The 72,089-nt window shown below is 41.7% G+C and overlaps 1 protein-coding gene across 1 annotated transcript; it reads right to left on the reverse strand.

The window, feature by feature from the left end:
- Window positions 1-25,208: 25,208 nt before the first annotated feature.
- LOC124033406 (cytochrome c oxidase subunit 7C, mitochondrial-like) lies at window positions 25,209-27,995 on the reverse strand. Its single transcript, XM_046345432.1, has 3 exons — window positions 27,831-27,995; window positions 25,956-26,102; window positions 25,209-25,299 (listed from the first exon to the last, which is right to left on the reverse strand). The coding sequence occupies exons 1-2, from the start codon at window positions 27,903-27,905 to the stop codon at window positions 25,986-25,988; spliced, it is 192 nt and encodes a 63-aa protein (XP_046201388.1). The 5' UTR covers window positions 27,906-27,995; the 3' UTR covers window positions 25,209-25,299; window positions 25,956-25,985.
- Window positions 27,996-72,089: the final 44,094 nt, after the last annotated feature.

The following is a 72,089-nucleotide window of genomic DNA, read 5'->3' on the forward strand; positions in this document are numbered from 1 at the left end:
ACACACGTGTGTGTGTCTGTGCGTGTGTGCGTGTATGTGTGTGAATGTTTTATTAATCATACTAGAAATGGAAGCAGTAATTCATTTTGACTGGGTCAGAAGTTAAACACAATGTAGTGGAGGAGAGCACAGGGCTTCCACTAGATGAATTTTAGAAAGAGTTTCATGCTGGTTTTTGAAAAATTAGCCAATTTATTCCTGTAACAGCAAAGTACCATTTGATGAGACCTCTCTCTAATTGCGTTTCCTATATGTACTCTTAGATACAGTATTTCCCCAACTTTAAGGAGCCAGATGACATCTCAAAATAAACTGAATTGAAGAACTACCGACAATATCGACCACCGCGTCATTGAAGTGGCTCCAAGTAGACTTCTGATGTGAGCTTCAATGGGACCCAAAGCTCAATTAAACAACAGAAAGCGACAGAATACTCACAGAGCTGCTATGTACATACCAGCTAGATTCACAGCCCATCAATCAACTCTCGATTAAGAAAATATTACATTTTCATTTAGATCAAGTAAATGGTAAGCTGATAATGGTGCTATTTTACAACAGATTTGATCTGAAGTCATAGACATTAGATGTCTAATCATGAAAGCTTATTTCATATTGCAGACACCCTCTGAAAAGCAATTAACTTCTTCGAATACACTTTCATATTCTCAAACATAGAAGCTTATGAGAAAATCCCATGGTGGATGTAAGATACAATAACAACTTTCTTATGTAAAAAGTTATATTGGACTTCAAATTCAGGTTTAAAGTTTTATAGAACTCAAGAACATTGAATTAGGCCTAGTTTTGTCTAATTTATTCCTGTAACAGCAAAGTAATTGATATGACTATTGTGAAAGATTGTAGGTTCTGAACAGTTTTTGTTCAGACTAAGCTATGGCACATTCCTGTTATATGATAAAATGGCTTTGTGTTATCATCATAACTGAAAGAATATAGGATCATTTATAAAGATTAGAAAACCCCCCAGCGTTGATTACTTTAATGGAGAAGCCATTTTATGTAACTGGACAACAGTAACATTTGATGGATTCTATGCTTGTATCAGTTGACTAGAAAGATAAGTCTCTCTGATCATCTTTCTCCTTTGTCTTCTTAAAACCTCTCTTGGGTAGGGGCGGTATTTTGACGTCCGGATGAAAAGCGTGCCCAAAGTAAACTGCCTGTTACTCAGGCCCAGAAGCTAGGATATACGTATACTTGGTAGGTATGGAAGTCCTCCCAGATTGCAGTTCCTAGGGCTTCCACTAGATGTCAACATTATTTAGAAAGAGTTTCATGCTGGTTTTTGGAAAAATTAGCCAGAAATTGTAGTTTTTCTAGGTGGCTCCCATTTTAGCTGTAGTGTTTCCAAGCGTGTGGAAGAGAACGCGTTCTTTGGTATTTTTCTCCGGTAAAGACAATAACGATTCTCTGTTGTTTATTTATGTATTACAGTACCAAAGTTTTGATTATAAACGTTGTTTGACTTGTTTGGAAAAGTTTATTAGTAACGTTTGGGATTCATTTTGTATGCATTTTGATGGAGTGAAACTGGGTGGAATATTGACAGAAGCGTGCCAGCTAAACTGAGATTTTATGGATATAAAGAAGGACATTATCGAACAAAATTACCATTTGTGATGTAACTGGGACCGTTTGGATTGCCAACAGGAGAAGATCATCAAAGGTAAGGCCTTTTTTTATATAGCTATTTCTTACTTTTCCCGAGATTCATGTCGTGTCGCACCAAGATCCTTTCCCCTGATTAGAGTCCCTATTTATTCCTTTGTGTTCCGTTCCTGTCCCGTGCCTGTCCTTCGTGTTTTTTGCTGTGATTGTGTATCGCCCTGTCCTGTCGTGTTTTTTGCCTTCATCAGGTTGAAATATGTTTTTCATGTGTTTGTATGCGGGCGCTGTCCTCAGATAATCGCATGATGTGCTTTCGCCATAAAGCCTTTTTGAGATCTGACACAGCGGCTGGATTAAAGTTAAGCTTTATTTTGATGATTTACACTTGTGATTTTATGAAAGTTAAATATTTATAATACTGTAGTTTGAATTTCTCGCTCTGAAATTTCACCGGATGTTGGCCAGGTGGGATGCTACCGACCCACCTGCCCATAATAAGTTAAAATACTTTGTGAGCATCTTTATGGAGAGTGATCCATAAATATATTAAAATTGTCACATTTTCTGCCATTATACAGGCCCTTCTGTTTTGAAGACTTTGAAGTTTCTAAATATCATGTTCCAGAATATTCTGGGATATTCTAGGCCCTTAGGAGCGATGCGCCACATGCTATATTCCGAGTTTCCACTTCATGAAAACTTTAAAAGTCTGCCTCTTGTCAGCTTGGATTTATAAACCAAAGCTTGAGATGTGAGGGAACTACAGTCTCTAAATGTGAGGCGATGGAGAAAAAAAGATGTTAAACATGCATACAATATTTCTCAGGCAGCGAGTCCCTGTCAATGCCGAATGTCTGTCAGGGAATTTGGGAATTGTGGGTGTTCTCTTGCATTTTTCATCAGCGAAGGGACCCACTCTTGTCCCGATGAAGTGACAGTGTATTACTGATCAATCTCATATGCACAAAATAGCCACTCACATTGGGGGATAAAGGAGCGACAGAATCCTGAGAAGAGTCAAGTGAGTAATGCGTTTGAATGGACGCCCGAATGACCGTCTGAGGGGAGGGACTGGGGCGGTGCTGGGCGTGTCAGAGAGAAATACTCTTGAAGGCCTACAGTTCTGTGCAGTCATCAGATGGTGCTGTACTGTTCCTCAATGGAAGGGGAAAACAGTGTTATATTCATTACCGGTCAAAAGTTTGGACACTCCTACTCATTCAAGGGTTTTTCTTAATTTTTTACTATTTTCTGCATTGTAGAATAATAGTGAAGACATCAAAACTATGAAATAACATATATGGAATCATGTAGTAACCAAAAAAGTGTTAAACAAATCAAAATATATTTTAGATTTTTCAAATAGCCACCCTATGCCTTGATGACAGTTTTGTGCACTCTTGGCATTCTCTCAAACAGCTTCACCTGGAATGCCTTCCCAACAGTCTTGAAGGAGATCCCACATACAGTATGCTGAGCACTTGTAGCCCTTATACAGCCTAGAGGTGTGTTGGGTTATTGTTCTGTTGAAAAACAAATTATAGTCCCACAAAAAACAAACCAGATGGGAGGGCGTATTGCTGCAGAATGCTGTGGTAGCCATGCTGGTTAAGTGTGCCTTGAATTCTAAATCAATCAGACAGTGTCACCAGCAAAGGACCGTCACACCATAACACTTCCTCCTCCATGCTTCACAGTGGGAAATACACATGCGGAGGTCACTCACTCACCTAATCCGCGTCTCACAAAGACACAGCGTTGGAACCAAAAATCGCAAATTTCGACTTCAGACCGAAGGACACATTTCCACCGGTCTAATGTCCATTGCTATTTTTTTGGGGGCCCAAGCAAGTTTCTTCTTCTTATTGGTTTCAGTAGTGGTTTCTTTGCAGCAATTCGATCATGAAGGCATGATTCATGCAGTCTCCTCTGAACAGTTGATGTTGAGATATGTCTGTTGCTTGAACTCAGTAAGCATTTATTTGGACTGCAATTTCTGAGGCTGGTAACTCTAAAGAACTTATCCTCTGTAGCAGAGGTAACTCTGGGTCTTCCATTCCTTTGGCGGTCCTCATGAAAGCCAGTTTCATCATAGCATTTGATGGTTTTTGCGACAACACTTGAAGAAAATTTCAAAGTTATTGAAATGTTCCATATTGACTGACCTTCATGTCTTAAAGTAATGATGGACTGTCATTTCTCTTTGCTTATTTGAGCTGTTCTTGCCATAATATGGACTTGGTCTTTTCCGTATACCACCCCTACCTTGTTACAACACAACTGTTTGGCTCAAACGCATTAAGAAGGAAAAAGATTCAACAAATTCAAGAAGGCACACCTGTTAATTTCAATGCATTCCAGGTGATTACCTCATGAAGCTGGTTGAGAGAATGCGTAGAGTGTGCAAAGCTGTCATCAAGGCAAAGGGTGGCTATTTGAAGAATCTCAAATATAAAACATATTTGGATTGTTTTTTGGTTACTACATGATTCCCCATGTGTTATTTCATAGTTTTCATGTCTTCACTACTATTCTACAATGTAGAAAATAGTATAAACAAAGAAAAACCCTTGAGTAAGTGTTCTAAAACTTTTGACCGGTAGTGTATGTTCTCTGGAGCATACTGTAGAATAAAGACAAGATCACAACATGTAAGAATAGACCATTTAAAGAGATTCAGATTGGAGAACAGAGATTTATGCTTCAAACATGATTTGTCATTGCTGTATCACAGTCCTTTCCATTGACATTCGTGTGATCTGCTTAACTATACCATAGTACCGCTCTATTACAGATTTGGACAATGTTTATTACATTTAAAAAAATCTCTGCTTCCTTATTAGCCATGCAAGCAGAGTTGTCAGGGGTCCATAGTCTTTCCTTCAGCCCTTATTATGTTTCCTCTTCCCAGTCCTCCTCGCTTCCGCTCCTCCTATCCCTCCATGGCCACCAACCAGAGGGCGAATTAAGGGGGGCCCAGAGGGGTCTCAGACCCCCTGAACGGGATTTGCGTCCCCCTAAATGCAACAAAGTCAAACATTGGGTGGTCTCTAAATAATGGTAATTTAACCATTCTCCTTTTTGTTTCAAATGCAATATGTACTGCTACAGTGGTAAATATTAAAATAAAAGCTTATTCCAAATTAAACTAATACCCCCACCTCTGTGTCATGTTAAAAAAGTCCATGTGGCTGTACTTGTCATCCTGGTATCTCAGCCTCTCAGCCTCTTACAAAGAAATAGGTCATTTTGTCAGCAAGGCGCATCAAATCGTTCAGGTGTAGACCCAATGACAATCGGCAAATGTTAATACACTTTTTGCTGTTTTGCAACTGATGTCTCTCTTTCCATTCATCAAATGGCCTTGAATGCACAGTGCACTGTTTAGATGCTGGAATTACTTTGGACTGGACAAACATGCACAGGTAAATCACATTTTATTTGTCTCATGCACCGAATTCAACAGGTGTAGGTAGACCTTACCATGAAATGCTTACTTACAAGCTCTAAACTAAAAAAATGTTAAACTGCATTGTTGGTTAAGAAAATATTTACTAAATAAAATAATTAAAAAATGATTAAAAAAACATTTATACAAAAGAAAAATAAATACAATTAGAAGAAAAAATCATATTTAAAAAATAGCCTACTTGATGAATACATCATAATTGGTTGTGTTCATGCCAAATTAAAAGATAATTTAACGTTATGTGCATGCACACATAGGAGGTGCTGTGGAAAAAATAGAGACTCCCGAATGTCACTGTATAATTCACGCTCTGCATCATGTCGTTGTTCACCCTTTTAATTAACCAGCCCTCCTACTGTGATTGGGCCGAGCCGGAAGAGTCGCCACTCTGACCCCTTCATTGGTTTGATCATATTACTCCAATGCTAGCCTCACTACACTGGCTTCCTGTTAAGGCAAGGGATGATTTCAAAGTTTTACTGCTAACCTACAAAGCATTACATGGGCTTGCTCCTACCTATCTTTCCGATTTGGTCCTGCCGTACATACCTACACGTACGCTACGGTCACAAGACGCAGGCCTCCTAATTGTCCCTAGAATTTCTAAGCAAGAGGCAGGGCTTTCTTCTATAGAGCTCCATTTTTATGGAATGGTCTGCCTACCCATGTGAGAGACGCAGACTCTGTCTCAACCTTTAAGTCTTTACTGAATACTCATCTCTTCAGTGGGTCATATGATTGAGTGTAGTCTGGCCCAGCAGTGGGAAGGAGAACGGAAAGGCTCTGGAGCAACGAACCGCCCTTACTGTCTCTGCCTGGCCGGTTCCCCTCTCTTCACTGGGATTCTCTGCCTCTAACCCTATTACAGGGGCTGAGTCACTGGCTTACTGATGCTTTTTCATGCCGTCCCCAGGAGGGGTGCGTCACTTGAGTGGGTTGAGTCACTAATGTGATCTTCCTGTCTGGGTTGGCGCTCCCCCCCCCCCCTTGGGTTGTGCCGTGGCGGAGATCTTTGTGGGCTATACTCGGCCTTGTCTCAGGATGGTAAGTTGGTGGTTGAAGATATCCCTCTAGTGGTGTGGGGGCTGTGCTTTGGCAAAGTGGGTGGGGTTATATCCTTCCTGTTTGGCCCTGTCCAAGGGTATCATCGGATGGGGCCACAGTGTCTCCTGACCCCTCCTGTCTCAGCCTCCAGTATTTATGCTGCAGTATTTTATGTGTCGGGGGGGCTAGGGTCAGTTTGTTATATCTGGAGTACTTCTCCTGTCTTATCCGGTGTCCTGTGTGAATTTAAGTATGCTCTCTCTAATTATCTCTTTCTTTCTCTCTCTCGGAGGACCTGAGCCCTAGGACCATGCCTCAGGACTACCTGGCATGATGACACCTTGCTGTCCCCAGTCCACCTGGCCATGCTGCTGCTCCAGTTTCAACTGTTCTACCTGCAGCTATGGAACCCTGACCTGTTCACCGGACGTGCTACCTGTCCCAGACCTGCTGTTTTCAACTCTCTAGAGACAGCAGGAGCGGTAGAGATACTCTTAATGATCGGCTATGAAAAGCCAACTGACATTTACTCCTGACTTGGGTGCTGACTTGCTGCACCCTCGACAACTACTGTGATTATTATTATTTGACCATGCTGGTCATTTATGAACATTTGAACATCTTGGCCATGTTCTGTTATAATCTCCACCCGGCACAGCCAGAAGAGGACTGGCCACCCCTCATAGCTTGGTTCCTCTCTAGGTTTCTTCCTAGGTTTTGGCCTTTCTAGCCAGTTTTTCCTAGCCACTGTGCTTCTACACCTGCATTGCTTGCTGTTTGGGGTTTCAGGCTGGGTTTCTGTAAAGCACTTAGAGATATCAGCTGATGTAAGAAGGGCTATATGAATCAATTTGATTTGATTTGATTTGATAGCAGGAGGGTGATGGAAGAGAGGCTAACTGTCTGTATAGACCACTATTGACTTCAGAGCATCATGTTCTGATTAACTCCAGGGGTGCATGGTTCCATTTTGGTGGATACCTTTTGCCTCCAACACAGTGTCTAATTTATTTTTAATTACGCAGAGGGGAAAGGAAAGATGGGAAACTTTCTCTCTCTCTTTTGATTAACCGCTGTGGGAACACAAAACCAAAAGGAATGAAGAGAAACCTTTTCAAAGTGAAAAGTTCATTTTCCTTAGCTGGTTGGAAAATGTTAATTACTCAAATCTACCAGTTTTGGGGGTCATTAGTGTACTTCAGAAAGTTCTGCTCTTTGCCAAACTTTGCTCTAAAATTAAGCCTCACTATATGGATGTCTGAGGATGTCCTGAGAGAGAGGTTGGCACAGGGATACTCCACGTTGCTGCCTGCCTGCCTGCCTGCAGGCTTACTACTGCTACAAAGAGACCCACATTTACACAGTAACTCAAATCCAAATTATAACGCCATCAAAGGAGACATTACTTCAACCCACATAGATGGTTTCCCATTCTCCCATGATGTGTACAGTGTGCTGTTAATGAAGTGTGGTGCTGGCTGAGGTCCTGGGAGCCCTCTGGTCCAAAGGGCTTTGAAAGAAACGATTCAGAACATGGCTGAACCGGGGCCAAGTCAAACGACGCCTGCTCCTTTCATCACAACATCTGGGGTGCCACAAAAACATTCTGGAAGGATCCAGTCTGCAGAGACCCAATCAGCTCCCAACACATCCGTCTCCATCCCCCTTCCTCCTCCTCAAACCTCATCCTGCCATCCTTCCCCCGTTCCCTGCAGGACACAAACCTCTCATTCATACTGGTCAGTTCTATTCCTTGGTGCCAAGGAAACTGTTGTTGTACCACCCCCACCATCCCACCACTGACACACAAAGGATGGTATTAAGATGTCTGTGTATAAACCCTCACTGCATACAAATCTGTAAGTCAATGTGGCTGGTGAGCCCTGAGCTGCCTGCCCTCTGCCATCCATGCTTCGGATAACAAGATGAGTATGTAGGCATCCATTAAAAGTCTGGCTAGTGGTTCCCTCATATACGTCAACTGGAGCTATTAATATACAGTGCATTTGGAAAGTATTTAGTCCCCTTGACTTTTTCCACATTTTGTTACGTTACAGCCTTATTCTAAAATGGATTAAATAAATAAAAAATCCTCATCAATCTACACACAATACCCCATAATGACAGAGCGAAAACAGGTTTTTAGATATTTTAGCAAATATGTAAAAAATAACAAATAGAAACACCTTATTTACATAAGTATTCAGACCCTTTGCTATGAGACTCAAAATTGAGCTCAGGTGCGTCCTGTTTCCATTGATAATCAATTTTTTTGTTGTACTTTTACCCCTTTTTCATGATATCCAATTGGTAGTCACCGTCTTGTCCCATCGATGCAACTTCCCTACGGACACAGCAGAGGCAAAGGTTGAGAGCCATTTGTCCTCCGAAACACCACCCTGCCAACCCTCACTGCTTCTTGACACCCTGCTCACTTAACCCGGAAACCAGCCGCACCAATGTGTCGGAGGAAACACTGTCCAGCTGGTGACGGAAGACAGTGTGCAGGCATCCGGCCCGCCACAAGGAGTTGCTAGAGTATGATCGGACAAGGAAATCCCTGCCGTCCAAACCCTCCCATAAACCGGGCGACTCCAGGCCAATTTTGCGCTTCGTCATGGGTCTCACGGTCAATGCCGGCTGTGACACGGCCTGGGATCAAACCCGGGTCTGTAGTGATGTTTCAAGCACTGCAATGCAGTGTCTCAGACTGCTGTGCCACTTGGGAGGCTCCCGTTGATCATCCTTGAGATGTTTCTACAACTTGATTGGAGTCCACCTGTGGTAAATTCAATGAAGGTCCCGCAGTTGACAGTGCATGCCAACGCAAAAACCAAGCCATGAGGTCGAAGGAATTGTCCGTAGAGCTCAGAGACAGGATTGTGTAGAGGCACAGATCTGGGGAACGGTACCAAAAAATGTCTGCAGCATTGAAGGTCGCTAAGAACACAGAGGCCCACATCATTCTTAAATGGAAGAAGTTTGGAACCACCAAGACTCTTCCTAGAGCTGGCCATCCTGCCAATCTGAGCAATCTGGGGAGAAGGGCCTTGGTCAGGGAGGTGACCAAGAACCCGATGGTCACTCTGATAGAGCTCCAGAGTGCCTCTGTGGAGATGGGAGAACCTTTCAGAAGGACAACCATTTCTTCAGCACTCTACCAATAAGGCCTTTGTGATAGAGTGGCCAGACGGGATCCACTCCTTAGTAAAAGGCACATGACAGCCCGCTTGGGAGTTTGCCAAAAGGTACCTAAAGGACTCTCAGACCATGAGAAACAAGATTCTCAGGTCTGATGAAACCAAGATTGAGAACTCTTTGACCTGAAAGCCAAGCGTCATGTCTGGAGGAAACCTGGCACCATCTCTATGGTGAAGAATGTTGGTGGCAGCATCATGCTGTGGGGAGATTTTCAGTGACAGGGACTGGGTGACTAGTCAGGATCGAGGGAAAGATGACTGGAGCAAAGTACAGAGAGATCCTTTTTGTAAAAAATCCTCCAGAGCATTCAGGACCTCAGACTGGGGCAAAGGTTCAGCTAGTGGGCTAAACCGGCATGGCGGCTTGTTAGACAAAAGGGGAAGTGGTGGTCGACTAAGAAGTCACTACAGGGTGATAATTATAACAATTGAAATGCTAATCCTTTGCACATGAACGCTCAGTATGTCGTCTAGTTCTCTGGTGAAAAGTTAGTTTCTGTTGGAGAGTCCTGTCCTCTCTCTCTCTCTGTCTTGGTTAGAGAGAATAGTTCAGAGTAACATTCATTCATTTGTTATAGAATGGATGTTTCGGCGGTTGTCGTTCTTCGCGTTCAATGATACCGAATTCCTAGCTGCAGATTAGTAATTAATATCAAAGACTTGTTCTTATTCTGTCGGTATCGATAGTATAAGAGTTTAACCACGTGGTATGGTTAAAAGATTCAGCAATGGTCTACAACCTTCGTCCTCTCCTGATGGAGAAAAACATGGTCTGGTGATAATTTCTCAAAGTTGGGTTTATTTGGAATTGCAGAAAAGGGGCTGTCCCAGGATGCCTGACCCTAACTGGGCTCAGGGGCGGTCCTCTGATTTAGTTCAAATCAAAAGGGAATTGTATTTTCCTTCATTAAACAGTCCAAAATCATGTTACACACTTTTACAAACAGTATAATACTCACTCATTCATCTTATACAACAATTAGATTTAAACCTCATATCTGAGGCTATTATATAAACAGTGTTATTGTAATGTGTCTCCCATGAGCTTCCCCAAAGTTGTAACAAACGGACCAGTTCGTAGCTGGATTCTTCACCGATCTTTTATACTTTCTCTGGAACATGAAATGTGTTCGTACCTCAAGTTCTGTGAGCTGGAAGAAATTCCTTTGTGCTCTATGAAAATGTACTCTGCCTCTTATACTATGTGGCCATGTGGCAGGGTCTTCTCAGGAATTTACGACCTCTCTCTGACCACAGCAGCCTAGTTGAGGGAGGCAAGGGGGAGGCAGGGAGAAGGGGATGGGGCTTGCTATACCCAAAGAGGGCAACGTCATGACAGTACATACCATTTTCCTTCCAATTGATATTCTGTCTATACACACCACATATGTATAATCTGGATTCTGACACAGGCTCACTCTAATGTATCTGCTCTGGATTGTTAATTAAACTTGTTCTGTTATTTCTTGATTTCTTGTTTTGATGTGTTATTATTTATGTATTAGTATTGTATTTGTGAGACATTTTACTGCCCTGTTGGAGCTAGAAACATAAGCCTTTCACTGCACCTGCTAGAACTCCTGCAAATCTGTGTACACGAACAACAAACTTTGATTTAATTTTGATTCGATTCTGCCTTACCAAGGTCTGTAGACTTTTACTTCAAATTCCAATAAATGGAACCTTCATGAACGCTTCAACCATTAGGCCAGCTGGTGGAGCTATGGAGCCAGTCTGTCTACCCCAGATATGAGCCCTTCACTGCCTGACCCTGTTCGTACCTTGGCCTTGCTGGGAAATGCTACAGCACAGTTGCAGACACTCCCAATCTGCTCGTTTGGACCCATTTCAACATCACCCGTGGGGAAGTTCTGATTCTACAACAGCAGCGTTTAGTCTGCTTGATTTGTTTCCTTAACTTCCAACAAATACAATCAGTACAGACGCACTCTTACGAATCCCAAAGTCTGCAATGATATTAGTAGCAGTGCATGGTGTCTCTTGTCAACACAATCACAAACTACACACACACACACACACACACACACACACACACACACACACACACACACACACACACACACACACACACACACACACACACACACACACACACACACACACACACACACACACACACACACACACACACACACACACACACACACACACACACACCTCCATTAAGCAGATGTCCAGCTCTGAGACGGGCTGTGTGTGTGTGTCTTTTAAAGCCCTGAACACCCTCACAGACCCTCACAGAGCCCTCACAGAGTCCATTTCAGAGCTGGAGATCTGCTTTATGGAGGCGGTTGTGTGTGTGATATATAATATATATACATAGTGTACAGTTGGTGTTAGGCGGATGTCTGTGGCAGTGTGAGACGCCGCAGGTAAGCACTTATAAGTAGCGAGGGAGAGAGGCAAAGAACGAGACAGAGCAGACACAGCTGGCATGGCAAGGTTCAAACCTATTCTCTATCCGTAGGAGAGCAGCGCTGTGAGACGAAACAGAATGATCTACCCTCAACAACAAAAAAAACACCATGAGAAATATGACTGGCATCGACAGTACCATCACAATTCAGTTACTTTTGACATTTCCTTTGGATTCTACAATGTAAATCATTTGGAGCCAAGTCCTTAGAAAATGACACATTACAGTAATTAAGGCCCCCGACATTGTGTTTCTGTGTAAATGTGGATGTTTTGAGGCCATTACACTATTTCAAGGATGGATGGGCACTGGATATCCAGGACAAACAACAATGATAATGTCCCTCCAGGCACTCTATTGTTATTGGGATTTTGATGAAGATTCAAAAGCTTATTTCAAGGCTGACAAACTGCAATAATATAATCCTGGGTTTCAGTATAGCCCAAATACAAGCCTAACTGTCTTGGCAAGCATGGCTTGTTTGAGGTTTTCATTGTTCATTCAGCATGATCATTTTTGTTGTTGTTGCTGAAGTCCTCCACAAAAGATGATAAGATACATCTCCATTTAACTTGGAGTGTATAAGAATGTTTTACAGACAGTTTTCTAAATTGAGAAGGGAAATCTCAGATTTTTCTTAATGGACAATATAGAGACGGACTGTAACCCAAATGTATATTGCATGAAGTAAGAGAGAAAATTAATATTCAATCCCTTCAGCGGTATTAGCACTCATGAGAGGATGTTCTGTTTTTGGTTGCTATGACACGGAGGATAAATATGATATGGAGGTGTCTCTCATCAGATAAATAGAAAAGTATGAAAGAGTATTCTTCATTAGATATTTTGTGTGCATGACATCTAACTGAGCCTACCGCCACCTTCTCTGAAGTGCAAATGAGTTTATAATTAGATTGCAAGATACAGGGGGAACCATCACTGTCTACCAAGCTGTAAGTCCACAAAGATTCCTCTTCTTCCCAACACACACAATTTTACAAATGTCGGTTTTGAAAAAGCAAGATAAACAACCTCAGACATTTGAAAGGAGACCATATCTTATGGGTTTCACCTATTGGAGCTCTTTTAGAGAAAACGCTAACCCGTTAACTTAATGATGGTGCATGATCGTACATAATCATTAAATGTTAATTCTCTATTATGGAATTGATCTTTAATTAGTGCACTTAGTTTTAATTAGTACCTGTACATTGGGAACCATAATGCATTTGGACAGATAATTAGGGTAGGGCATTTACCTTATCTTTTCCATCCTATATTGCTCCACAGATTTAGCATTCACTCTATCCCTCTCCATACACATAAACTCTCTCTCTCAAGCATTCCAAATGCAACATAACAAACTCCTCCAAAATGCCTTGGCATTCTGAGAGCGTAACACTCCTGTAATATATCCCCCCTCCTCCACTACCTTTCCCAGAGCCCCTTGCAGTGACACGCAGCTAAGAAATGCCAGGCCCATCACAAGGTGTGATGTATTGTGGCATGCCATACAAATGCCCCGATCAACCGACATCCCCATCGCCAACGAAGCTTCATGTACAGCTTTGTGTACGTACTTTCCATAAGCCGTGGGTGTTGCAGTGCAGCCTGAATTTCATCTAGATAACATAGCACCATTGTTTTCAAATTGGCCTGCATGTTTCAGAAGGCTGAAGCATGACTGTCAAAATGGAGTGAATATTTTAACTACTGTTTACTTCTTATTGTATCACCAAGTTGAGGTTGCCCGATATTCTGCTTGGCTCCTGGAATAATTCAAAGGGTATAGAAGTCCCTTCCACCTTTTGGACACCACACAACGGAGGCAAGTCTGTATTCACAGCTGAGCTAACAGTTGTGTTTTTGTTGATATTCCACCCTGGTATCGTCCATCATTTCTTTCCTGCCATCTTTTTTATGCACTGCTATATTACAATGACCAAAAATATAAACACAACATGTAAAGTGTAAATAGGTCTGTCACAGCACCTCAAACACGAGCCCAACATCAACCTGGACAACTGTAAGACAACGTATCATAACTTCTTGAGATGTGTAGAAATGGGGCAGGTCAATTAGTGCAGGCATTCAAGAGCTGACAGCAGAGCTCTTAGTGAGGCAGAATAAGTAGTCATTGAGCAGCAATCCACAGAGAAAACTCTTTAAATCTAATGTTCTCGACACTGTTTAGAACCCAAATAAATACACCGAACAATAATATAAAAACAACATGTAATGTTTCATAAGATTAAATAAAATATCCCAGAAATGTTCCATACACACTAGAAGCTTATTTCTTTCAAATGTTGTGCACACATATCTTTACATCCCTTCTAGTGAGCATTTCTCCTTTACCAAGACAATCCGTCAAACCTGACAGGTGTGGCATATATCAAATAGCATGATCATTACACTAGTTGGTGCACCTTGTGCTGGGGACAATAAAAGGCCACTCTAGAATGTGCAGTTTTGTCACACAACACAATGCCATAGATGTCTCAAGTTTTGAGAGAGCGTGCAATTGGCAAACTGACTGCTGAAAAGTCCACCAGAGCTGCTGCAAAATAAATGAATGTTCATTTCTCTATGATAAGCCACCTCCAATGTTGTTTTAGAGAATGGCAGTACATCCAACCAGCCTCACAACTACAGACCATGTGTAACCACGCAAGTCTAGGACCTCCACATCTGGCTTCTTCACCTGCAAGATTGTCTGAGAACCAGCCACCCGGACAGTTGATGAAACTGTGGGTTTGTACAACCAAAGAATTTCTGCACAAACGGTCGTCCTCACCAGGGTCTTGACCTGACTGCAGTTTGGCGTCATAACCAACATCAGTGGGAAAATGCTCACCTTTGATGGCTACTGGCACGGTGGAGAAGTGTGCTCTTCCCGGTTTCAAATTTACTGGGCAGATGGCAGACAACACGTATGGCGTCATGTGGGCGAGTGGTTTGCTGATGTCAAGATTTCACAAAGTGCCTCATGGTGACGGTGGGGTATGGTATGGGCGGACATAAGCTACGGACAAATAACACAATTGTATTTTATTGATGGCAATTTGAATGCACAGAGATACCGTGATGAGATTCTGAAGATCATTGTTGTGTCATTAATCTCCCGTCATCACCTCATGTTTCTGCATGATCATGCATGGCCCATGTCACAAGGATCTGTACACAATTTCTGGAAGCTGAAAGTGTCCCAGTTCTTCCATGGCCTGCATACTCACCAGACATGTCTCCCATTGAGCATGTTTGGGGTGCTCTGGATTGTCGTGTACGACAGAGTTCTCTCGATCCCGCCAATATCTAGCAACTTCGCACAGCCATTGAAGATGAATAGGACAGCATGCAAAAGGCCACAATCAACAGCCTGATCAAATTAATGTGATGGAGATGTGTCGTGCTGCATGAGGCAAATGGTGGTCACTCCACATACAGACTGGTTTTCTGATCCACACCCCTAACTTTTTAAGGTATCTGTGACCAGCAAATGCATATCTGTATTCCTAGTCATGTGAAATCTATAGATTACGGGCAAATGAATTTATTTCAACTGACTGATTTCCTTATATGAACTGTAACTCAGTAAAACTGTTTGAAATTGTTGCATGTTGCATTTATATTTACAGTGGGGCAAAAATGTATTTAGTCAGCCACCAATTGTGCAAGTTCTCCCACTTAAAAAGATGAGAGGCCTGTAATTTTCAACATAGGTACACTTCAACTATGACAGACAAAATGAGAAAAAAATCCAGAAAATCACTTTGTAGGTTTTTTAATGAATTTATTTGCAAATTATGGTGGAAAATAAGTATTTGGTCAATAACAGAAGTTTAACTCAATACTTTGTTATATACCCTTTGTTGGCAATGAGAGAGGTCAAACGTTTTCTGTAAGTCTTCACAAGGTTTTCACACACTGTTGCTGGTATTTTGGCCCATTCCTCCATGCAGATCTCCTCTAGAGCAGTGATGTTTTGGGGCTGTTGCTGGGCAACACGGACTTTCAACTCCCTCCAAAGATTTTCTATGGGGTTGAGATCTGGAGACTGGCTAGGCCACTCCAGGACCTTGAAATGCTTCTTACGAAGCCACTCCTTCGTTGCCCGGGAGGTGTGTCTGGGATCATTGTCATGCTGAAAGACACAGCCACGTTTCATCTTCAATGCCCTTGCTGATGGAAGGAGGTTTTCATTCAAAATCTCACGATACATGGTCCCATTCATTCTTTCCTTTACACGGATCAGTCGTCCTGGTCCCTTTGCAGAAAAACAGCCCCAAAGCATGTTTCCACCCCCATGCTTCACAGTAGGTATGGTGTTCTTTGGATGCAACTCAGCATTCTTTGTCCTCCAAACACTTTTTTTTACCAAAAAGTTATATTTTGGTTTCATCTAACCATATGACATTCTCCCAATTTTCTTCTGGATCATCCAAATGCTCTCTAGCAAACTTCAGACGGGCCTGGACATGTACTAGCTTAAGCAGGGGGACACGTCTGGCACTGCATGATTTGAGTCCCTCGCGGCGTAGTGTGTTACTGATGGTAGGCTTTGTTACTTTGGTCCCTGCTCTCTGCAGGTCATTCACTAGGTCCCCCCGTGTGGTTCTGGGATTTTTGCTCACCGTTCTTGTGATCATTTTGACCCCACGGGGTGAGATCTTGCGTGGAGCCCCAGATCGAGGGAGATTATCAGTGGTCTTGTATGTCTTCCATTTCCTAATAATTGCTCCCACAGTTGATTTCTTCAAACCAAGCTGCTTACATATTACAGATGCAGTCTTCCCAGCCTGGTGCAGGTCTACAATTTTGTTTCTGTTGTCCTTTGACAGCTCTTTGTTCTTGGCCATAGTGGAGTTTGGAGTGTGACTGTTTGAGGTTGTGGACAGGTATCTTTTATACTGATAACAAGTTCAAACAGGTGCCATTAATACAGGTAACGAGTGGAGGACAGAGGAGCCTCTTAAAGAAGAAGTTACAGGTCTGTGAGAGCCAGAAATCGTGCTTGTTTGTAGGTGACCGAATACTTATTTTCCACCATAAATGTCATGTTTTGTCATTGATTATCATGTCTTGTCTCTGTGCTTTCCTTCTATTCGTTTCCCTCTGCTGGTCTTATTAGGTTCTTTCTCTCTTTCTATTCCTCTCTCTCCCCCTCCCTCTCTCCCTCTCTTGCTCTCTCTCTCTATCGTTCCGTTCCTGCTCCCAGCTGTTCCTCATTCTCCTAACTACCTCATTTACTCTTTCACACCTGTCCCCTATTTTGCCCTCTGATTAGAGCCCCTATTTCTCCCTCTGTTTTCCGCTTCTGTCCTTGTCGGATCCTTGCTTGATGTTCGCTGTTCTGTGTCCTTGTTCCGCTCTGTCGTGTTTTACCTTCTTCAGATGCTGCGTGTGAGCATGTGTCAAAGTCAGCTACGGCCGGTGCCTTCCCGAAACGACCTGCAGTCTGTGGTCGCGTCTCCAGTCATTCCTCTCTACTGACGAGTGGATTTCAGTTTTCCTGTGTTTGCATTTGCCTTGATAATATCCAGGATTATTGCTTTTGTCTAAGACTGGAATAAAGACTCTGTTTCCGTTAAGTCGCTTTTGGGTCCTCATTCACCTGCATAACAATAAATTGCAAATAAATTAATTAAAAATCCTACAATGTGATTTTCTGGACTTTTTAAAATCATTTTGTCTGTCATAGTTGAAGTGTACCTATGATGCAAATTACAGGCCTCTCTAATCTTTTTAAGTGGGAGAACTTGCACAATTGGTGGCTGACTAAATACTTTTTTGCCCCACTGTATGTTGTGTAATTTTTTGACATTCTGTAAAGAAGATTGTTTATTGTTTGAGGTAATGATGCCGTTAAATGACATTGAAAAAATAGACTGTTCACAATATATGTACAAACACAATTTGATTCAAGACTTAGTTACAGTAGGGTTAAGGAATAAATAAATCCAATATACATTTGGTTTTGTGGCCTAAAACCTCATAATGCATGAAATCAAATAACCCATTGATGTGTTAATTTCCTCTCTGAAAGGAGTGTGCCTGTGTGTGTGATTGTCTTTCATGTGGGCTCCCCGCAGCGCTGAGGAGAAAAATAACTGCATTCTGAGGACTAGTGGGGACACAGACACAATTATGTGCCAATCTGGAAGAGACGTGAGGATTATTGTTCTGAGGTGAGATAAGCAGGACTTGTTCCCTCACCATCCAGGTGAATACGGCAGCACTGAGCAGAATAATGATAAGGCTTTTATTAATAGATACATTAACAGCCAGTGGGAGACACCTTGTGAGGGTTTATCTTTTTGGGTTCCCCTCACACTAAGCAACACGCATTTGTATCATACTGTTGTACTTACAAGGTCGTTAAACATCCATCTCACAGATGCACACCTTAGTACTATGAAAAAAATAAAAAACATGTAACCTAGCGTAGCCTTGGTATTAAATTAGCAGAATAGCTAGTACAGTGGCGATGACTTGGGTTGAAATTAAATATGCTTCCTATACCTACAACCAGGAAGCTGTTATCATTGTATAAATCAAGACAGCCAAACCAACAGTACAGTCTTCAAGTGATGAAAAAATGACCACCTTACTCAAAGTGGGGACAAAACACACCTATAAAATACTTGCCCCCTCCTCGTTAACCCCATTAAATATCTGATGATTTATCCCCAGCCAGCGCCACCAGATCAAAATACTCTCACATCCAGCAAGCCCACAGGCATAGACAGACATTATCAATGCAAGAAAACACACAACCTCCTGACAGGTTTACTGGTTCCCAACCAGCGCAGATTTACTGAGGCTATATACCAGGCCGTTTCTCATTCTCATGACCCGTGCCCATTGTGACTGTTTCTCTCCCACTCTCACACCACTCCAAAAATATTATCCCTAGCCTACATGAGTGAGTGAAAAACTACCTGCACCCCATCCCCCAAAACTACTGCAGGCAAGATGGATTCCAGAGTGCAGGCAAATGAAAATCCTTACGTTTTGGAATATTACCTCTGCCACTTTTCTAGTTCCCCTCTTTTCAGTTTTGTTCTTGGATATTTATAGCCAGCGGTGGTGGAAGGTTAATTGAACTGAAACAGGTTCAACGAATTTCAGCTCAAGAGCTGAGACACACACAGCGAGACAGAGAGGAGAAAAAACATTACCCATCTGTAAAGCTGTAGCAAAGATCACAGGGAACTGGACGTTTCTGTTCATGCCCTGCATTCAAATTGACATTCCATTTCAACATTTAATACATTTTTAAGGTATTTGGCGGTAGCACAAGTAGTTTCATTTCCATCTTATAAGAACCCTCTCTCTCGACTGAATTTCATTTGTGACAGACCCAAAATCTAATCAGTCTTAATTAAAATGATGAGTCAACCATCTTTTGTGTTATGAAATATTCTGATAATAGAATGCTAGCACACAATTAGCAGTTTTGTTCACACCTCAAGGCAGAATTCTTTGGGCCTAATATCTCAACAGTCAAAGAAACATTTCTTCAGTCAAAGAAACATTCATTTGAAAAACCCCAGGCAGTCTCTAGGGGAGATGTGCGACAGAGCCTCCTACTGAATGGAAATACAGTAGATATGAAGTCATTGGCCGTGTCCGACTACCCGTACTTCTAAATAGTAGCCTAGGCCTTTAGGGTATGTGAAATGTAAAAAATGCCAGGATGTCATACTCATTTTGGCATTAAATATGGGTTGAATTCGGAATAAGTGGGGCACTTTTTGCATTTCCATCTTTTGTACCCTCTTTAGACATCTATCCAACATATTATTTGCCCAATACATGACACATTTCTGAAATCCTCCAGATGTGAACTAATAAAACACAATTTTTTTGTATTTAAAAATATAGATTTTTCACAGGAGGCATGACACATCCATTTGTGTACACCAAGTCAAAAACATTTTTAATTTGCATTTGGTATACTGGGACAGCAGGTTAGATAAGCCTTGCCTAACCTAAGTACAGGGGTCCCTAATGTAAACTGGATCTCTTTCCCCAATTGGAAAAGCCTATAAGACTGTCCCACTTCAGAACTACTTACGCCACGCTGCCCTACTTTAATAAGCTACGGTTGTAAAGCGGTACAATTGTTTTTTGAAAAGACAGACAACATTGAAACATAATATTGGCTACTATTTTTATATACACAAACACATATCTATATCTCAAATCTCTATAAATATATACACATACACAAACACTAGTTAAAAGTTTGGATGCACTTACTCATTCAAGGGTTTTTCTTTATTTCTACATTGAAGAACACTAATGAAGCAGGTGTCATCAAGGCAAACTTTGAAAAATCCCAAATATATTTAGTTTTGTTTAACACTTTTTGGGGTTAGAACATGATTACATAAGTGTTATTTTGTAGTTTTGATGTAGACATTTTTCACAAGTCCTGACATTTAATCTTCGTAAGAATTCCCTGGCCTAGGTCAGTTAGAATCACCACTTTATTTTAAGAATGTGAAATGTCAGAATAATAGCAGAGAGAAGGATTTATTTCAGCTTATATTTCTTTCATCACATTCCCAGTGGGTCAGAAGTTTACATACACTCAATTAGTATTTGGTAGCATTGCCTTTAAATTGTTTAACTTGGGTCAAACATTTCAGAGAGCCTTCCACAATAAGTTGGGTGAATTTTGGCCCATTCCTCCTGACAGAGCTGGTGTAACTGAGTCAGGTTGGAAGGCCTCCTTGCTCGCACACCCTCTTTCAGTTCTTCCCACACATTTTCTACAGGATTGAGATCAGGGCTTTGTGATGACCACTCCAATACCTTGACTTTGTTATTCTTGAGCCATTTTGCCACAACATTGGAAGTATGCTGGGGTTCATTGTCCATTTGGAAGACCCATTTGAGACCAAGCTTTAACTTCCTGACTGATGTCTTGAGATGTTGCTTCAATATATCCACATCCTTTTTCTTCCTCATGACGCCATCTATTTTATGAAGTGCACCAGTCCCTCCTGCACCAAAGCATTCCCACATGATGATGCTGCCACCCCCGTGCTTCACGGTTGGGATTGTGTTCTCCGGCTTGCAAGCCTTTTTCCTCCAAACATAACGATGGCCAAACAGTTCTAGTTTTGTTTCACCAGACCAGAGGACATTTCCCCAAAAAGTACGATCTTTGTCCCCATGTGCAGTTGCAAACCGTAGACTGGCTTTTTTAAATGGCGGTTTTGGAGCAGTGGCTTCGTCCTTGCTGAGCGTCCTTTCAGGTTGTCGATATTGGACTTGTTTTACTGTGGATATAGATACTTTTGTACCCGTTTCCTCCAGCATCTTCACAAGGTCCTTTGCTGTTCTGGGATTGATTTGCACTTTTCGCACCAAAGTACATTCATCTCTGGGAGACAGAACACATCTCCTTCCTGAGCGGTATGATGGCTGTGTGGTCCCTTGGTGTTTATACCTACGTACAATTGTTTGTACAGATGAATGTGGAACCTTCAGGGGTTTGGAAACTGCTCCCAAGGATGAACCAGACTTGTGGAGATCTAGAATTTTTTTTCTGAGGTCTTGGCTGATTTCCCCATGATATCAAGCAGAGGCACTGAGTTTGAAGGTAGGTCTTGAAATACATCCACAGGTACAACCCCAATTGACTCAAATGATGTCAATTTGACTCAAATGATGTCAATTAGCCTATCAGATGCTTCAGATTATGTCACTTATAATTCACTGTATCACAATTCCAGTGGGTCATGACATCATTTTCTGGAATTTTCCAAGCTGTTTAAAAGCACAGCCAACTTTGTGTATGTAAACTTCTGACCCACTGGAATTGTGATACAGTGAATTATAAGTGACATAATCTGTCTGTAAACAATTGTTGGGAAAATTACTTGTGTCATGCACACAATAGATGTCCTAACCGACTTGACAAAACTATAGATGGTTAACACTGTCAAAGGATGCCACCTTTCCAACAAGTCAGTTCCTCAAATTTCTGCCCTGCTAGATTTACCCCGATCAACTGTAAGTGCTGTTATTGTCAAGTGGAAAAGTCTAGGCGCAACAAGTGCTCTGACGAAGTTGTGGAACACAAGATCACAAGACGGGACAGCCGAGTGCCAAATCGCGTAAAAATCATTTGTCCAAGGTTGCAATGACAAGTGTCGGCTGGGCGCCATAGGACTCTTTCAGCAGTGGAAAAATGTTTTCTGTAGTGATGAATAACGCTTCACCATCTGATTTGTGAAGGTTGAATCTGGGTTTGGTGGATGCCAGGAGAACGCTACCTGCCCGAAGGCATAGTGTCAACTGTGAAGTTTGGTTGAGAAGGAATTATGGTCTGGGGCTGTTTTTCATGGTTTGGGCTAGGCCCCTTAATTCCACTGAAGGGAAATCTTAATGCTACAGCATACAAAGACATCCTAGACGATTCTGTGCTTAAAAATTGTATATATATTCAATTTAACAATGTTGTACTCTCTGCTATTGTATGATTTTCCCGTGTCAGGTTGTTACTACTGCAGTTCTGCATACCTAATGAATGGTTTGAAACTTAATGTAATATTCAAATTGTATTATTTATTATACTGTAATAATCAGCAACACAGCTCACTAATTAGCCTCTTTAGGGCTAGGTGGCAGTGTTCAGAAGCTCGGATGAATGACGTGCCCAAAGTAAACTGCCTCTTACTCAGGCCCAGAAGCTAAGATTTGCATATAATTGGATAGAAAACACTCTTTAGTTTCTAACACTGTTAAATTGATGTCTGTGAGTATAACAGAACTGATATGGCAGGCGAAAACCTGTGGAAAATCCACCCGGAAAATGTTGAGGCACGGTCCATTTCAATGCTAGTCTATGGGATATTCAAAGGAATTCCTCCCAGACTGCAGTTCTTATGGCTTCCACTAGATGTCAACAGTCTTCAGAAAGGGTTTCAAGCTTGTTTTTTGAAAAATGATTGAGTAGTTGTAGTTTTTCCAAGGTGTCTCATTAGAAATGTAGTCTTGTTGCGTGCGTGAATGAGGCGGGCACTCTTTGTTATTGATCTTCCCTATTGAACATACTATTCTTCGTATTAAATGTTATCGTTTATTTAGATATTAGAGTACCTGAGGATTAATTAGAAACATTGTTTGACTTGTTTGGACAAACGTTACTGGTTACTTTTTGGAATCATTTGTATGCATGTTGAAAGAGTGGATTACTGAATCAAGCGCACCAACTAAACGGACATGTTTGTGATATAAATGACTTTATCAAACTAAAACAAGAATTTGTTGTGTAGCTGGGACCCTTGGAATTCCAAAGACATCAAGATCTCAAAAGGTAAGTGATTTATTTGATCACTATTTGGGATTTTGTGACACCTGTGCTGGTTTGGAAAAGTATTTGTGTGGGGTGCGGTCCTCAGAAATTCACATGGTATGCTTTCGCCGTAAAGCCTTTTTGAAATCTGACAACGCGGTTGGATTAGCAAGAAGTTACGTTTTTAAATGATGTAAGACTCATACGTCATGTTTAATATTACGATTTAGTCATTTGAATTTGGCACGCTCCAGCTTCACCAGATGTTGTCGATTTTGATCCCTTCAGCGGGACCTGTACTGCAGCTCTGCATACCTACTTAATGGTTTGAAACTGAATATTCCAATTGTATTAGTTATTATACTGTAGTCAGCAACTTTAACAAAAAAGGTAAGCATGAAAGGTCAAACTGATATCAATCTCAATTAAAAATATAATTATGCCTCCCTCTCCTGCAAACGATACAATACTCCCTCAAGATTTAAAGATGGTACAATATCAGATTTAAACTATGACAGATTTGGTCTATGAACTATACAGGTTTGGAGAGGTATTTTCACCTGTTGGTTTGTGGCCAATCAATCCCTGTTCATGGCCGTCCCTCTTGCCATGATCATGATAGCACCAAACAAAGTCTTAACACACGGAACACACCTTCAAGACCCATAATCACTTGTCTTATCAATCAAGTCTTTTCTCGTCTTGACTGGCAGCACATCCATTATTAACCATGAAGTTAAACAGTGACTGTGCATGTAATTATGTAGCTAGAAAGTATTAAAAACACCTTCAAAACAGTCACCATCAGTTTCAAACAGCCAGAACTACCCAGCGTTAGTTGTATAAAACATCTAAAAATGACTAAACTGTAAATGTAAAGCTAACTAGCCAGGAAAACATGCTCACATTTGTTCTAACATTTAAAAGTGTAAGTAAGCCGTGAATAAAGGGATATGCAGAGGTTTTGGCAATGAAGTCCTTTATCTCCTTCCCGAGTCAGATGAACCCATGGACACCATTTGTCTCTGCATCCAGTACGAAAGAAGTTAAGATACTTTAGTCAATGCTATCTAATGCTAGCACAATGACCAGAAGTATATTGCGTCAAGAATGCTATCAGTTCCCATAGAGTCCCAGTCATTGAGCTAACACTAGTCCTTCTGTAGCTAAGTTGGTAGAGCATGGCGCTTGTAACGCCAGGGTAGTGGGTTCGATCCCCGGGACCACCCATACGTAGAATGTATGCACACATGACTGTAAGTCGCTTTGGATAAAAGCGTCTGCTAAATGGCATATATTATTATTATATATATATATATTAACTTCAATCATACTGCGGGCAGAGACATACAAATGATATCCACGAGTTCACCTGACTCTGGAAAAGTAGCAAAAGGTTTTAGGGTTTTATTGCCAAAATCCTTTTAATTGTCACCAACAATGTTTTTACTTTCCCGTGTGGTGAGTAATTGTGTTGCACAGTTCATTTTCTCACAGTTTGTAACAACCAAGAGAATGCCACTTTCAAGATAACTGGTACTAGGTCAAATCAGGATGTTAGTGATCTTCATGTCAGTAAGTCAGAGCTGAAGGATGCTTCTGTTGGATGACCATTCAAATAGATTTCTCCCCAGTCGTAGCTCATTTTATTTTTTTTAGCCCGAGTTCCAAGTTGCCTTAAACACATTGAAGTCAGATTGGTGAGTTCCAAGTTTTTTTGAACACGGTAATAAGCAGTCAATGGGATAAGTGACTCCTGTTACAGCAGTGGAGGGCTTTCAAAAATAAAAGTCCCTCAAATCTTGTGACTCGTCTGGTGAAAGTCACTGGCTCAAATGTCCGTGCTAAATACACACAAAGACCGCTTGGAAACAAATCTAGTTGGCATGAAAGAGAAATTCATGTTGTCTCAGACGTGCATTCTCATTTTCTGCTTCTCCTCTCATTTTCTGCTTACTGAACATTATTCTAACTCCCCCCATAAAACTCATGACTCCATGAAGAGCGAAACTTTCTGCTAAAATGAAGACTACGGAATAGCACCAAACATTTGCTGCCGCATGACATCAGTTTGCACTACAAACTCACGGACAAAAACAATTGACAAACATATACAATTGAGTGAACTTTATTTACAAAGACAATTAGGGATTCCCATTCTTTGAAACAGAGTTCTGCTGGATAAAGATGTTCGGGTGCAGACCTGTAAAAGACAGATTGATAAGGTTTATAGAAATCTAATGACAAATCTAATTTCTGAAGAAACACATGGGGTATATTCATTATGTTGCAAAATGTTTCTTAAACAGAAAGGTGAGGGGCCTATCTGAAATGGTCAGTTTGGTTCTTAAACAATAAATGTTTTTGTAATGAATACACCCCAGAGATAAATGTCAGTGACAATTGGAATTCAGGCCAACTTCCACCAGATATGTATCAAGGTCAGTAATAAACTGTCACATTACTATGCATATGTGCCAGCTTACCTTAAAAAGCACAATTTTCTATTTTTATCATTTAGCAGACATTGGTCCTGTAAGTTGCTCAGGATAAGTTAGGGTTAAGAGACTTGCTCAAGGGCAAATCGAGAGAGATGTCACCTAGTCTGCACAGGATTTCAAACAAATGACCTTTCAGTTACTGGCCCAATGCTCTTAAAACCCAGGCTTCCTGCAGAAGTGAAATATAAACTTGCATGACATTTGAAACTGTTTCCCACAGACACTGGGGTAATTTACTTTAGGTCTGCTGTAGAACAACAAGAGAACAATCGTGATAGATGTCACTGTTCCAATAGGGATGAGTGTAAATGCCAAACAGCGCTGACATTCAGATTAAAAATAGATCAGCGGCAATTACCTTAGAGGTTACGTGGCATTCATTGTCACTTCACTTCTTCAAGAGTTGGTGTCTGACGACGATGAAGGGGAAGGCGAAGCCACTGCCAAAGAACACCACCATCATGCCCAACAGACGCCACTTATTCTGCACTGAGAATGGCAGGTTCTGTTTAACACAAACAAAACAAGTGTGAATGAGAGATGAGGACTTAATGAGTTTATCGCAGTTAAATGTGACTCAATACATGGACATGGTTACATCCAAGTTGGACTGCAAACAGCTTGAGGGCAGTCAGTGGCAACCAATACAACTGTGGCAAACTCGATGTAAGACTGAAAGTAGATGTCTAACTGCAGAAATATCATTTCTGTTACATGGTTTGCGCAAAGTATAATGTAGCAAATTAGCTAGCCCTGGTAATCATGTTTGGAAGCTGGCCCTGTCAAGGTTTTACACTATATAGCAAGCTAAGTCAAATATCTAGCGTTAGCCTGCCAAATTACGCAACACTGCTAACTATGGATTTTCCGAATTTGGCAAACTATCTACTTAAATGACGATAGCTTGCCCAACAACTGCAAGTGTCCATTCCATATGGCTCACAAGTTAGTTAACTGGCTAATAAAATAACCAGCAAGTGAATTAGTTAGCTAAAAGGACAAATATGCATGTCAAAGGACAACCCACCAAAAAAAAAAATGCTTCAGAAAAGGCATTCCGTGACCCAGGAAACAAAACTGCAGTTTCATTACTATACTTAGATAATCGTATGAATATTAACAATGGTTCAATTAATTAAGTATATATTTTAAGTACCATTTCGAAATCCTAGCACATTTAGTTAATTTCTAATAGCAACATTATAAGGTTGCCCTGTTACACATGGCTTACAATTGTGACACGTTCCGCCGTATTTGCTTGCAGAAAGCAATGAATATAATGTTACTGGACAAGAGAAATCACCAAATATGTTGAAAGGTGCTCAGTTGATTTTCCTCGACGTTTTATGTAGCCGTCGGGCCCTTGAACGTTTAGAACGCGGTGTTAGCTAGCACACGTTATGCGGTCTAAATCTTGGGCCATAATTGCTTTTGCCTACTAACCTTGTAGGCTAAACAGCTGCCAAATCGTCCTATAACATTAACCGAGGAAACCACTGTACATGGTTAATCATACATTTCTATGTTTCGGGGTTAATCTGGATCAGTGAAGGACCGGTAACAAGTGTTGCTTGAGTTTATGCAAGGACGAATACCGAAAGCACAAATAGTTGTGGGTCAGTGTTCAACAAAAGTAGCTATATAAAAAAGGTGAACGTGTGCAACAAAAGTAACTAACCAATGCGTAACAGCGCTATGAAAATGACCCAATATGCGTTATGATTACAACACTAAAAATAAGAAATTAAATTTAAGAAAAATGTGTAATGTGTTCATTCATAACATTATCTATGTCATGTTGAAATTGTGGTTCCTGGGTCAGGAAACAACATTTTTGGTGGATGGCCCATGGCCTATATTGAGCAAGCTGCATATAAATTAAAACGGGATATTACGTTTATGGCAGCAACGTTACTGTAGTTGACGTTAATTTATATAGTTAGATTAAATTAGCTGGCGGACATTAAATTGATTAGCTAATGTTAGCTCTTAGCAGTGTACAACGTCAACTTCAATCATTAGCCATGTTACGGGAAGTAAAATAACAAAACAAGTAGGAGTAAAAATACAATATTGTTGCATATCGGAAATAAAAAGCAGAACTAGCTAGCGTTTGGTTTTAAAACCTGAAGACTAGCTTGTGACCTCCACGCAGGCTTCGGAGTGGGGCCCGAGATATGAGAATGCGGTTTTATTTAGCTAATACTTATAACCTTCAATTTTGGGAGATTACCTGTCCTGGTCCCTCAGAGTAATGCGAGGATCGAACAGCGGAGGTTGTGAATCGTCGTACAGCCTGTCCCAACATGATTATTTTGAGTTTATTTGCTTGTTCCTTCAAACAAGAACAAATGTCTGCGACCTTCTTGTTGCTGTAAGAGAGAATGTTGAACAGCCTTATGGGAAATCAAAACGAGTTAGCTAGGACTGGGAAATGTAGTCTTCTTCTTCTTCTTCTTCTTATTTTATGAGGTTTAACGGCGGTTGGCATCCAATTAGTTGCATTACCGCCACCTACTAGACTGGAGTACAACTCCCTTATACTTTGCTTGAAAAATAAAACATGTACTATACCATGCCATCTAACACTACACTCACTAATTTCAAAAGTGTATCAAATAAAATGATCACCATCCTACTCCACGAATTAAATGTATTTATTCCTACCTCATGCCATCATCCTGAAAGAATGGGACATCACCACTTAACACACTCTGTCTCGCACACACAAATACTTCTCTGCAGCTGCCCCCACAACCTCAATTTTCTGCGACTTCCGTTCCATTATTGCAGTACAGTTGATAACCATTGCTAGAAATGCAAAAAATCCAATCTTACTGAAACTTATATCACTTTTTGGTCTATCTCTCTGTACTGGTATATCTCTACTACTCTCACCACTCCTCCCCCTTAACCCATTTACTTCTACATTCATCACTGCCTCCACATATGATCAATTCTGCACTACTCTAACCCTGGAAACATCAACCTGCCCCTTTCACACAGGACATTTCTGATTCCCAGCTCCATGGGCACCCCTATAATTAACACATTCCACTACTTTCCCTAATACTACACATTCCTTTGTCTCGTGAACCTTCTGCACACTTCTCACACATTGGAACCTCCCTCCTACACACTGCTGTCACATGCCCATAAGCTTAACACCTGTAGCATTGTAATGTATTTGGCACATACGCTTGTACAGGATAACATATATATCCTAACTTCACTTTTCAGGCAAAGACTCAACTTCAAAACTCAAAAGAACAGACAATGACTCCTCTGTTTCCCCACTCTCACCACCATGTCTGCGTCGTATCAAACAATGAGCATCACATACACCGGGAATCTTTCCCCTCAGCTGGTCAACTTTTATATTTACTGCTACCACAGTTGTCACTCCTTTCAGTGGTGCCTTTTTCTTGAGAGTGAAACATTTCACTTGTCTTGGCCCCATTCATTTTACTCCGAGCTCATTCTCCCTTTGACCAACAGAAACAAAAACAATTATCACTAGACCACTTCTGGTTACCCTCACCGATTCCACATTACCCAACTCTTTTTTCACCCACCAAGAAATCCAAAATGGATCAACCAAAAGGCAAGAGTCCACTATTTCCAGGAACTTCACTGTTACTGTCACAGACTCATCTTTTTCCTGATCCTCGGTGCATACCTCAGTCTCTGATAACTTCACCACACCTACCACCTCCGATACTTCTCACTCACTTCCATTTCTCCTCCTGTCTTCAGCTCCCTCTGCTTACACTTTCTACCATTCTTCTTTATTAACAAACCATCTCCCCATCCCCACCATTTTTATCTGACTCAAGCTCACCCTCTTCTTCCCTGTCTCTTTTAGACCTCTTCTCCCTCCCTTTCCCCACCATTTTTATCTGCCTCAAGCTCACCCTCTTCTTCCCTGTCTCTTTTAGACCTCTTCTCCCTGTCTTTCCCCTTCCATTCCTCCTCTGTTTTCCAAACATACATCTCTTTATGATACTACTGCACTGCTCCTGGTCTTGTTCTTGCTTTCTCTAGGGACTCCATTGTGTCCGCTGTCCTCCCTCTCCGTCTGACCCCACGCGGCTAAGCTAGCTCGGGATATGTAGTTCTCCAGCAGATGTCATTTATCAAGCAGATTTATTCTCATTATCCATGGGGTAATAACAATAATTTATGGAGTCCATAAATTGTGATACAACATAAAACCAAAAACAAAGTCTTCACGAAGACATAAAGCATTATTAACGTTAATGTCAAGTAATATACAGTACAATTTATAAATTGCTCTGGCATCGATCTATTCTGAGCACAATTGAAGGTAGTCTACTTACAGTCCAGAACGTGTACTGTGATGTACAGTATCTGATGGGGATCAAGTTTATTGTTCATGTGATGCATCTGGGTGCATAATAATTTATATAGAGATTTTCAGAGAAATCTGTTTCTCTATGGTCAGGGAGGTGATACAGATATCAGATTTTAATTTGAGCCAGTTTGCTACAGCAAATGATGGTCCTACATCTGCAATGCATCCCTCTGTGGTGATGAACACCTCTCATCAGGTCCCTGCTATGACTGCTGATGTGACATTTGCTTTTTTTGCAAATGGCTTCCACTGTGTTCACGTTAATGAGCTGATAATGAACGTGTCTGTGTAAGTGATATCATTGTGTTGTATGGTAACGTCTTGCCTTAAAATATCAACGATAGTCACTCCGAAATATATTAGTACCCTCAATATATGCTACCATAGGGGAAGTGGAGTGGTTAACATCCTCGAAAAGGACTTTGGCTGGAAATTACCATGTCAATGTGAAAGCCTGCAATTTCTGCTTGATGGACTGCTACATTGGGGTCAATCTGCTTGAAGAAAATTTCAGACCATTGCACTCTGTTCTATATAACTCATAGTGCGGGGCTGGGGGTCGATCTTTAGGATACAGGGCCTGTCATGCCAAATTGTGTCCCCATGCCAAAAAGTCCCCCCCCTGGTGTTTTTGATGGTGACTACCTGCTGACTACCTGTGAGAAAGACAGGATGAAAGTGAGAGAAGGAGAGAGAGGTGAGAAGAGAGTGGAAGACAGAAAGAATGTCATTTCAGAGAGCACACAATGTTTCAATTTGTCAGTTTTTGCTTAAAGATCAGTACCCTGTCTAGCCTGCCAGAGGTTTGAGAGGGTGAAGACTGTGGCCCCGGAGTTGAAGCCCATCAAAATTGTTTCACCATGGCACATGATCGGTAAGTGTCCCAATTACAATGATGCCCTGATAAATTGTTTTGTAATGTTCAATATTATAGAATGTGTGTGTGTGTGAAAATCTGCATACTGTATGACACAGATACGGGTAAGAATAAAGTAATCTTCTCTCTAACACTAAATGTTAGGGGTGGACCTCATCGGACCCTTCACGAATTCTAGGCATGGCAACATCTGGTGTCTGACGGCGACCGATCACTTTACCAAGAGGGTGGAGGCAATACCCATTAAGGTCAGTAAAAGAAGAGTATGTGCTGTAACCCATTAAAAAGGGTTATTGGAACCAAAAATAGATTTTAGTGTTGTATGATACCCATCAAGGATGAGACTAGTGAGGCCACCTCCAAGGCGATGATGGACATCTTCAAAACCCAAGGTTCTTCAGAGGTCATCTTGAGTGACCGAGGTCATGAACCCTGGAACAAGGTACGGAAGGTACGGATGTTATAGGTTATTATTATTATTTTTTTTACAATTTGTTTTGGTTTTTCCATTGTACCTAATCAGACATATTTCAATATATTACATTGTCAATAGATATGGCTTTCCTGCCCCCTCCTCCAGGTTTGGTGTATGGACCAACCAGACCCTCAAACCTGCAAGTCCCTTGATTGTTTTTTTGACAAGGTAAAAATGATTGTCCCCTCCCTCCTAGAGATCTATAAGAAATGTATTTGTAATATGAAATATAATTGCTGTTATTAGTCAAGGTGAGACTGAACATGGACAAGGCGCAGGAGAAACAGAAGGAGAGTTACTGGAGCAGAATCAAGAAGGGGACCAAGTGCTATGACATCCAGGCCAATTACTTGCTTTGGAAGGTAGGATGAAAGGAAGGCGAGACCTCGGAAACCTCACTGTTCTTTCGCTCCTAGCTGGGGTCACTATCTGTTAAGGTAAATATAAAAAATCTCAGATAATAACTATTTGCATTTGCACACAAAATTGACTTCCTAGTGTTCCCTGCAATCTTCTCCAGTTAGATCAGTTGGGCAGTAGACCACTGAAGCACTGACACCCTACACTTCGGTGAAGCCCAATTTCATTACATCATCTACAGCGACTGTTGTTGTCATGTTGTCATTATCTGCTAAGAAAGTTTTCTTGCTCTATCATACTGGGCACATACACAGATGAACTAAAAACACTCGCACTGCAAACACTTAGAACAAAGCGAGCAGCAGTGCCTGGACTTTGCAGTCTCCCTCTACAAATCCCCTTTCCGAGACTGGCTGTATGTTGAGAACAATTGTCAGGCAGAACTTCCCACCCACACAGCAACTACGTCCTCTATATTCCACACACCAGAATTCAGTATTTTAGTCTATAATTGCCATGTGAGTGTACAAAACAAATCTGTTTATCAAGGTGTTTATTATTGTAAGTTGTAAGGAATCCTTTGATGGTATTTATTTGTTACACATTATTCAATCCAGGCTGTATCACATCTGGTCGTGATTGGAAGTCCCATAGGGCGGTGCACAATTGACCCAGCGTCGTCCGGGTTTGTCCGGGGTAGGCCGTCATTATAAATAAGAATTTGTTCTTAACTGACTTGACTAGTTAAACAATGTTACATTTTTTTGTTATTTTTAATTTTATTTATTGGGGTATCCTCATACCTACAATAAATACATATATATTCAACCACAAGGGTGTATTAATGAGCTAAGCAAGATAGGAAAACATGAATCATGATATAGGACTACTGAAATTATATTATTTCAGTGTTAAAATCAAATAAAAACATGACAGTCAGACCAGCCAGTGTATGAATCAAATGGATTTGCAAATGAATGGAGTGGAAATGTGTTGACTTTGTAATCTGTAAGGGAAGTCATTTTAATGTGTCAAGCAGATTTTCTTATTTCACCTTTATTTAACAAGGTACCCTCCAAAGCATAGTGGTTAGAGAGTTGGACTAGTAACTGGAAGGTTGCAAGTTCAAACCCCCGAGCTGACAAGGTACAAATCTGTCGTTCTGCCCCTGAACAGGCAGTTAACCCACTGTTCCTAGGCCGTCATTGAAAATAAGAATTTGTTCTTAACTGACTTGCCTAGTTAAATGAAGGTAAAATAAAAAAATAAATACAAATAAAATAGTCTGCTGATGATTCAGAAATTAGAGAGATTTTTAATTGGAGAAGAATAGATTAAGCTTTCAAAACTAGTTAAGAATATTCTAGTTTCACATTGGATTTATTAACTACGAAAAGGTAAGACATGTTTTAATTTTAATTCTGGTGCTGCTCTGTGCACACACTGCCACACCCTGATCAGTTTCACCTATCTTTGTGATTGTCTCCACCCCCTTCCAGGTGTTGCCCATCTTCCCCATTGTCCCCTGTGTATTTCTACCTGTGTTCTGTTTGTCTGTTGCCAGTTCGTCTTGTTTGTCAAGTCAACCAGTGTTTTTCGTCTCAGCTCCTGCTTCTCCCCCAGTTTCTCTTTTTCTCGCCCCTCTGGTTTTGACCCTTGCCTGTCCCATCTCTGTGCCCGCCTGCCTGACCACTCTGCCTGTCCCTGCCTGCCGTCCTGTACCTATTCCGACAGTCTGCATCTGGGTCTTCCCTTCAAAACCTGATACACAATCTTGTTAGCGAGCAGGTAAAACATTAATCCAGCTCTCAAATTCAAAGACATTAAAAGTTCCTTAATAGAAGCTGCTCCTCTGTAGGTAATTATGTGGGTCTGCTTCAAATAATGTCCAGTGTGCTCCCTCCGGCCTCTAGGTTACCAGGCTGCTCGTTATGGCGCACACCTGTCACCATTGTTATGTGCATCAGGGGGGTCTCAGCAGGCTCATCAGGCTCTCACGCTTCAACTGGTTCATCAAGTTTCTGCTCCTCAGCGGAGGAGACCCGTCCGCTCCTGATCCCCGGGATTGTCCCTGGGGTTGGCGTCCTGTGGCTGGAGCCGCGTGCTTGGTAGGGGGAAATGTCACGTGTGCTCTCTCTCCGGCGCTCTAGTTCACCATGCTTCGGCGCCTCAGCTGGATCGTTCCCTCACCTTAGCAGAGGTGTCCACTCCTGATCCCCAGGATCGTAATTTTGGTCGCCATCCTGAAACTGGAGCCGCGCATCGGGGAGGGGGTACTGTCACGTGTGCTCCCTCTCCGGCCTCAAGGTCACCAAGCTGCTCGTTATGGCGCATACCTGTCACCATTGTTACGCGCATCAGTGCATAATGACACTCACCTGGACTCCATCACCTCCTTGATTACCTGCTCTATACATGTCACTCCCTTTGGTTCCTTCCCCAGGTGTCATTGTTTCAGTTTCATGTCTATGCATTGCTCGTGTTTCTTGTTTTGTATTATGTTTTCATTTATTAAATTATTCACTCCCTGAACTTGCTTCCCGACACCCAGCGCACAAGATACAGATAATGATTGTCCTCTCAAGATGCCCAGCACTTCAAGCCAAGCCTCCTCCTCCACCCTCTCTCGCTCTCTCCCCACCCACAAAATTTCAGTTGCATCTCGCGCCCTACACTCGTCTGTCCAATGCATGTAAATAGCTTGCCAGCTGGTCTATCCACACAGATTTGCTTAGTAATTTAATGTGGGGCTAAATGTATAAAAAGAGAAAGGAACGATATAAACTTTAACTTTTTTTTGTTCAAACCTGTTCAGAACTGTATTTTGCTGGTCGGGACAGTTGAATGAAAAAAACTATGGTTCTGTTCAGAATGAAAACATTGGATATTTCTTTGGGTTCCAAATCCTGTTTAAAACTGCAACATTTTCTCTCAGCCTCATAACAAAATGTGCAGAAGATTCGCTATAACTGCAAATATGTCTCTGCATTACGACACTGGGAGAAAGTTCAATTTGATAGGCTTGTCAAGCAGTTAGCCAATTTTATCCAGCTTTAAGCAACCTTCACATGAAAAAATAACTAAACAACTGTGGGTTTCTACTAAGCTATATGAACTTGTTTTAAGGTCATACCATAGTATCATTTTGCTATTTGATTTAGAATTTTAAGACTTCTTGAAGGGTCAAGAAAATACACTACTGGTCAAGTTTTTACTATTTTCTACATTGTATAATAGTTTAGACATCAAAACTCTGAAATAACACATATGGAATCGATTAACCCAAAAAAGTGTTAAACAAATCAAAATATGTTTTATATTTGTGATTCTTCAAATAGCCACCCATTGCCTTGACAGCTTTGCACACTCTTGGCATTCTCTCAACTAGCTTCATGAGGTCGCATTTATGCATTTAAATGAACAGGTGTGCCTTCTTAAAAGTTCATTTGTCGAATTTCTTTCCTTAATGCGTTTGAGCCAATCACTTGTGTTGTGACAAGGTAGAGGTGGTATACAGAAGATAGCCCTATTTGGTAAAAAACCAAGTCCATATTACGGCAAGAACAGTTCAAATACGCAAAGAGAAATGACCGTACATCATTACTTTAAGACATGAAGTTCAGTCAATATGGAACATTTCAAGAACTTTGAAAGTTTCATCAAGTGCAGTCGCAAAAACCATCAAGCACCAAGGTGAATCTGGCTCTTATGAGGACCGCCACAGGAATGGAAGAACCAGAGTTACCTCTGCTACAGAGGATAAGTTCATTAGATTGAACTGCAACTAAGAAATTGCAGGCCAAATAAATGCTTCACAGAGTTCAAGTAAAAGACACATCTCAATATCAACTGTTCAGAGGAGACTGTGTGAATCAGGCCTTCATGGTCGAATTGCTGAAAAGAAAACACAACTAAAGGACACCAATTAGAAGAAGAAAGATGCTTGGGCCAAGAAACACGAGCAATGGACATTAGCCTGGTGAAAATTTGTCGTTTGGTCTGGAGTCCAAATTGGAGATTTTTAGTTACAACCGCGGTGTCTTTGTGAGATGCGGTGTAGGTGAACGGATGATCTCCGTATGTGTATTTCCCACAGTAAAGCATTGAAGAGTAGGTGTTATGGTGTGGAGGTGCTTTGTTGGTGACACTGCATGTGATTTATTTAGAATTCACACTTAAACAGCATGGCTACCACAGCATTCTGTGGCCAACAAGTGCTCAGCATATGTGGGAACTCCTTCAAGACTGTTGGGAATGCATCCCAGGTGAAGCTGGTTGAGAGAATACCAGAGTGTGCAAAGCTGTCATCAAGGCAAAGGGTGCCTATTTGAAGAATATCAAATATAAAATATATATTGGTGTTCTAAAACTTTTGACCTGTAGTGTATATCAAAAAAATATTTGCTGAACATTTTTATTTGGCCATAGTGCTATTGGCCCATACACATGCATTGAATAACAGAATGACTACATGGAACAACTGATAGTCCCCCCATAAATTCTAAAAGAAGTTTGTTATGAAGTATCTGTCCTATATCTGAGAGATATAAGAAAAATCATCCCCGATCCTCCACCAAATTTCACAGTGGGTGCGAGACCTGTAGAGGCCTAGAAGCCACAGTGTCTCGTACTGAGGATCGGTGATGATCTGAGGGTGCTTCAGCAAGGCTGGAACCAGGCAGGATTGTCTTTGTGAAGGGCATGAATCAAGCCACGTAGAAGGTAGTCCTGGAAGAAAACTTGAATCCTCCTGCTCTGACAATGTTCCCCAACTCTGAGGATTGTTTTTTCCAGCAGGACAATGCTCCATGCCACACAACCAGGTCAATCAAGGTGTGGATGGAGGACCACCAGATCAAGACCCTGTCATGGACAGCCCAATCTCCAGACCTGAACCACATTGAAAACCTCTGGAATGTGATCATTATTTGAGATTTGACAACACTTCAGCATTTTTTGTTATTTTGACTAGTTGTCATTTTCTGCAAATAAATGCTCTAAATGTCAATTTTTTATTTGGAATTTGGGAGAAATGTTGTCAGATGTTTATAGAATAAAACAAAAATCTTAATTTTACCTTAACACATACCTATAAATAGTCAAACCAGAGAAACTGATCATTTTGCAATGGTCTCTTAATTCTTTTCCAGAGCTGTATGTACAGAAACCTATACTAACCTACAGTATACTGTATTTGAAAAAATAGCCCTTGCAATATGTTCCATTTTGCATCCATTTGGGATGTATACTTCTGTATTGTTTCTTTATCAGCATTGACCGCCACAGAGCTGCCCCCTAGAGCTCTACTCCTGGACAAGTGGGAGTGCTGAAGGTGTCTGTTTGGACGTTGAGGGCAGCACAGAGCTACTTACCCTTGTCACTACTGCCATATCTATCAGCCTGGGTCACCACCCGGCCTTCTGCAACCTGTCTACCCTGTCACTCCAGCCACCATTAGGAAAATGAAGGATTGAGAATCAGCTCACCTTCTCTCCACCATACACCCTACTGCAATATACTGTATGGATGTCTATGTCTCTTTCTGTAATCCCCTTGAGGAGCATGCTATGTTACTATATTATTAGACTGAACTGTTCCTGATTAATCCAGAGTGTGCGTAACATTTTTCTTCCAAAGATCTTTTGTTGTTGTTGATATTTCTTGATTTATTTCTATTTATTTTCATTGCTGTGCTTGCAGGGCTTTTTACGGATGAATGTTTTGTCTATCAATGATCATCCTAATGACAAGATGAATACACATATACTGAGCCTGCAAGCCTACATCCACAATGAAATCCTACACTCTTAGAAAAAAAGGGTTCTTTGGAGTGCTATATAGAACCTTTTAGTTCTTTGGACGAGATTAAAGAACTTCACTAAAAAGGGTTCTATTTATATACCAAGTGAAGGCAAATAACTATGAGGGTTCAATCCCTACCCCAGAGTGTAATGGGGATTTTAGAAAACAACAGCTAGCAACAGCTAACCCAGTCACATAAAACTCTGAAAGGACAGCTAACATGCCCTTTTCATTTCTTTCAATTGTTTTGCATTTACATTTATATATATATTAATGATGCTGCTGCATGATTTTCGCCTGGATGGAAAACTGGCTTGCTGACATCTGACACTGTTAGCGCTCTGTGGAATTCATATTTTGAATCATTGTTGCTTAATTCTGAATGCCTGTGGTGTTGCAAACTAAATTGAATAAAATCATACAGTCTTAGACAAAAAAGGGGATCTATATAGAACCTTTCTGTAAATTCCAATTGTAACTGCCATTCCAAACCAACTGCCAGTTCAGCATGAACACGCAAGAAGACGGTGGTTGAACCAACTTGCTAGTAGGCTACCAATAAGCATGTCATTTTTCAATATATTAAGGTAAGCATTAATTCAAATATATGAAGCCAAAGTCATATGATAAACTATAGCCTAGATAAATAAAGTTTAAACGTTATTCAAATTTGAGAATGTTTGTAAGCTAGCTAGCTAACGTTATTAACTCGTGCTTATTTCTGAAGATTCAGTCATGTATTTGCTCCTTTTTTCTTCTTCTCTGAAACCAGTCAGGCAACAACCCATAGTGTACTGATGGCAGGTAGCCCAGCGGCTAAGGAGTTGGACCTGTGACAGGAGTTGGACTTTGAATCTCAGGCCGCACCCTTGAAAAATGTACAAAGTTGATCTGACAACTGGAGGGCTGCTGGGTTCACATCCTCAAAACATTCCCCTCCCATTTGGCCCTTGAGCAATGCCCTTAAACCCCACAACATGCTTTCAATCCAGGGATGCTGCACTGTAACTTGAACCTGTGATTGTTTCAACTGTATGTGTGATGTCTGCTGTTTGGGGTGTTGAGAACGGAGTAGAAGACAAAGTTTTATAGTATTTTAAAGATGTCAGCCAGTTGACGTTGACCATCATTCAAATAAAGAGATGCCTCCCTAGCCATCAGTGCACATACAGTTGAAGTCGGAAGTTTACATACACCTTAGCCAAATACATTTAAACTTAGTTTTCACAATTCCTGACATTTAATCCTAGTAAAAATTCCCTGTTTTAGGTCAGTTAGGTTTACCACTTTATTTTAAGAATGTGAAATGCCAGAATAATAGTGGAGATAATAATTTATTTCAGCTTTTATTTCTTTCATCACATCCCCAGTGAGTCAGAAGTTTACATACACTCAATTAGTATTTGGTAGCATTGCCTTTAAATTGTTTAACTTGGGTCAAACATTTTGGGTAGCCTTCCACAAGCGTCCCACAATAAGTTGGGGGAATTTTGGCCCATTCCTCCTGACAGAGCTGGTGTAACTGAGTCAGGTTTGTAGGCCTCCTTGCTCGCACACACTTTTTCAGTTCTGCCCACACATTATCCATAGGATTGAGATCTGGGCTTTGTGATGGCCACTCCAATACCTTGGCTTTGTTGTCCTTAACCCATTTTGCCACAACTTTGGAAGTATGCTTGCGGTCATTGTCCGTTTGGAAGACCCATTTGCAACCAAGCTTGAACTTCCTGACTGATGTCTTGAGATGTTGCTTCAATATATTTATATCATTTTTCTTCCTCATGACACTATCTATTTTGTGAAGTGCACCAGTCCCTCCTGCAGCAAAGCACACCCACAACATGATGCTGCCACCCCCGTGCTTCACGGTTGGGATGGCGTTCTTCGGCTTGCAAGCCTCCTCCCTTTTCCTCCAAACATAATGATGGTCATTATGGCTAAACAGTTCTATTTTTGTTTCATCAGACCAGAGGACATTTCTCCAAAATGTACGATCTTTGTCCCCATGTGCAGTTGCAAACCGTAGTCTGGATTTTTTATGGCGGTTTTGGAGCAGTGGCTTCTTCCTTGCTGAGCGGCCTTTCAGGTTATGTCGATATAGGACTCGTTTTACTGTGGATATAGATAGTTTTGTATCTGTTTCCTCCAGCATCTTCACAAGGTGCTTTGCTGTTGTTCTGGGATTGATTTGCATTTTTCGCACCAAAGTACATTCATCTCTAGGAGACAGAACACATCTCCTTCCTGAGTGGTATGACGCCTGCGTGGTCCCATGGTGTTTAAACTTGCGTACTATTGTTTGTACAGATGAATATGGCACGTTCAGACATTTGGAAATTGCTCCCAAGGATGAACCAGACTTGTAGAGGTCTACCATTTTTTTTGGAGGTCTTGGCAGATTTATTTTGATTTTCCCATGACGTCAAGCTAAGAGGCACTGAGTTTGAAGGTAGGGCTTGAAGTACATCCACAGGTACACCTCCAATTGACTCAAATTATGTCAATTAGCCTATCAGAAGCTTCTAAAGCCATAACATAATTTCCTGGAATTTTGTATGCTGTTTAAAGGCACAGTCAACATAATGTATTTAAACTTATGTTCCGCTGGAATTGTGATACAGTGAATTTTTAATGAAATAATATGTCTGTCAACAATTGCTGGACAAATTACTTGCGTCAAGGGGCCTTCCGGGTGGCACAGTGGTCTAGGGCCCTGCGTTGCAGCGCCAGCTGTGTTCCAAAGACCCTGGGTTCATGCCCAGGCTCTGTCGCAGCCGGCCGCGACCGGTAGGTCCGTGGGGTGACACACAACTGGCCTAGCGTCATCCAGGTTAGGGAGGGCTACCCTTGTCTCATCGCGCACTAGCGACTCCTGTGGCGTGCCGGGTGCAGTGCATGGCAACCAGGTCGCCAGGTGCACGGCGTTTCCTCCGACACATTGGTGCGGCTGTCTTCTGTGTTGGATGTGAGCTGTGTTAAGCAGTGCGGCTTGGTTGTGTTTCGGAGGACGCATGGCTTTCGACCTTCGTCTCTCTCGAGTCCGTACAGGAGATGAGACAAGTAACTACTAACAATTGGATACCATGAAATTGGGGAGAAAAAGGGGTAAAATTGTAAATAAAATGACTTGTGTCATACAAAGTAGATGTCCTAACCGACTTGTTTGTTAACAAGAAATTTGTGGAATGGTTGAAAAACGAATTTTAATGACTCCATTACTGTATATTTGACAAATTCTAAAAACTATACTGGTATTCTTTTGTCCATAATTTAATTGTTTATTAATATTCTTAATATTAATATTTTATTATATTCTTAGCAAAAAATATGACTATTTAATAGTAGTAGCCGTAAATGGCACCATGCAGGGATGAAATATGGAACCATTTTTTTTCAGTGAAGAACAACCTCTAGGGTTCGGATCAAAGACCTCTGTAAATGGTTTCTATATAGAACTTTTAGGTGTTCCATATATGAAGCAATTGATTGAACCCTTTATGGCTCTATAAGGAACTTTTTTTTCTAAGAGTGTTCTCAATCATACCCACCAACTCAAGTGTGCAAAAAAAAACTGAGATACAATCAAATCTCCGAACAAACCTACCATTGTCCAACTGGGCACACACTGGTTGAATCAACATTGTTTCCACGTCATTGCGGTGAAATTACACTGAACCAATATGGAATAGAAGTTGAATGGAGCAACTGCCAACTAATTTGCCATTGAACAGCTCCTCCAGTCATGAGCACGTACCTGTACATCTCCAGTCTTAATTAATGTAAATATCACTGGCAGCTATCAACCAATCTAACCCTATGATGAATAGCGCTGAGGGCTGGCAAGATAAACCGCATTACTCATTTTCTGGATCAGCAACAACTTTACACAAAGGAGAGGAGAGGTAATAGAGAATGTTAATCAATGTGGACAGTTCACTTTGGCAGCAACCCCTCGTGCGCGGAGACATCTTGCATCATTGGCGTTGACAAGGGCTGATTCAAAAGATTATGTCAGGGAAGGCGAGAGTGTAACGATACACTCTTTTATTTGGTCTAAAAACATCATTTTTTTCTGATTCCTCAGGCACGAAAGAGAGCGCTTTATCAGGTGGCACTCACCCCACCTCCTCTTCCTCCCTCTCCTCTCCCCGTCGGACAGGGCTCAGACTGACAGCTTTATCTGTCTGCTCTATAGACTGCTAGAGGGGATGGAGTGATGAGAGGAGGGTAAATCATGCCCAATTCTGTATGTCCTCTCTCACTCTCTCTATTGCTCCTTCTTTCTATGTTTTACTATCTGCCTGTTTGTCAGTGAGACCATTTGTCTCTTTCAGCCTATTTTCAACTCTCTTCATTCAAGGGCTTGACTAGAGTGTCGTCCCTCACTTTCACTGATCCCATCCTCTAAATGCACAGACATGTAGAGGAGAGTGGGGTTGAGCATTTTTGTTTACATTCAGAATCACTATGTCAAGGGAAATCTGAGTATTCTTTCTAACAAAGAGATCTACATATACACTACATGACCAAAAGCATGTGGACAGCTGCTCTTCGAACATCACATTCCAAAATCATGGGCATTAATATGGAGTTGGTCCACCCATTGCTGATGTAACAGCCTCCACTCTTCTGGGAAGGCTTTACTGTTGTTGTTGGAACATTGCTGAGGCGACTTGCTTCCATTCAGCCACAAGACCATTAGTAAGGTCAGGCATTGATGTTGGGTGAATAGGCTTTGCTCGCAGTCCAATCCTAAAGGTGTTTGATGGGGTTTAGGTCAGGGCTCTGTGCAGGCAAGTCAAGTTCTTCCACACCGATCTCAACAAACCGATTCTGTATAGACCTCACTTTGTGCACGGGGGCACTGTCATGCTGAAACAGGAAAGGGCCTTCCCCAAACTGTTGCTATAATGTTGGAAGCACATAAATGTCTAGAATATTATTGTATGCTGTAGCGTTAAGATGTCATTTCACTATCCTTTGGGCCTAGCCCAAACCATGAAAAACAGCCCCAGATTATTATTCCTCATCCACCAAACTTTACAGTTGGCACTATGCATTCGGGCAGGTAGCGTTCTTCTGTCATCCGCCAAACCCAGATTTGTCCGTCGGCCTGCCAGATGGTGAATTAGGATTCATCACTCCAGAGAACATGTTTCCACTGCCCAGAGTCCAATGGCAACCAGTTTTACACCACTCCTGCCGACGCTTGGCATTGCGCATGTCGATATTAGGCTTGTGTGCGGGTGCTCGGCCATAGAAACCCATTTCATGAAGCTCCCGACCAACAGTTATTGTGCTGACATTGTTCCGGAGGCAGTTTGGAACTATGTAGTGAGTGTTGCAACCAAAGAGAGATGATTTTTAAGCGCAACGCGCTTCAGCACTTGGTTCTGTGTGCTTGTGTGGCCTACCACTTTGCGGCTGAGCCGTTGTTGCTCCTAGAGATTTACACTTCACAATGAATCCACTTACAGTTGACTGGGGCAGCTCTAGCAGGGCACACATTTTACCAACTGACTTGTTGGAATGGTGGCATCTTGTGACTGTGCCAAGATGAAAGTCACTGAGCCCTTCAGTAAGGCCATTATATTGCCAATTTTTGTCTATAGAGATTACATGGCTGTGTGTTCGATCTCCTAGCTGTCAGCAAAGGTGTAGCTGAAATAGCAGAATCCACTCATTTGAAGGGGTGTGCATCAATTTTCACTCTGAGCGCAAACTTAAACATTGCGAAAATCCTGTGCAACTTCCAGCGCACGTTTACTGTGAACACTGAGGCTGTACCCGCTTTAAGTAACAGATTTAACAGTGGCCATGTCGGCTACTGTGGCTATTTGATCCAAATGTAGACCTACCGGAGTGGCCTACCATCAACAACAATGGGGAAAACGCATCCTATAACATTTTAACATTAGAAATAGCTGTTCTATCATTCAGCCTACAGTAGCAACCAATGTGTGGTGTTCAATGTAGGCCTACATTCCATGCAGGGCTTGACATTAACCTGTTTATCCACTTGTCCTTCAGACACAGAGGTGACTGAAAATGCTGTTGTGTTGTTTGATGGAAGATACCACTTTACAAAATAAAATGCATTATTATTCTCATACCATCATTACAGAGAACTATGCTACCCTCTGCTTATTGGCTACTTAGCTTATTGAAGCCTGTCTCAAATTACAACAGTGCCCCTTTAAGACCCCCCCCAAAATAACTATTTTCAAAGATATTTACACATTTTGTGCTCTTGTAGGAAGCAATCAATCTTCTATTGCTGACTACAAATTATCTATAACTGGGCTGATAACTCACTAACTAGCAAGGGATATGAACAATATGTGCGCACATGGCTAAAGTACATGTGCAGTAGCTCTAGCTTTGATGTTAAAACAAGGGCATCTACTCACAACCGCTAAAGCTGTAAACACATTTGAGTTCAAAGTAAATGGTACAGATCCATATATGGCAATGGTCTATTTGCATTTAGGCCTACTGCAGCTCTGATGGTTTATGCAGAGATCTCTTCCATAGTTTGTTTTGCATCGGTATGTTGCATTGAAAGTGGCTGATATTGTGTTAATTCGATCATAATTGCCACAGTAAAGGGAAACGTTGATAGTGTTAACAGGGAAAACTAGAACAGGGGTCACCAACCTTTTCTGAGTTAAAATGCAAGCAGAGATCTACAACTCAGATTGTTATTTTGTATTACTTAAAAAATGTAGGCCTATGCAAAATTAACCAATTAAAAACAGTACTGTAGCAATGAGGTTTGTGCAGTAAGCTAAAGGCCCAATACATTATCACCTCATATTTGCTTTCCTTGAATTGCCTTGCTAATGCATTGTAGTTTGGGCCATTAAAAAAAATGTATTTCAAAATTTGAGGTAGGCTATATGATCACACTGGTAATAGATCCATTGTTGTATTACTTGTGAGGCACAGCTGAGTGAGCATAAATTTAAATAATATTGTGTTTTATTTGTATTTTACTGGGATGATGGTGCCTGCATCTGATGGTCAGTCTCAGTGGAGGGAGAGAGCAGCAGACTGAGGGTCCGCCTCTCAACATCCCTCCTCTCTCCCTTTCCTCCACTGACATTGACCAAAAAAGGGACACAGTCTCTAGTTGAGGGTGAAACTCGAGAAAGTGAAATATTAAAAAAGACCCAAACCGCTAATAACAACAATACAAGCCATACTTGAATGAATACTACTCATTCATTACTGCTGCAGTGCTTGTTGTTGTGCTGAGTGGCTTATAAAAGTGTTGAATATACTGAGCCATACGATTGGCCAGCAGTAGGCCTATAGTGCGCTTGATTTGCTCTCTGGGCCTGCGGGGAAGGCAGAGTTTGTACCTTCAGACACATGAAATGGTTAAAAATGGCAAAAGTTTGCCTACATGGTGCGCAGGACAGCTGAATTGGGTGCACCTACCACCAACAGCACAATACGTTTTTTTGCAGAAATGTTTGGCAATCGACTTGGAATATCTTGGAGATTGGTGACTACTACTCTACAAAGTTGAGTGAAGTTCAATCTCGTGCTTCTCTCCGTGGGCTGATATATCTGTATGGCATTCCCAGGGGAGCTGCGCAGCAGTCTCTGGGCTACAGCTTAGAGCCAACATTGGTGTCCACATACCTTTGTATATATACTATATTGTGTATTTCAGGATGTTGTGTATCCCTGGAAATAATCAGAATTCATGTAAACATAACAGTTTGGAAAACATCCCCATAAAATGATCTGTTGGCACAACTTACCCCAGGCATGGGGTAAGTTGTGCATAGGGACAGTGTAAATTTGGAGGTCAAAGTTTAATTCATGGAATGGGGGTGTGGTGTATTATAGTATATCTTAAATGTATGCCTATGTGACTGATGTGAAATGCCTAGCTAGTTAGCGGTGATGCACGCTAATAGTGTTTCAGTCGGTGACGTCACTCACTCTGAGACCTAGAAGTAGTTGTTCCCTGTGGCTTATGTGGCGCGATGGGTAATGATACTTTGTGAGTGGCTGTGGTTGATGTGTGCAGAGGGTCCCTGGTTCAAGCCCAGGTTGGGGTGAGGAGAGGGACTGAAGCTATACTGTTAAATTGATGCTGTTGACCTGGTTCACTGGTTGCTGTGGAAAATGGGGAGGTCGAAAGGGGGGTGAGTGTGACCGATGTGAAATGGCTAGCCAGTTAGTGGTGATGTGCTCTAATTGTGTTTTAGTTGGTGACGTCACTCGCTCTGAGACCTAGAAGTAGTTGGTCCCCTTGCTTCGCAAGGGCCTGGTCTTTTGTGGAGTGATGGGTAACGATGCTTAGTGGGTGTCAGTTGTTGATGTGTGCAGAGGGTCCCTGGTTCAAGCCCAGGTTGGGGCGAAGGAGAGGGACGGAAGCTATACTGTTACACCTACATTCTGATATAGATCTCTCTGTTCAATATCACTTACCCTTCCATTTCTTGACCAGTTGTCTGAGACAGGGATGTTGTTTTGATGTGCCAATTCGTAGGCATGTTCTCCGCATTTGAGACTACTAAGTACATTTTGTCAAATGAAACTGGTCCACAAGATTATTGATATGTTTAGAATGCACAGTCTCCATGTCATCAGATAAGCCCTTGTGTGCCTCTGCTATTGTATCTCTTTCACACGGGTACATGGTGGTTTCATTTTTAGCCAATGTACCTCTTCAGTGTCATTTAGTCTATTGTTTCATCACTTGCTGCTGCTGGAATGGACTTTTCCCTTCTCTCACTTCATTTGCTGTTCTATCAAGAACCTCATGGGGGGCTAGACTCCTGCTTGTTTTATGTTGATATACACGGGGCATGATGATGCCTGCTCTATAACAATGAAAATGCAACATTTTGAGTTCATATGCATTATACATTGCAAAAATACTAAGCATATTACGCATAAAATGGACAAAATGTAATCTTCATTTTATGGGGTATTGTGGCCATTGGCTCAACTGACCTCAAGGCAAACATTTTGACTATATTAGCCCACACAGCTACATGGATAGACTTTCATGCTAATTTGTCTGTATAGAGACCCCAACTGATGTATAAAACCATCTTAAAACTAGCTACTTTGGTTTAGACACAAGCATCATGGAACCTCTAACGCAATACATTCATTTGACTTGGTGAAAATCTGTGTTTTGGATTTAACTTGCTTACCACTTTTCACATGTGGTTTCTTCTTTTACAGACTCCATGACATTATGACCTCTTCTTTAATATTTGGCACATACGCAACGCACGCACACACACACACACACACACACACACACACACACACACACACACACACACACACACACACACACACACACACACACACACACACACACACACACACACACACCACTGGAGTTCATAACATGCACCTAGTAATATGGCTGACATTAATCTTTAAAGTGGAGGGAAAGATTGCATGGGCTTGCTGCTGACCCAGTCCCCAGTCCTCAATGGGATAGCTAACCCATTGAACTGACAGAGTCTGAGACTTCACGACTAAGGCTTCTTACCCTGGATTTGTTTGCATGCAAAATCACTATTGTTCAAAGATGTGCAGCAAGGGCAGTAAACCGCAATGACATGTTTTTTTCCAGCCTTAACCATCACTGCTCTTTCCCATTAAGAATGAATGGTGATGATTGGGTCCAAGATTAAAATAGTTAAAGTGAAATTGAATGGGAACTTATTTCAGAGAGAGACATGTGGTAAACATGACAAATTTGACAAATGTCTAATTTTCCTGTATCAGCACCCATATGTGACAAATTAAGTTTGAATAAAAATAATCTACTCCTATAGCAAATAATGTTGGTATTTCAACGCTTGCAAAAAGAGAAAATGAACCTTTGCATTTACAGTTCTTCCTACATGTTCTTCTTACATTTGGTTCACCTTCCCTTTCAGCTATTTTCCTGTATTTACTTAAATTCTAATTAAGTTTTAATGTCATGTGTAATCCGTTACATGTAAGGGATTACAAAAAAACAGTATCTATAATTGGTTACGTTAACAGCAAATATTGAAATCAGATTACAGACACTTTTGAAAAACTAGACGATTACTTAAAGGATTACTTTTAAATTAAATTAAAAAAATCTTTGACACTTCTGTTTTCATAATGACGTTCAATTGTATTAGTCATTGAAAAAAGGCGCAAGTTTAAATTTGTTCAACGTGAGCGAGTCTGACCATAAGTCAGAGACCACAATGACACATTTGATGGATCACGGGAAAAGAGCAGGAATAGGCTTTTGTAGGCTGCAGTCCAAGCTAGGTCTAAAAATGACCCAATTTGAATAAATCAAAATCAAATCGGGCGGCAGGGTAGCCTAGTGGTTAGAGCGTTGGACTAGTAACCGGAAGGTTGTGAGTTCAAATCCCAGAGCTGACAAGTTACAAATCTGTCGTTCTGCCCCTGAACCCACTGTTCCCAGGCCGTCATTGAAAATAAGAATGTGTTCTTAACTGACTTGCCTGGTTAAATAAAATTAAAATAAAAAAATCAAATTGTATTAGTCACAAGCGCCAAATACAACAGGTCTAGCTAGACCTTACAGTGAAATGCTTACTTACAAGCCCTGAGCCAACAATGCAGTTTAAAAAATACGAAAAAGGAACAAGTAATTAAAGAGCAGCAGTAAAGTAACAATAGCGAGACAGAGTCAATATGCAGGGGAACCGGTTAGTCGAGGTAATTGAGGTAATAGGTACATGTAGGTAAAGTTAGTTATTATTAGTAACTACAGATAGATAACAACAGAGAGTAGCAGCGGTGTAAAAGAGGGGGTGGGCAATGCAAATAGTCTGGGTAGCCATTTGATTAGATGTAAGGATGACAGTAGTGGTGTAGTCTACGGCGATATGGATATCACTTATTATTGACATCTACATATCCCATTGGTGTGAATCACACTGCTGCTCTCTCATTTAGCTATTTGCGCCTTATGGATTGTGGTTGTTGTGGACGGCTGTTCACAAATCTAAATGTGTATTTGAACCTAATAATGGTTGAATTCAGTGAAGTTTAAGCTGTCATTGTTTTTGAAACCAGTGGACACCGAGTGAAAAATGCACTCTTGCAACAGCTGCATAGTGCGGATCCCAGCCTATGGAATAAAAGTTAGTGTCACGTTTTTTCAAAATCGAACCCAGAAGCAGACCAGGACAAGGAGAGTAGGAAGAAGGTGAGTATTTATTTACAAGTGAATGTGAATGGGTAGATATATCCAGGTGGCGTAGCGGGCAGCGGTGGTGAGTTGATGGGAGTAAATAGGTGCATCCAATGGGGTAGCGGAATCCTCCGACGACCAGGTGGGAATGGGGTAAATGATCCGGGTGAGTAACTGAAGACAGAACAAACGGAGGTAAGTTTAAGGTAAGCAATACGTAAAAATAAAAAAATAAAACATTCTATCCAACTTGAGGCTGATACTATGGCACAACATACTGTTAATGGCTAACGATCCGGCAGGGAATGGATGTCTGGTCCGGGCTTATGAAGAGGAGAAATGATGATCAGCACCAGGTGAGCAGATAGCTGATGGGATACAGGTGCGGGTAATCAGAACTCCCAACTGGCTACATTGCCCAGCAACCAGACAGGGTGCCTTCCAGGACGCCGGAAAAAACACTCCAGGACAGAACACAGGCAAAAAACAGACTCAGGAAACGGGATTCGTGACAGTTAGGCTATTATTGCTATTATTATAATCTAATTCACACTGAAAAAATAAATACATCCATAGGCCTAACTCACACATGCTCAAACAACTTTTATAGACTTAAACGGGCAATCTGTAGTTGCTACATCCATTTTTGGATGTATATACAGTGGGGAGAACAAGTATTTGATACACTGCCGATTTTTCAGGTTTTCCTACTTACAAAGCATGTAGAGGTCTATAATTGTTATCATAGGTACACTTCAACTGTGAGAGACGGAATCTAAAACAAAAATCCAGAAAATCACATTGTATGATTTTTAAGTAATTCATTTGCATTTTATTGCATGACATAAGTATTTGATCATCTACCAACCAGTAAGAATTCTGTCTCTCACAGACCTGTTAGTTTTTCTTTAAGAAGCCCTCCTGTTCTCCACCCATTACCGGTATTAATTGCACCTGCACCTGCACAAGGCTGGGATGGGCTACAGGACATTAGGCAAGCAGCTTGGTGAGAAGGCAACAACTGTTGGTGCAATTATTAGAAAATGGAAGACATTCAAGATGACGGTCAATCACCTTCGGTCTGGGGCTCCATGCAAGATCTCACCTCGTGGGGCATCAATGATCATGATGAAGGTGAGGGATCAGCCCAGAACTACACGGCAGGACCTGGTCAATGACCTGAAGAGAGCTGGGACCACAGTCTCAAAGAAAACCATTAGTAACACACTACACTGTCATGGATTAAAATCCTGCAGCGCACGCAAGGTCCCCCTACTCAAGCCAGCGCATGCCCAGGCCCGTCTGAAGTTTGCCAATGACCATCTGGATGGGAGAAGGTCATGTGGTCTGATGAGACAAAAATAGAGCTTTTTGGTCTAAACTCCACTCGCCGTGTTTGGAGGAAGAAGTAGGATGAGTACAACCCCAAAAACACCATCCTATCTGTGAAGCATGGAGGAAACATCATTCTTTGGGGATGCTTTTCTGCAAAGGGGACAGGACGACTGCACCGTATTGAGGGGAGGATGGATGGGGCCATGTATCACGAGATCTTGGCCAACAACCTCCTTCCCTCAGTAAGAGCATTGAAGATGGGTGGTGGCTGGGTCTTCCAGCATGGTAATGACCCGAAACACACAGCCAGGGCAACTAAGGAGTGGCTCCGTAAGAAGCATCTCAAGGTCCTGGAGTGGCCTAGCCAGTCTCCAGACCTTAACCCAATAGAAAATCTTTGGAGGGAGCTGAAAGTCCGTATTGCCCAGCGACAGCCCCGAAACCTGAAGGATCTGGAGAAGGTCTGTATGGAGGAGTGGATCAAAATCCCTGCTGCAGTGTGTGCAAACCTGGTCATGAACTACAGGAAACATATCATCTCTGTAATTGCAAACAAAGGTTTCTGTACCAAATATGAAGTTCTGCTTTTCTGATGTATCAAATACTTATGTCATGCAATAAAATGCAAATGAATTTCTTAAAAATCATACAACGTGATTTTCTGGATTTTTGTTTTAGATTCCGTCTCTCACAGTTGAAGTGTACCTATGATAAAAATTACAGACCTCTACATGCTTAATAATTAGTAGGAAAACCTGCAAATTCGGCAGTGTATCAAATACTAGTTCTCCCCACTGTATGTATATATATATATATATATATATATATATACAGTATATATCTCCATTGATTCTTGAATAATATAACTTACAAATGCCTCATAAGCTTAGTTCAACTGTCACACTCCATGAGAACTAAAAACATAAGCTTGTTTTACTCCGTTAGTAAACATTGTAAATGTAAACAAACACTGTATAGCCTCATAACATGGTTACATTTTTTTATTTTGATGTCATGGATGGTCTGTCATGAATGTCCCATCCCTCAGCTTTTCACCAAAACAGAGATGGGGAGGCCCTTTTGTTACTGTTTCATCTGTGGATTTGTTCTTTAAACAGCTGCATATTATCAATATACAGTGCCTTGCGAATGTATTCGGCCCCCTTGAACTTTGCGACCTTTTGCCACATTTCAGGCTTCAAACATAAAGATATAAAACTGTATTTTTTTGTGAAGAATCAACAAAAAGTGGGACACAATCATGAAGTGGAACGACATTTATTGGATATTTCAAACTTTTTTAACAAATCAAAAACGGAAAAATTGGGCGTGCAAAATTATTCAGCCCCCTTAAGTTAATACTTTGTAGCGCCACCTTTTGCTGCGATTACAGCTGTAAGTCACTTGGGGTATGTCTCTATCAGTTTTTCACATCAAGAGACTGAATTTTTTTCCCATTCCTTCTTGCAAAACAGCTCGAGCTCAGTGAGGTTGGATGGAGAGCATTTGTGAACAGCAGTTTTCAGTTCTTTCCACAGATTCTCGATTGGATTCAGGTCTGGACTTTGACTTGGCCATTCTAACACCTGGATATGTTTATTTTTGAACCATTCCATTGTAGATTTTGCTTTATGTTTTGGATCATTGTCTTGTTGGAAGACAAATCTCCGTCCCAGTCTCAGGTCTTTTGCAGACTCCATCAGGTTTTCTTCCAGAATGGTCCTGTATTTGGCTTCATCCATCTTCCCATCAATTTTAACCATTTTCCCTGTCCCTGCTGAAGAAAAGCAGGCCCAAACCATGATGCTGCCACCACCATGTTTGACAGTGGGGATGGTGTGTTCAGGGTGATGAGCTGTGTTGCTTTTACGCCAAACATAACGTTTTGCATTGTTGCCAAAAAGTTCAATTTTGGTTTCATCTGACCAGAGCACCTTCTTCCACATGTTTGGTGTGTCTCCCAGGTGGCTTGTGGCAAACTTTAAACAACACTTTTTATGGATATCTTTAAGAAATGGCTTTCTTCTTGCCACTTCCATAAAGGCCAGATTTGTGCAATATACGACTGATTGTTGTCCTATGGACAGAGTCTCCCACCTCAGCTGTATATCTCTGCAGTTCATCCAGAGTGATCATGGGCCTCTTCGCTGCATCTCTGATCAGTCTTCTCCTTGTATGAGCTGAACGTTTAGAGGGACGGCCAGGTCTTGGTAGATTTGCAGTGGTCTGATACTCCTTCTATTTCAATAGTATCACTTGCACAGTGCTCCTTGGGATGTTTAAAGCTTGGGAAATCTTTTTGTATCCAAATCCGGCTTTAAACTTCTTCACAACAGTATCTCGGACCTGCCTGGTGTGTTCCTTGTTCTTCATGATGCTCTCTGCGCTTTTAACGGACCTCTGAGACTATCACAGTGCAGGTGCATTTATACGGAGACTTGATTACACACAGGTGGATTGTATTTATCATCATTAGTCATTTAGGTCAACATTGGATCATTCAGAGATCCTCACTGAACTTCTGGAGAGAGTTTGCTGCACTGAAAGTAAAGGGGCTGAATGCATTTATACGGAGACTTGATTACACACAGGTGGATTGTATTTATCATCATTAGTCATTTATAATTTCATTCAGAGATCCTCACTGAACTTCTGGAGAGAGTTTGCTGCACTGATTTTTTTGCAGTTTTTCAGTTTTTGATTTGTTAAAAAAGTTTGAAATATCCAATAAATGTCGTTCCACTTCATGATTGTGTACCACTTGTTGTTGATTCTTCACAAAAAAATACAGTTTTATATCTTTATGTTTGAAGCCTGAAATGTGGCAAAAGGTCGCAAAGTTCAAGGGGGCCGAATACTTTCACAAGGCACTGTATGAAAGTGTCACCAACAAAAAGCTAAACAATAGCCCTGTAGCAAATGCAGCATATGGCATTCATTTTTCACATGTAAATAGCACTTTTCAATAGTGCTCAAAGCATGCCATTCCATGAGCGCAGCATTTATTATTATTAACTCCAATCAATGAGCCCAATCAGTCCTCCATGACAACAAACTCAAAAACAACAGAGTAGGGCTGGCTAATAAGTCCTTAGTTTTGGGGTCATGCTCAGGTAAAACAATTTGGCTAATATTTCGTATTTCCAAGTCCTATTCTTGAAAATCAAGGGGTATAACATTTATTGGAATGACTGGAATTCTGATAGACTTTGGTTTTTAATGTAAAGCTATAATTGAATCATATTATTATATGTAGTAGAAAGCGATGGGTTAGAACAAGTCTACATAACCAACACATAAAGTAAAAGTTAACATCCATACATGGCCAGCTATGTAAACTTTAACATTGATTTATCCTGCAATATATGTGGTTCAATTGATAACATACTTTTTGTTTTCTTCTAATAGCTCAAAATAACTGAATGTAATCAGATTACGTTATTGTGTTTGGATAATCCAAAAGTTACGTTACTGATTACAATTTTGGACAGGTAACTGATTACATTTAGAAAATAACCTACCGAACACTGCATGTGCACAAGTACAGTGAAATGCTTTTCTTGCAAACTCCAACCCCAAAAACGCAGTAATTAACATCGACGTAGCACTAAAAATAACATAAAGTAGGTAGAACAAAAAAATATAATACAATAAGAAGAACACAGGGTCACTTCCAATACCCTATTTACAATGTGCAGAGACACTGTACTGATAGGGGCAAGGTGAACAGAGTAGCATCAGCGTAAATTAGGATTGTTTTTAAGTGTGAGTGTGTGTGTATGTAGAGTCAGTATAAATGTGTGTGCATGATAGAGGCCTTTGTGCTTGCCGCTTTAAAGCCCCAGTACACTTTACCCTGCATGTGTGTGTGTGTGTTTGTGTGTGTGTGTGATGCTGAGGGCGGGTGGGTGATTGTGTGTGTGTGTGAGATGCTGTGGGTTGGTGGGTGGTTGTGTGTGTGGGTGTGATGCTGTGTGATCAATTCTTCACGAACATGTGTATAAATAATGAATTAGTATTTCGGGGGTTTATATGTATGAATCACCCTATGTCCTTGGCATTCCACAGGAAAAAAGTCCTGCTTTGCCACCCTGTCAACCACGAGACAGAGTGCCACAAACCCACCTGTCAGCAGGCCGTTGCGGCGAGAAGCAGCCAGGCCCATGACTGACCGGGAGCATCTGTGCCTGTGTTGGTGTCAAATGCACTAATGGGAACTGTCAAGCAGTCACATCACTCCTGCTTCCCAGGAGCTAACAATGGCACGTTCAATTTGCCTCTCATCAGGCACATTATAATCACACACACACACAGGCTCTAAGACTCCAGGGCAAATGCTGTGTGTGTACACAAAAACATGTTACACTACCTTAGGATGGTAGTAATTAAAGGATATATCTCACCTTACTACATCAATGTTGCTGTATTTTACTTGTATTTGTGTCACCTGTCAAACTGAAAAACAAATAAACACGCATGTTACTTGAGGGTGTAAAGGATTAATCAGAACAAGTCACCTCTCACATTTTCTGCTGTTCATTTACCCTGAACAGCCTGTAGAGGACAGTATTGCTCAGTCACTCCAGTGAACCCCCTGCTCCCCTCCCAACCCACCTCAGCAGAAGGAAGCATAGTGGGATACAGTAGATCCATTTTCACATCCCATCCTTCAAACCAAACTCCCGGATGAGCTCACAGGAATCATATCAGTAATTCTGTCTGCGTGATCTTCGATACACTGTGAAACTGAAAGGCAGGAGTCATGCAACCCTGGTGCAACTGCCATGGAAAACAACAATGCACAACTGCCCAGTGACAGACCGTTTGTGGGGTGTCTTCACATGTTACTCTCTCAAACTGTAACTCATTTGTCAAAGCACCCTTGCTTTCCCTCAAAGCACCCTTGCTTTCCCTCAAAGCACCCTTGCTTTCCCCGTTCCAGAGGAGAAAGATATTCCGGTTAACAAGCGAGAGGGTGGGAATACAGGGAACCATTTCTTCTTGATCTTCTCTGAAGCATTGTTTGCTCCTCCTGATCGTTCTGAAAAATCAACTTCAGTCAATTAGCCGTAGCAGTGAGTCAGGCCTTTTTGTTCATAATTTACCATCTGAGGAATTGGATCACTGGGGGGAAAAGCTGGTTGCATTTACTGGCATATAGCCCCTCAACCCCCCTGATGTTTTTTGGGTACAACTGTATATTCTTAGAAGACATTAAAGATGTTGGATCTTAATTTGACCTATATTGTCTCAGCATAATAATCCTGCAGCAACAGGATTTTAACATTTAGTCCACCATCTTGCCTGATTGGTGGTTAGGCTATTAGCTAGCCAAAAGTAGGCTACATGGAAAGTGCAATACTGTTAATAAAGCCCTGTGTTAGTGTGGGTTTTCAGTGAATTTATGTAAATCACAAAACTCATTTGCATTTCCTGCAGTGAAGGAAAATTATCAGCAACAAAAGAGTTATCAAATTAAGATGCCACATCTGTAGATTTAGTCGGAAGCAACTGACAGACAGTCTGGCCGATGTTTAAAGAAGATATAGGTCTGTGAGGTGATATGGTTTCATATCATTTTATATATTGACTGAGAAATTCAATATGGGTAAGGTTAGAGAGCAAGCCTCACATCCTTAAATTACAGATCTGGCTATATGCTACAGTCTTGGAAGATCTGTCAACATAATATCTCTTATAAGACCATCTCATCTAATGGACTTCCATATCTTCAGACATGAGTTGAAAGCTTTCAGGTTGCTGATGCATGTCTTTTGAGAGCATCAAATGTGACAAAAATAAACTAAGATCAGACATGTTTAATAGGCAGTAGAATAATTCAGTTGGAGTTGCACACGTTTTTTAATGTAAGAAATTCCAAAGTTTGATGTGATTCAGCACATCAATAAAACTGTTTAATGCTCTCAAACATTTTCCACTAGAGAACATCCAATTTAAACTGGCTAGTGATCAGAACACAGGTTATATTATGTAGTGATACATTCTCAACTTGGTTGACCTACCATAACACTCTTGTTCTGAATACATTTCATACAGGTGTGTTTGTCTCCCCCTCTCCTTGCAGTGTTCTGTAAGTAGTATTCATCCCTTAGTGACCTTGACCTGCAAACAGTACCTTTGTATCTCCATCAATCTGCACTTTATATGCCTTTTATAGCATTGTTACTAGATAACACATTCTTTAACTACTTACCTGATGTTATGGATGGTTATTTTGGTGAACTTGGATACAATTACATGGTCATGGTTTTGTTGAGATTCATGACATGATCAAAAGTGATAGCTTAGCTTGTCTCTTTTGCTTGACATGTTAGCTACACATAATTTACCTGCTGTTTCTTAATGTCAGACCATGCTAGCTTTGTAGTAATGTTACATTGGGTTGGTTGTTTTAGCCAACATAAGATTGCTGATTTTCTGCTTCCAGAGTCTTGATGGTGGGAAGGTGTTTAGCTGCCTGTCAATTTATACTCAGCTCAGTGGTGGTCGATGCCCTTAAGACTACTGAGGACATGCATTTTTTTATGAGCTTGGCCTTATTTCTATTGTAGCATATTGGATTCATATTCCAATCCATGCAACTAAAATGAGAGTTTACATCCCATTTTGTTCAGTTTGCTTTCATTTAATAAACATTTTGCAACAGAATTGGAGGAATGATCACCCACACACACAGTTCACTTTCATAGCAGCCAAATACAGCATCATTACTTTTCTCGTTGTTTAATTCCTTTTTGCATCTATGCGCTCTCCTCCTCTCACCCTTTCCCTTCACTTGTGGACTTCAGTGCACAACACAACATCTGTCTGTGACCAGGTGAAAAAACCTCTCCAAGCCAAACCTTCATATCATAAATGCTAACTGCTACACAGCTTACATCGTTGTCATCATATTAGCTAAATTCATAATCAACATAGCTACTAGAGCTAACATGTTAGTAAACCCACAATCCAATCCTTGTGTTCAATCAGACAGTACAGTACAGCAAGCAGTTTAGGGACAGTTTGAACTTTACTGGGGTGGGGGGGAGGGTTGTCTAACTTTTTCCCTGGTTTAAATTCCAGATTTTTCAGGTTTTACTATATAATTTCTTCCATATCCATATTTCCTCATCTGCTTGCATGTGCCTCCCATATAAAGGTGTTTTGGTACTCCCGTTTGCATTATGTTTTTCTACATGCTTTCTATACAGTCAACTCTATCCTGCTCTCTATCCATAGTGACAATAGTGTGGATCATTTGACCAGATCTGCAATACGTTAACTAGCATTCATACCACACATAAAATCATTCAAATCTGCACCAATCTTCCTTATAACTCAACAAGAACCTAGAAGAGGAGCTGATGGGCAGCGGAGAGGCCAGGTCCGTCATTGTGCGTGCAAGAACAGCCAAGACATGAGACACGCAACTCAAAAAGCTCTCTTAATGATCTTGTTTAGGCTATACAAATGTAACATACTGTATAAAGGATTCCCCTCTTCAATTTTCTCAAAATAGTAAAACACTGAAATAGTGAAAAGGTGGGCCGAGCACGCCCCCATTCACATCGACAGGGCTGTAGTGGAGCAGGTCAAGAGCTTCAAGTTCCTTGGTGTCCACATCATCAAGAAACTATTATGGTCCGAACACACCAAGACTGTCATGCCCTGATCTGTTTCACCTGTCCTTGTGATTGTCTTCACCCCCCTCCGTTTGCATGCTCTGTTGCTGTAATAAACATTGTTACTTCAACACAGTCTGCACTTGGTTCTTACCTGAAACGTTATAGTATGAATTGGCCATGACTGACCCAGCCGACTTGGACCAGCTCCACAACGCCATCTCCTCCCAAGGAGCCACCATTGGTAGGCACGAGGAGTTGCTTCGCGGTCTGATGGAGGGGTTTCAGGCCATGACCGAATGTCACGACCTTTGGACGCATTGCAGGAGCAATTCCGTGGGTTGCCTACTTGGCAGTCTACGATGACGGTAACCTCCCAGCCCCTCAGTAACCCAGCTGGTAGTAGCGCTGTCACCCCAATTTCCCAGGAACACGCTTACCTCCCCCAGAGCGCTACAATGGAGATTCTAGAACCTGCCGGGTCTTTCTCTACCAGTGCTCCCTCGTTTTTGAGCTGCAGCCTTCGTCGTTCCCATCAGACTGCTCGAGGATAGTGTACATCATTATGCTGATGTCCGGGAGGGCACTCGCCTGGGCCACGGCGGTGTGGGAGCAACAATCCGCCGTCTGCCTCAGTCTGGAGGTATTCATGGCAGAGGTGAGAAAAGTTTTTGAGGCACCGGTGAACAGGAGAAAGGCTGCCTGGAGGTCACTCCAGCCTTGTCAGGGCTCCCACAATGTGGCAGACAATGTGGTGGAATATCGCATGCTAGCAGCGCAGGGTGCCTGGAACTCGGAAGCGCTCTTCAACACGTTCCTGCATGGAGTATCGGAGGAAGCAAAGGTCGAGCTTGCAGCAAGGGGAACAACCGATGGAACTCGACTCACTCATTGCTTTGACCATCCGGAGCAATGGATGGTTACGGGAATGTAGGAGGGAGAAGAGGTCTGATTGCGGTCCCAATCGCTCACTCCAGAATCCCACCTTGCATCTGATGGACTCCGGAAGTTCCCGGCGTCTAAGTCCCCATGAGGATTCGAGCTTACCCGAGTTTCTCCAAGAGCCTCCAAAGACTGCCGATTTACCACTTCCTGAGCCGATGCAGTTCGGCAGGGCTAGGCTGTCTCCAGCCTAACGCATACGCAGACTTAACACCCGGAGTTGTCTCCGGTCTCCACTGTCCTTGTGATTGTCTCCACCCCTTCCAGGTGTCGCCCGTCTTCCCCATTATCCCCTGTGTATTTATACATGTGTTCTCTGTTTGTCTGTTGCCAATTTGTCTTTTTTGTCAAGTCAACCAGCTTTTTTCTCAATTCCTACTTTTCCCCAGTCTCTCTTTTATCGCCCTCCTGGTTTTGACCCTTGCCTGTCCTGACTCAGAGCCCATCTGCCTGACCAATTTTCCTGCCCCTGAGCCTGCCTGCCGTCCTGTACCATTATCCCTACTCTGGATTATCAACCACTGCCTGCCTTGACCTATCATTTGCCTGCCCCTGTTGCTGAAATAAGCATTGTTACTTCAATACAGTCTGCACTTGGGTCTTACCTGAAACATTATCAAGACAGTCGTAAAGAGGGCACGACACTGCCTATTCCCCCTCAGGAGATTGAAGAGATTTAGCATGGGTCCTCAGATCCTTAAAAAGTTTAACCATTAATAACCTCTTGAGTATAGGGGTCAGGCAGTATGTTGATGTTTGGATGAAAAACGTACCCGAATTAAACTTCCTATTTCTCAGGCCCAGAATATAGAATATGCATATTATTGTCGGATTAGGATGGAAAACACTCTAAAGTTTCCAAAACTGTCAAAATATTGTCTGTGACTATAACAGAACTGATATTACAGACGAAAACCTGAGGAAAACCCGGAAGTGTTGTTTTTCCTGAAAGCTCTCTGTTCCATAGACTGCTGTCACTCCATTTAAAGGGATATCAACCAGATGTATTTTCTTATGGCTTCCCCATGGTGAGAACAGTCTTTAGACATAGTTTCAGGCTTTTATTTTGAAAAATGAGCGAAAAAGATCACACCACGACTCCATTTTGCTGATCCCTGCCTACAGGCAGAAATTAAAACAAGAGGCCCCACGCTGAGGTCTGTCCAACGCTGGTCAGACCAAGCTGACTCTACACTCCAAGACTGCTTCCATCACGTGGACTGGGACATGTTTCATATTGCGTCAGATGGAAATATTGACGAATACGCCGATTCGGTGTGCGAGTTCATTAGAACGTGCGTCGAAGATGTCGTTCCCATAGCAACGATAAAAACATTCCCTAACCAGAAACCGTGGATTGATGGCAGCATTCGCGTGAAACTGAAAGCGCGAACCACTGCTTTTAATCAGGGCAAGGTGTCTGGCAACATGACTGAATACAAACAGTGCAGCTATTCCCTCCGCAAGGCTATTAAACAAGCTAAGCGTCAGTACAGAGACAAAGTGGAATCTCAATTCAATGGCTCAGACACAAGAGGCATGTGGCAGGGTCTACAGTCAATCACGGACTACAAGATGAAATCCAGCCCAGTCACGGACCAGGATGTCTTGCTCCCAGGCAGAATAAATAACTTTTTTGCCCGCTTTGAGGACAATACAGTGCCACTGACACGGCCTGCAACGGAAACATGCGGTCTCTCCTTTACTGCAGCCGAGGTGAGTAAGACATTTAAACGTGTTAACCCTCGCAAGGCTGCAGGCCCAGACGGCATCCCCAGCCGCGCCCTCAGAGCATGCGCAGACCAGCTGGCCGGTGTGTTTACGGACATATTCAATCAATCCCTATACCAGTCTGCTGTTCCCACATGCTTCAAGAGGGCCACCATTGTTCCTGTTCCCAAGAAAGCTAAGGTAACTGAGCTAAACGACTACCGCCCCGTAGCACTCACTTCCGTCATCATGAAGTGCTTTGAGAGACTAGTCAAGGACCATATCACCTCCACCCTACCTGACACCCTAGACCCACTCCAATTTGCTTACCGCCCAAATAGGTCCACAGACGATGCAATCTCAACCACACTGCACACTGCCCTAACCCACCTGGACAAGAGGAATACCTATGTGAGAATGCTGTTCATCGACTACAGCTCGGCATTCAACACCATAGTACCCTCCAAGCTCGTCATCAAGCTCGAGACCCTGGGTCTCGACCCCGCCCTGTGCAACTGGGTACTGGACTTCCTGACGGGCCTCCCCAGGTGGTGAGGGTAGGCAACAACATCTCCTCCCCGCTGATCCTCAACACCGGGGCCCCACAAGGGTGCGTTCTGAGCCCTCTCCTGTACTCCCTGTTCACCCACGACTGCGTGGCCACGCACGCCTCAACTCAATCATCAAGTTTGCGGACGACACAACAGTGGTAGGCTTGATTACCAACAACGACGAGACGGCCTACAGGGAGGAGGCGAGGGCCCTCGGAGTGTGGTGTCAGGAAAATAACCTCACACTCAACGTCAACAAAACTAAGGAGATGATTGTGGACTTCAGGAAACAGCAGAGGGAACACCCCCTATCCACATCGATGGAACAGTAGTGGAGAGGGTAGCTAGTTTTAAGTTCCTCGGCATACACATCACAGACAAACTGAATTGGTCCACTCACACTGACAGCGTCGTGAAGAAGGCGCAGCAGCGCCTATTCAACCTCAGGAGGCTGAAGAAATTCGGCTTGTCACCAAAAGCACTCACAAACTTCTACAGATGCACAATCGAGAGCATCCTGGCGGGCTGTATCACCGCCTGGTACGGCAACTGCTCCGCCCTCAACCGTAAGGCTCTCCAGAGGGTAGTGAGGACTGCACAACGCATCACCGGGGGCAAACTACCTGCCCTCCAGGACACCTACACCACCCGTTGTTACAGGAAGGCCATAAAGATCATCAAGGACATCAACCACCCGAACCACTGCCTGTTCACCCCGCTATCATCCAGAAGGCGAGGTCAGTACAGGTGCATCAAAGCTGGGACCGAGAGACTGAAAAACAGCTTCTATCTCAAGGGCATCAGACTGTTAAACAGCCACCACTAACATTGAGTGGCTGCTGCCAACACACTGTCATTGACACTGACCCAACTCCAGCCATCATTTTAATAATGGGAATTGATGGGAAATGATGTAAATATATCACTAGCCACTTTAAACAATGCTACCTTATATAATGTTACTTACCCTACATTATTCATCTCATATGCATATGTATATACTGTACTCTTCATCATCGACTGCATCCTTATGTAACACATGTATCACTAGCCACTTTAACTATGCCACTTTGTTTACTTTGTCTACACACTCATCTCATATGTATATACTGTACTCGATACCATCTACTGTATGCTGCTCTGTACCATCACTCATTCATATATCCTTAAGTACATGTTCCTTATCCCCTTACACTGTGTATAAGACAGTAGTTTTGGAATTGTTAGTTAGATTACTTGTTGGTTATCACTGCATTGTCGGAACTAGAAGCACAAGCATTTCGCTACACTCGCATTTAACATCTGCTAACCATGTGTATGTGACAAATAAAATTTGATTTGATTTGATTTTGATTTGATCGCGTCATTGTATGGCTGGGTGCTCACAACGTTTTTCATGTGCAACAGCTTGGAGCAGACATTTCTCTCTATCTCCTATTGAAGAAGCTACAGTCCCTGTTGATATATTATTGATTATATATTGTAAAAACAACATGAGGATTTCAGTACATCACTGGGACCGAGCTTCCTGCCATCCAGGACCTCTATACTAGGCGGTGTCAGAGGAAGGCCCTAAAAATTGTCAAATACTCCAGCCACCTAGTCATAGACTGTTGTCTCTGCTACTGCATGGCAAGTGATACCGCGCCAATTCTAGGTCTAAAAGGCTCCTTAATGGCTTCTACCCCCAAGCCATAAGACTGCTGAACAGTTGATAAAATGCCTACCCGGACTATTTATATTGCCCGCCCCCTTTTTATGCTGCTGCTACTCGCTGTTTATTATCTATGTCACTTTACCTCTACCTACATGTGCATATTACCTCAATTACCTCGACTAAGCTGTACCCACGCACATTGACTCGGTACGGGTACCCCCTGTATATAGCCTCGTTATTGTTGTTTTATTGTGTCACTTTCTTTTACACTTTAGTTTATTTAGTCATTCTTATTGTTCTGCATTGTTGGCTAAGGGCTTGTAAGTAAGCTTTTCACGGTAAGGTCTATCTATACCTGTTGTATTCGGCACATGTAACAAATACAATTTGATTTGAATTGGTGATTTGATTTGATTCATATAATTAATGTGAATTAAAACATTTTAAACAATTGTTTTTGACTAATTTCATGATCTGCTTTGCCATTGTAGTAGATTTGGTTCGTTAAATAGAGGTTAATCGAATTATGGGAATCAAAATAATCATTTGAGAATCGCAAACAGTTAAAGGAGAGAATTTTGCTGTAGCCTTCCTTTCAAATTTTGTCACTGCAAAACTCCTTTTGTAGATACTTTTAGTTGATTTGGACATTCAATTTATGGGACATTACAACTCCATAGATGCTAGTAGTCAGCCTGAAGTAAACACTTCTAAAGGTAAGGCATATAGCCTATAAGCTCTATAAAATCTGCAATGCATACTGAAACACTCATTTTCAATGTTTTTCCCCAAAACCTTGCCTATTAAATGTTGACTGCAAAGTAGGCCTACCTGGTTAAACATTTGTATCATTCAGATGCATGTTTGTTTTGCTATCCTCACTTGCAGTAGAGAAACCTGATAGAAACACAGCTAGCCTAACACAAGTGTCCTGTGACTAAAACTCAGCTGGGACATGCTTCCAATGGTGCTCTCCAACACCTGACACCAATATAGTGGATTTAAAGGGGTACCCTGACTGGGACTCAGAACCTGGTCACTGTGACTGTCATTCCTAAACCACTATACAGTCATAATCCTTGCTACATGAGTCACAATTCCTACGAAGTGGGTTAACCATATTAGTACAATTCATAGGGTATTTGCCGTTCACGCCAGTGACCCAGTTCAGGACAAGTCACTTCCTTGTCCTGCCGTTTGCTACACTGGTGTCAGAAGTGGGAATACCAAAAGGCCCCCATCTCTTGGTGAGGTTGCAAGGTGTTATACAAAGGTTGTATACAAGGTGTACAACTTTTGTAAAAAAAAAAAATAATAATTCAGCTGGCTTGACAAACATTTTTAAGTGAGTACAATTGAGTACTATTCTACTCCAGGCTGTAAACTAAAGGGAAATGTAATTTGAATAATAGCGCAAAAGCCCTGATATCTGAATGTTTCATTCCATTTGGATAAGTTGTGGTTCTACTCTTGACAGTTTATAAGGTCTAGAAAGGCACAGTACAGCACAGTCTGGCTGTATTTGTACTTGTGCACTTCTGCTTTTGTTGCCAATCATCATTCTAACAAGTCATCCCACATAGGCCTACAGTGTACTCCCAGCAGGAACAGTTATTCGGGAACGTTTAAAGCCTGTTCTGCCTAATTTCCAATCCGAGTGGCTATTCCTCAACCTCGAACCAAACGCTTCAATATAGCCTAAATGTATTTTGTGAGTGGTATAAACACAACCAGTCACAATGTTTTAATCTTATTAGGCTACATCAAAAGTCATCTGTAGGCTATTTCTGCACATTCATCCACTCCACTCTCATATAAGTCCAGCATCCAAACTGCGCTCTGTCCATTCAATGAATGTAAAGAGACATCTGTTACAAAACACCAAAAAATGTAATGACATTCAGAGATTGTCAAGCAAAGTCTTCGATACTGAGTAGGAAGGGATGTATTTTTTGTTTGTCGAGATTGATTTGATTGTGGTGTTGAAAATGCAAACCATGATGAGGCGCTCGAAGACGTTAATCGGTATGCAGTTATGCGTTGCTTATTGCTTTTGTGTGTTGTGCATTGGCACAGAAACCTGTTGGTGGAAAATTTGTTGCACATACAGTATTTTAAATAAATATAATTATAGCATAAAAATGTTGAAAATCGAATTTTGTCTGCAGCCGGCTCTGATCGTAGTGTAATGACACAGGCAGGGAGAGTGAGCTCGTCCTTCTGGACCATATCCCTGTGTGGCATCGATGGTGCCACAAAACCATGCTGAAGTGATCAAGTCGATATCCACGTTTAGAAACACAGGGTTGCTACAGTTATTGTTATTTGTGGTGGTTTTCATTATGTTTTATTTAATTGAATGAGGGGGAGATGGTGTGCAATTTTTATTTATTTATTTTGATGACACCTCAAGTTGCTGTTGCTTATGCTTTCAGTATTAGATTCATTATCTGATCCTTTGATTGGACGGACAACATGTCAGTTCATGATACAAAAGTTCTGATAGGTTGGAGGCTGTCCTCCAGAAGTTGTCATAATTACTGTTTAAGTCTACGGAAGGGGTTGAGAACCATGAGCCTTCCAGATTTTGTATTGAAGTCAATGGACCCAGAGGAGGACGGGAAATAGCATCTCAAGGTCCTGGAGTGGCCTAGCCGGTCTCCAGACCTGAACCCAATAGAACATCTTTGGAGAGAGCTGAAAGTCCGTATTGCCCAGCGACAGCCCCGAAACCTGAAGGATCTGGAGAAGGTCTGTATGGAGGCGTATGTCAAAATCCCTGCTGCAGTGTGTGCAAATCTGGTCAAGAACTACAGGAAACATATCATCTCTGTAATTGCAAACAAAGGTTTCTGTACCAGATATTAAGTTCCGCTTATCTGATGTATCAAATACTTATGTCATGCAATAAAATGCAAATTAATTACTTAAAAATCATACAATGTGATTTTCTGGAATTTTGTTTTAGATTCTGTCTCTCACAGTTGAAGTGTACCTATGATAAAAAATTACAGACCTCTACATGCTTTGTAAGTAGGAAAACCCGCAAAATCGGCAGTGTCTCAAATACTTGCTCTCCCCACTGTATTTGGTCACATGAATACATTTAGTATAGTTTTATCTAAAATGGATAGCTTTTTAAGAATGTTTCTCTGTTTTTATTTTTCTGAAATTCACTGAATAGGATGGTCCTCCTCTTCCTCCTCCTCAGAGACGACAATGATTTTGAGCTTGTATCTTGCAAATCGATTCCATTACACTTTTTGGTGTTACTCGTCTCGTTTTCCGAGGGCAATCATATTTGTTGCTACCTCCTCATAATCAACATCAGCAATAGACAAATCAAATCAAATTGTATTGGTCACATACACATCGTTAGCAGATGTTATTGCAAGTGTAGCGAAACGCTTGTGCTTCTAGTTCCAACAGTGCAGCAATATCTAACATGTAATCTTATAATTCCACAACAACTACATAATGCACTAAACCTAAGTAAAGGAATGGAATAAGAATATATACATATATATATATATATATATACAGTGGGGCAAAAAAGTATTTAGTCAGCCACCAATTGTGCAAGTTCTCCCACTTAAAAAGATGAGAGATGCCTGTAATTTTCATCATAGGTACACTTCAACAATGACAGACAAAATGAGAAAACAAATCCAGAAAATCACATTGTAGGATTTTTAATGAATTTATTTGCAAATTATGGTGGAAAATAAGTATTTGGTCAATAAAAAAAGTTTAACTCAATACTTTGTTAAATACCCTTTGTTTGGCAATGACAGAGGTCAAACGTTTTCTGTAAGTCTTCACAAGGTTTTCACACACTGTTGCTGGTATTTTGGCGCATTCCTCCGTGCAGATCTCCTCTAGAGCAGTGATGTTTTGGGGCTGTTGCTGTGCAACGCGGACTTTCAACTCCCTCCAAAGATTTTCTATGGGGTTGAGATCTGGAGACTGGCTAGGCCACTCCAGGACCTTGAAATGCTTCTTACGAAGCCACTCCTTCATTGCCCGGGCAGTGTGTTTGGGATCATTGTCATGCTGAAGACCCTGCCACGTTTCATCTTCAATGCCCTTGCTGATGGAAGGAGGTTTTCACTCAAAATCTCATGATACATGGCCCCATTAATCATTTCCTGTACACGGATCAGTTGTCCTGGTCCCTTTGCAGAAAAACAGCCCCAAAGCATGATGTTTCCTCCCCCATGCTTCACAGTAGGTATGGTGTTCTTTGGATGCAACTCAGCATTCTTTGTCCTCCAAACACGACGAGTTGAGGTTTTACCAAAAAGTTATATTTTGGTTTCATCTGACCATATGACATTCTCCCAATCTTCTTCTGGATCATCCAAATGCTCTCTAGGAAACTTCAGACGGGCCTGGACATGTACTGGCTTAAGCAGGGAAACACGTCTGGCACTGCAGGATTTGAGTCCCTGGCGGCGTAGTGTGTTACTGATGGTAGGCTTTGTTACTTTGGTCCCTGCTCTCTGCAGGTCATTCACTAGGTCCCCCCGTGTGGTTCTGGGATTTTTGCTCACTGTTCTTGTGATCACTTTGACCCCACGGGGTGAGATCTTGCGTGGAGCCCCAGATGGAGATTATCAGTGGTCTTGTATGTCTTCCATTTCCTAATAATTGCTCCCACAGTTGATTTCTTCAAACCAAGCTGCTTACCTATTGCAGATTCAGTCTTCCCAGCCTGGTGCAGGTCTACAATTTTGTTTCGGGTGTCCTTTGACAGCTCTTTGGTCTTGGCTATAGTGGAGTTTGTAGTGTGACTGTTTGAGGTTGTGGACAAGTGTCTTTTATACTGATAAAAAGTTCAAACAGGTGTCATTAATACAGGTAACGAGTGGAGGACAGAGGAGCCTCTTAAAGAAGATGTTATAGGTCTGTGAGAGCCAGAAATCTTGCTTGTTTGTAGGTGACCAAATACTTATTTTCCACCATAATTTGCAAATACATTAATTAAAAATCCTACACTGTGATTTTCTGGATTTTTCCCTTCATTTTGTCTGTCATAGAGGAACTATGATGAAAATTACAGGCCTCTCTCATCTTTTTAAGTTGGAGAACTTGCACAATTGGTGGCTGACTAAATATTTTTTTGCCCCACTGTATATGGATGAGCAATGACAGAGCGGCATAGGCAAGATGCAATAGATGGTATAAAATACAGTATGCACATATGAGATGAGTAATGCAAGATATGTGAACATTATAAAGTGGCATTATTAAAGTAACTAGTGATCCATTTATTAAAGTGGCCAATGATTTCAAGTCTGTATGTAGGCAGCTGCCTCTCTGTGTTAGTGATGGCTGTTTAACAGTCTGATGGCCTTGAGATAGAAGCTGTTTTTCAGTCCCTGCTTTGATGCACCTGTACTGACCTCACCTTCTGTATGGTAGCGGGGTGAACAGGCAGTGGCTCGGGTGATTTTTGTCCTTGATGATTTGTTTGGCCTTCCTGTGAGATCGGGTGATGTAGGTGTCCTGGAGGGCAGGTAGTTTGCCCCTGGTGTTGCGTTGTGCGGACCGCACTACCCTCTGTAGAGCCTTGCGATAGTGGCCGGTGCAGTTGCCGAACCAAGTGGTGATGCAGGGGTTTTAGGTGACAAGACACATTTCTTCAGTCTCCTGAGGTTGAAGAGGCTCTGTTGCGCCTTCTTCACCACACTGTCTGTGTGGGCGGACCATTTCAGTTTGTCCATTCCACCTTCTCCACTCCTGTCCCGTTGATGTGGAGGGGGGGTGCTCCCTCTGCTGTTTCCTGGAGTCCACGATCATCTCCTTTGTTTTGTTTGATGTTGTGTGAGAGGTTGTTTTGCTGACACCACACTCCGAGTGTCCTCACCTCCTCCCTGTAGGCTGTCTCGTTGTTGTTGGTAATCAAGACAACTCCTGTTGTGTCATCTGCAAACTTGATGATTGAGTTGGAGGTGTGCATGGCCACGCAGTCATGGGTGAACAGCGAAGTGAAGATGTTGTTTCCTACCTTCACCACCTGGGGTTAACCTGTCAGGAAGTCCAGGACCCATTTGCACAGGGCGGGGTTGAGACCCAGGGCCTCTAGCTTATAATGAGCTTGGAGGTTACCATGATGTTGAATGCTGAGCTATAATCAATTAACTGCATTCTTACAAAGGTATTCCTCTTTTCCAGATGGGATAGGGCAGTGTGCAGTGTTATGGTGATTGCATCATCTGTGTACCAATTTGACGGTAAGCAAATTGAAGTGGGTCTGGGGTGACAGGTAAGGTGGAGGTGATATCATCCGTGACTTGCCTCTCAAAGCACTTCATCAAGACAGAAGTGAGTGCTACGGTGCGATAGTAATTTAGTTCAGTTACCTTTGCATTCTTGGGTACAGGAACAATGGTGGCCACCTAGAAACACGTGGGGACAGCATACTGGGATATGTAACAATGTACCTAAAATGTAATTACACTATATTTACAGTAGTAATAATCCCATTTTGTTACTATGGTCACTGTATTGTAAAGTGAGACTCAACACTGTATCAACACATAATGGCGTAAATGATAATTGTGACCTTCCTCCACATCCCTTCAAAATGCAAATAGAAAACGATAATAAAGGAATCCAGGTAAATAACTCTAGCTCCCTCCTGTTGACAATGATAGGCTGATTGGGAGATGGGGGGTCAGGGCAGCTGATGCCTCCATACCCCTCTACCCCTCATCGTTATCTGGGGAGAGAACATTCTGCGTGCCTGGTTAGTAGCTGGAGCTCAGTGACATGCCTGGGGCTGACAGAGTGTCTTCTGTCAGAGAACAGACTCTTTCTCTGGGCATAGGGAGAGGTGAATGCCTGCCGATGGCATTACACAGGTGGAATTCTCACTTATCTGCTCGGCCGTTGATTGCGGTTCCTTTCCCTTGTTTTGATTGGGTTTGGAGGGTAGATCTGTGAAGGAGACAGTGTGGAAGATAATAGACATAAACATCTTTGCCAATCTAAAATGTGGAATGTTGTTCCTATCAGGAGGGTTGACATTCAAAACGTGTTCATAAAGTGTTGTAAATCTAGTTTCTTCTCACAAACCATAAGCTATTATAGAGGGTGTATAAAGACTGTATATTACCATAATTGTACTACCTTCATGTGGATTATACCTGTTCATGAGTCTCTAGCACTGTTACCTGTAATGATTTAGCTTTTAGGACCAATTTGCTCATCTCAAAATGTATATTGTATACATGCAATCTGTATTAGCAATTCAGCTTTTTGCTGCAATTTGCTCACTGCAATTCTGACAAATGAAAAACGTTCTCACTATTACACATTTAGTTCTTATTCCATTTGTATGTGTTCTTTGTGAAGGAATACGGTATGAGCCAAACGATCTCCAGATGCAGCAGCACACTTCAAAGAGACCAGGGTTGTTGAAATTAAAGCAGCCGTAGGAGTCATTATTATGCTCATAAATCTCCACTTGATTTCCCCTTGTTCAACACAAACTGGCAGGGCTGCAGCTGCACTCTACTAGCTACATACTGTATATATATACTGTGGGTGGTTGCTTGGAGTAGGATGACGTTGTCCATAGAACACTGCTCAGTTCTATATTTTAGAGCAACTTTCACAAAAACACAAAGTCATTCTAAATATAGGCAGGAAAAGGATGGTAAGACAGTGGGCCTTCCTTCCTTCCTTCCTACCTCCTTCCTTCCTTCCTTCCTTCCTTCCTTCCTTCCTTCCTTCCTTCCTTCCTTCCTTCCTTCCTTCCTTCCTTCCTTCCTTCCTTCCTTCCTTCCTTCCTTCCTTCCTTCCTTCCTTCCTTCCTTCCTTCCTTCCTCCCCCTCCCTCCCTCCCTCCCTCCCTCCCTCCCCCTCCCTCCCTCCCTCCCTCCCTCCCTCCCTCCGACAAAGCTAGATGGAGTTCTCACCTTCAACAATGCCTTTCTATTCCATTAGCACAGGCTTCCTGTCACTACAGCTGTGTGTCTGCTATTCCCTTCAACGCTAGGAGAGGTCTATAGAGGGGACATAGAGCGGTCTGCAATCCAACTGTAGTAGTCCCCAGGTAGTGATAAATTAATGATGCAGTAGTGTGTACAACACAAAAGCACAATGCCAGCATTAAGAACAGTAAGGGGAAAGTTTGACAGTTTGGACTAGACTGAAATGAACAAGCTAAGAGGAGAGTTTAAGTTTTGGTTGATGTGAATTGCCAAGGTAAGGTTCAACTCTGACTTTAAACATACTTGTTCCTCAATGCAGAAGCCCTTTTAATGCAGTGGGATGGTCTGGGAGAAGTCAGTGGCAAGTAATGTTCTTTTTTTGTCAACAAAGAGAACAATACATGTCAAAATGCAAAAGACCTGAGGATACGTATGATTGCTTATGCCATGTAAAATCGAATCTCAAAAACGCTGAGCTTTATTCAACATTGACAGAGTGTATGTAAGAGCCATTGGTGCAAAACATTCTAGCTCTCTTTACTGAGTTCCTGATATATATTTTACAAGGGGGGCTCTAAAATCACAGCAGCTTCATCTTCACACGGACACTTTTATTTGATGGACGTGTGGTCGCGGTTTGCTGTTATATGTGAGGCAGCCTACAAAAACCCATTGGATGTGGCGCTTACTCATTGTTGGGAAAAAGCATACTTTTTGTGGAAATTGAGATTTTGGTTGCTTTGGATACTTTAAACCCTTTACTTTATTGTAATGTAAAAATATTGTATGATTACTTATGGAAAATAGTTTGTTTTTTTACTTAGCTAGCATGCCCAATGTGAAAATGCTAGCTCACTTCCCTGATCTGAGAGTGTCGCAGTTGACATGGCCTTTTCAAATCAATGACATCAGGATGGTTTAGACACATACTAATTAGCTAGTTAGTTAGTAATGTAGTAGTATAAAGTTGTAATTAGTTGCCCCCACAAGCATCAAAACAAATCAAAGTTATTGTGGAACCCTTGCAACAACTTGTAGAGTTCATTCCATGACAAATTGAGACTGTTCAGAGGGATGGTGAGGGAGGCAAATCAATGCTAGGAAGGTGTTCCTAATGTTTAGTACAGTCAGTGTTTAGGCCTAGGTGCTTTACAGGTTAGCATATGTATTCATGACAAGGGGGGTTGAGGAGACAATAGACATTGTGTCACCTTAAATTGCAGAATAGAATATACTCAAAACATTGTGATAACTTAACATAGGCTATATAGTGGTTTGGGCTAATATGAAAACATAAACCCAATAACGTCATAGAGGTTTATGAAAAGCGATCATTCAATAAAGTAAAGTTCAGCTACTTACTCATTGGATAATTGTCAACGAGACATTAAACATGGTGATATCCTATGTTTCACAGAGTCCAGGCTGAACAAGGACATGGATAATATACAGTTATCTGTTTGTTTTTCTGTGCATCGGCGGCAGCCTCCGGTTAGATCGGGGGGTGTGTGTATCTCTTTGACAACAACGGCTGGTGTGCGATCTTTAATATTAATAAGGAAGTCTCAAGGTTTTGCTTGCCTGTGTTAGAGTACTTCATGCTAAGCTGTAGAACACACTATTTACCAAGAGAGTTTTCATCTATATTCTTGG

Source organism: Oncorhynchus gorbuscha, linkage group LG04 (genome assembly GCF_021184085.1).
Source record: "Oncorhynchus gorbuscha isolate QuinsamMale2020 ecotype Even-year linkage group LG04, OgorEven_v1.0, whole genome shotgun sequence".
In the NCBI taxonomy this organism is placed as follows: Eukaryota; Metazoa; Chordata; class Actinopteri; order Salmoniformes; family Salmonidae; genus Oncorhynchus; species Oncorhynchus gorbuscha.

What these genes read in the sequence shown, in the direction of transcription:
- LOC124033406 (XM_046345432.1), bottom strand. Translation starts at nt 27,905, where the DNA reads ATGTTGGGACAGGCTGTACGACGATTCACAACCTCCGCTGTTCGATCC. An exon ending in ACTCTGAGGGACCAGGACAG is followed by an intron (nt 26,103 to 27,830) that starts GTAATCTCCCAA and finishes TGTGTTAAACAG; the next exon opens with AACCTGCCATTCTCAGTGCA.